This window comes from Coregonus clupeaformis, chromosome 24 (genome assembly GCF_020615455.1).
Source record: "Coregonus clupeaformis isolate EN_2021a chromosome 24, ASM2061545v1, whole genome shotgun sequence".
NCBI lineage: Eukaryota > Metazoa > Chordata > Actinopteri > Salmoniformes > Salmonidae > Coregonus > Coregonus clupeaformis.
Genome location: NC_059215.1, coordinates 2,868,292 through 2,930,860, shown reverse-complemented (window position 1 = coordinate 2,930,860; position 62,569 = coordinate 2,868,292). Strand labels below are relative to the sequence as shown.

At 43.0% G+C, this 62,569-nt stretch overlaps 2 protein-coding genes across 2 annotated transcripts; both read left to right on the top strand.

The window, feature by feature from the left end:
• Positions 1-16,859: 16,859 nt before the first annotated feature.
• LOC121537335 (smoothelin-like protein 2) lies at positions 16,860-33,854 on the top strand. The gene is made up of 10 exons (XM_045206835.1): positions 16,860-17,609; positions 24,404-24,479; positions 26,368-26,544; positions 26,705-26,899; positions 27,123-27,194; positions 27,451-27,786; positions 30,323-30,473; positions 31,626-31,740; positions 32,057-32,208; positions 33,152-33,854. Exons 1-10 carry the CDS (start codon positions 17,109-17,111, stop codon positions 33,276-33,278), a joined length of 1,902 nt encoding a protein of 633 aa, XP_045062770.1. The 5' UTR covers positions 16,860-17,108; the 3' UTR covers positions 33,279-33,854.
• Positions 33,855-40,796: 6,942 nt separating this feature from the next.
• LOC121537336 (leucine-rich repeat-containing protein 75A-like) lies at positions 40,797-62,120 on the top strand. Its single transcript, XM_045206834.1, has 5 exons — positions 40,797-41,313; positions 43,561-43,689; positions 50,931-51,043; positions 61,163-61,322; positions 61,470-62,120. Exons 1-5 carry the CDS (start codon positions 41,077-41,079, stop codon positions 61,719-61,721), a joined length of 891 nt encoding a protein of 296 aa, XP_045062769.1. The 5' UTR covers positions 40,797-41,076; the 3' UTR covers positions 61,722-62,120.
• The last annotated feature ends 449 nt before the right edge of the window (positions 62,121-62,569 follow it).

Here is a 62,569-nt window from a genome sequence, read left to right as displayed (position 1 = left end):
CATGCGGCCCTGCTCCAAAATTATACTCTATTTTCAAACAGAAGATTGTTGAATAGAATAAAAAATGCTTGATGGTGGCAATACACTCATTTCATGTATTCTACTTTCACTCATACCCAAATAATGCTGTTGACTCATCCTATAGTCGTATTTGTGGCCAAAGCATAAATTGGAGAAAAAACCCTTCAATAACCCCACCTCAAAATTGTATCTAGAGCTGGGATGTTAAGCAGAAAATTACCGACATTGCCTTCCTCTTACTGATGCATTTTGCTACACAACGTTTCTGTAGATTGTTCTAAAACCATTATTTGGTCAACAGTAATAGCCTATGCATTATGTTGATTCCTGCTATTAAAGTATCTGCCTGTCCCTGTTTCGCTGTCGGCTGCTGACTCCCACTGCACACGGCGGAGGAGAGATGCATTCTGAGAAGCACAAGCATATGACAGTTGCTCAAAATACTATTGCGGGAAAAATACAGTTTTCAAAGCAACTACTGTTCTAGTTAGAGAGGAGACTCAGCTTTCTGTGAGTATATAATGTATTTATCACCTCCTTAATATTGAGTTCATGGCATCACTTTACAACCGGAATAGGCTGTAATTAGTATGGTTTTGATGCAGCGGAGATGAGCGGAGCCCGCCATTTGCAGTTAATAGGCCTATATAAAGTAGCCTAGGCCTAGTGCTGGAAAGTTTTTTTTGTAGGACATTAGCCTATATTTACTGATAGTCATGTATGCCAATTGATTATTCTATCTAGCAACATTATCATATTTAGAGTTAGCAATCTAGCTGTTTTGAGTTCCCACTTCCTCAGGTGGTGATTAATATAGCCTTTAGGCCAATGTGCACAAAGATGTCGGCAAATTCTCTGAAGAGACAAAAATAAATCTGATAATTCTGGATCCTATTTTAACAGGTTACACATCAAAATATCAATCATGCGTTTCCTGGATATGTTAAATGAAATAGCTTACTTTTGTAGTCTCAGTTGTTTTACTTGGCACTGGGGGAAAAAAAATCTAGAGCCCTGCCGCTAATGTAAAGTAACTGTCCGTTAAAATTTGTTATCGAGCAATATAGTTACATTTATCGCAATATTACTTTTTGTCCATATCGCCCAGCTCTACAGACGGTTTCAAAAATGCTTGCTATTTCCACATAGAGGATGATGTCATCCTCTTGAGGAAGATGAGCTGGCCAATCAGCGTTCTGCTCGCATTAATATTTTTAATGACTGCTATACGCCCACACCATTCAAGTTGTTGGGGTACGCCCACACCATTCCAACACAGAAAAGCTGCTTTTTAACATAATTACATTTTTTTGGGAAGTACAACTATTTCACTCGTATTGTAATTAATTATAGGTCATATTTCATAGATATCTGGAAACACTGGCCAGTTACTTTAAATGTGATACATCTTATCATATTGTCCACACAACCCAAATGGCCTTGAATACTTTCCCAGAGTTTTATGTTGTTGTCTTTAACCTACTCGTCCTTAGCCTTAAAATATGAAGGCAATAGTTCTGTATAAATTAATTAAACACCGTTAACGTGTCGTTAATTATTACTAATTTACCAGTAAATTGAAGTGCTGGTTATTTTAGCCAGAGTGCCCATCCATGGCATGTGTTTATAGTGGCAACGAGGAAATGACGCTTGTTGGCATCAGTGCTGCTAGCATGGAGCACCAATCATAGGGCTGTAAATACAGGATAATAATAACTAAATATGTTTGTTTTTAGAGAATGCATTACCATATGCGCTCTAGTTTTTTATGATGACAACCTTGATAATGAGAAGCTTCTGTAGATTCTGAAGCCATCAAACTGCACCTGAGAGGTACATTAATATTACGTGTACACACACACACACACACACTGTATTTCTGCTCAAAGGGAAGTGTGTTTGTGTGAGGACCAAAACAACAACTTTGTTTCAAACCTACATGCGCCAACCACATTTTAGCTTGAGCAAATCATTATGTTTTTAATCAATGTTATCACGTCTTAGGCTATTTGAATAAGTATTGGGCCCTGGTCAGGATGAACCTTTGCATCAGTTACGTCAACGTTGCTCTGTCCCCTGAAGTTCTGTCTGCATGTTAGGTTGCATTTTGGGGGCTCTGCTGGCCTCTGAAGGAGACTACTGCATTGTGGGGACTTCTCTCTGTAGTCAACTGAAGCATTGTGGGGACTCTGCTCTCTTTAGGAAACTACTGCATTGTGGGGACTCTGCTCTCTTTAGGAAACTACTGCATTGTTGGTACTCTGCTCTCCTTTCTAGGGGACGGTTGCATTGTGGGGACACTGCTGTTCTCTGTAGACCCCTGCATTGTGGGGACTCAGCCGTTTTCTGCTGAGAAACACTCCAGTCCAGAACCAAACCGGGCCAGAAACCAAACCAGGCCACGGTGCTTCTGCGGCGGCGCCATGTCAAAGTGATGAGTGCACTGTGGGCTGGCTGGCAAACAGCTTGTTCTGTGAGCAAGAGCAGGGCAGAGCAGGCAGAAGGCTGGGGAAGGGAGGAAGGGAAGCTGAGTGCTGCTGCTAAATGATGGGCTTGTTTGTCTGGTTTGGCCCGGAGGCAGAGGCAAAGAGTGGCGAGGCGACGCAGCTCAGTCCAGCTCTATCAATATGCCTCGACTCAAGTGTCTATTGTCTATCTGTCTGTCTGACTGATGCGACCACGGAACTCCTTCCAGAAACATCGCAGGCCTTCTTATTGTGCGCTCTCACTCTCTTGCCCTCCCTATTTCTTTGTGTCATTCTCTCTCTCCCTTCCTGTCTCCATCTTTCTCGCTCACTCCTCGTACCCTTACTTTACATTGTCTAGACCAGCATTGGGGAACATCCCGCCCCCCTGCGCGCACACGCCACGTCTATTTCTATGGGCACAAGCACTGTTCATGACACAAACTGTTCACACCCCTCTTGTTGGGGGAGAGAATTTTGCAGGTTTAAAGCTTATTTCCTGCAATTCTACAGATTTTGTCATGGGGGTGCAAATAACATTTTGCGGTTTTAAAGCAAATTTCTGTGCAATTCTATACATTTTGCCATGTCTAATGTGTATTCATGTGATATTTGAGTGACTAAAAAATTACAACTTATATGAGCTAAAAAACGGAATAAAAAACGTTAACTGACATGGACTAGTTGATCTGGACATTTCTGCCAAGTTATAAATAGCTCTCTAAGGTCTGCAATGACTAACATGACAAGAGGAACTGATGATGCACTACCCAATTTTGAAATTGCACCTTGTGTGTTCTACTATTACAGCTCTCAAGTTTAAGTTTAAAGCCAGACTAAAGATTATGCTGACCGCAGGGTGCGCGCCCCACAGTTTGGGAACCCCTGGTCTAGACGAGCCGTCGCTGGCATCAGGTGTCCAGTCTCTCCACTCAGCAGTTCAAGAGTCCAGGGAACACAGGGTTAATTTGGCCACAGGGCCATTTCCTAACGAGGCCAATCAGGCCATCATGGCGTTAAAAACGCTCACTGGATGTGCTGCTCACAGTGACATGCCTAAAGGCCAGACTCTCCATATGTACACATGGGTTCCATCCCAACTGGCACCCTATTCCCTATATAGTGCACTACATTTGACCAGAGCCCTATTTTATTTACTGCACTTGATTTTATGTAGGCCTACTTTTAATGTAAGATGTCCTTGACTATCTTGAAACACGTTCTCCAACTAAAATATATTATTATTATTATTGGGACCAGAGTCTGCGTGCCCTCACAAGTCGACGTCACTAATGTCCTCACAATACAGAACAACCACTGTTGAGAACCTTATAGGGTTGACATCGACATTTCAGAGACATTTGCCCCCATCTTGAAGCGTTTTTTATTGATTTGATATGTAAGCCCATGACAGATGGGGTTTGGCCTGGGAAGGTGAGGGTGACATTGATGGCTTTAGGGATTTCCATGGTATACCTTTGAAATTTCCCTTAGTCTGTTGCTAGGTCACGGTCGATTTCGTTGTTGTGAGGTATGAGGCAGAGTATAGAGAGCTAGTAGTCTCGTGCACTTTGACACTCCGGGCACCTCGACGTGTCGCTAAAGTGCAATCCCCCGCCCCCTACCCTGACATCCAATCCAGAGCCTTCAAATCATGTGGTTCATAGGGTTCAAGGGTCTGCATGCAAAACACATATCCTGATAATCATATTGATTTTAATTCTTATTCCGGACATTTCTTACATAAATATATAAAGTCTTATGTTCTGCCTCCTCGGAGGCTCCTCTCTTTGCTCAGGGTTTGATGAAGAAGATGTTAACATATATCTGTGTAACTTTGAGATTTATTTTTTAAAAAGTGAAATGAGTTACGATGAAAACGATGGGATTCTGAAATATGAAAATACCTGGAATGGCGTTCTGTCTTCTCCTGCTTGTGCCGTTGTTTTCTTCTTTGCTTTCTTCCAAATGCATTTTGACATGGCTTGTGGTATTGCAACCTGCAGGGTTGGTAGACCAAAGATTGTCAGGCACTTTAGTCAACCCCCCCCCCCAGAATGCATGGGGCAGTATCTCCCCTCCCCACTAACACTACCCTTATCCCAGGTCAGCATCCATCCACATCCAGTCTATGTAGGTGCCTCGGCACGGTGATGTGTGAGTTGTGCATTGTCAGTGTGATCAGGATTAATGGCTGTGCAGAGGTGGAAGATTTAGCCGGGGTCTGGGCGAAGTCCCCCCTAGGCTTACTTTTCCAGTAGTTTTACTGCTTTGATTTCACACATATCCACACAGGGCCGGTCCCTCTTATCAAGGGACTCACAGGGGTCTGGTAAGGTGTCGAGGGTATGGCCCACTGACTGGCTGGCCAGTGGATTCAAGTTAAGACTGAATTGGGTTGTTAACAATAAAAAAGGGGGGTTACATTTCTATAACTGGGCTGATTAAATGCATATTTAAAAAATCAACAACTATCAAGAAAAAACACATTGGATTAGAACTTTTGGGCAAACGATGTGTGGTCCAGATTGATTTGGAACTCTGGATATAGTGAACCAAATTGGTATCCAGTGCCTTGTCAGAGAGATCTGTTTGTGAGACCCAAAAAGCTTGGCGCGATAACCCAGAGTCGGCAGGCAGTGTTTACAGGTTGTGGCTGTATTTCTTTCGGCGTAAACTCCAATTGTATTGAAAAAAACTAAAACAAACCCTTGGGGCATTATCAAAAGGAGGCACCAGTTTTATCCGTTACATGCGTTCCCGCCATCCTCCTAGTACAATACTACTGTACACGTCTCCTGTACAAAAAGCCCCCATACTTTTTTTCTTTTTAAATAACTTTTATTTTCACCAATTTCGTGATATCCAATTGCGATCTTGTCTCATCGCTGCAATTCCCCAACGGACTCGGGAGAGGCGACGGTCAAGTCATGCGTCCTCCGAAACATGACCCGCCAAACCGCACTTCTTAACACCCGCCCGTTTAACCCGGAAGCCAGCTGCACCAATGTGTCGTAGGAAACACCGTTCAACTGATGACTGAAGTCAGCCTGCAGGCGCCCGGCCCGCCACAGGGAGTCGTTAGAGCACGATGAGCCAAGTAAAGCCCCACCGGCCAAACCCGGACGACGCTGGGCCAATTGTTCGCTGCCCTATGGGACTCCCGGTCACGGCCGGTTGTGACACAGCCTGGGATCGAATCCGGGTCTGTAGTGACGCCTCAAGCACTGCGATGCAGTGCCTTAGACCACTGCGCCACTCGGGAGGCCTTATATATATTTTTAAAGAAAAAAGGTGTTTGTCAACTCCTTGGGGGGTCTTCCAATGTGTGCTCGTCTCTTCCATCGTCACGATTTGGTTAAAGGTTTTCTATACTCAAGTTTCAAATTAGTTTGCTGTGCTTCGTTTTTTGGGGATTTAGACTCTCTCTCTGACAGTACACGGTGTATGTTAACGTTTTCTGTCCCAAATCGGACTTCCATCCTCACAATAGTGTATGTCACCTCATGTCCCCTTTTGGCTGTGTAATTTACTAAATGCAGCTTATTCACTACCTTCAACACTCCCTGCCTCCTGTTATTTTTGATAACATTATCTGATTTTGTCATATATATATTTATATATCTGATTTTGATATATACATACACTACCATTCAAAAATGTTGGGTCACTTAGAAATGTCCTTGTTTTCAAAAGAAAAGCAATTTCTTGCATGGAATAGCCTTCATTTCTCAGAACAAGAATAGACTGACGAGTTTCAGAAGAAAGTTATTTGTTTCTGGCCATTTTGAGCCTGTAATCGAACACACAATTGTTGATGCTCCAGATACTCAACTAGTCTCAAGAAGGCCAGTTTTATTGCTTCTTTAATCAGCACAACAGTTTTCAGCTGTGCTAACATAATTGCAAAAGGGTTTTCTAATGATCAATTAGCCTTTTAAAATGATAAACTTGGATTAGCAAACACAACGTGCCATTGGAACACAGGACTGATGGTTGCTGATAATATGGGCCTCTGTACGCCTATGTAGATATTCCATAAAAATTCAGCCGTTTCCAGCTATAATAGCCATTTACAACATTAACAATGTCTACACTGTATTTCTGATCAATTTGATGTTATTTTAATGGACAAAAACATTTCTAAGTGACCCCAAACTTTTGAACGGTAGTGTATTTACGTTTTTTTGTTTGTAGTGTGCCCTTTTTGAGGAATTTCTTATCTGAGAAGAGAATGGGCTCATTAATTAACTAACCTAAGCATTGATTGAGAGGAATTATTTTGTTGCAACTTGTAAAATCAGACACCCCATAAAGACAAATAAAACTGATTTGATGAATCCTTTTACACCAGAGTCTGTGTTAATTGCTGTACATGCCTCTTCCTCAATTTTCTGTGAACACTGGGGTGTCTGCAGTAGGCATGAAATTGAAGAAAACGCTCAAACGGAGGGAATTACGGAAAATGGAGTGAAACAGGGAGGTACTACAGTGAGGGGAAAAAAGTATTTGATCCCCTGCTGATTTTGTATGTTTGCCCACTGACAAAGACATGATCAGTCTATAATTTTAATGGTAGGTTTATTTGAACAGTGAGAGACAGAATAACAACAAAAAAATTCAGAAGAACGCATGTCAAAAATGTTATAAATTGATTTGCATTTTAATGAGGGAAATAAGTATTTGACCCCTCTGCAAAACATGACTTAGTACTTGGTGGCAAAACCCTTGTTGGCAATCACAGAGGTCAGACGTTTCTTGTAGTTGGCCACCAGGTTTGCACACATCTCAGGAGGGATTTTGTCCCATTCCACTTTGCAGATCTTCTCCAAGTCATTAAGGTTTTGAGGCTGACGTTTGGCAACTCAAACCTTCAGCTCCCTCCACAGATTTTCTATGGGATTAAGGTCTGGAGACTGGCTAGGCCACTCCAGGACCTTAATGTGCTTCTTCTTGAGCCACTCCTTTGTTGCCTTGGCCGGGTGTTTTGGGTCATTGTCATGCTGGAATACCCATCCACGACCCATTTTCAATGCCCTGGCTGAGGGAAAGAGGTTCTCACCCAAGATTTGACGGTACATGGCCCCGTCCATTGTCCCTTTGATGCGGTGAAGTTGTCCTGTCCCTTTAGCAGAAAAACACCCCCAAAGCATAATGTTTCCACCTCCATGTTTGACGGTGGGGATGGTGTTCTTGGGGTCATAGGCAGCATTCCTCCTCCTCCAAACACGGCGAGTTGAGTTGATGCCAAAGAGCTCGATTTTGGTCTCATCTGACCACAACACTTTCGCCCAGTTCTCATCTGAATCATTCAGATGTTCATTGGCAAACTTCAGACGGGCATGTATATGTGCTTTCTTGAGCAGGGGGACCTTGCAGGCGCTGCAGGATTTCAGTCATTCACGGTGTAGTGTGTTACCAATTGTTTTCTTGGCGACTATGGTCCCAGCTGCCTTGAGAACATTGACAAGATCCTCCCGTGTAGTTCTGGGCTGATTCCTCACCGTTGTCATGATCATTGCAACTCCACGAGGTGAGATCTTGCATGGAGCCCCAGGCCAAGGGAGATTGACAGTTCTTTTGTGTTTCTTCCATTTGCGAATAATCGCACCAACTGTTGTCACCTTCTCACCAAGCTGCTTGGCGATGGTCTTATAGCCCATTCCAGCCTTGTGTAGGTCTACAATCTTGTCCCTGACATCCTTGGAGAGCTCTTTGGTTCTGGCCATGGTGGAGAGTTTGGAATCTGATCGGTTGATTCCTTCTGTGGACAGGTGTCTTTTATACAGGTAACAAGCTGATATTAGGAGCACTCACTAATAGTGATAATTTCTTTGTCAGTGGGCAAACATACAAAATCAGCAGGGGATCAAATACTTTTTTCCCTCACTGTATACAGTCCCTTGCAAAAGTGTTCATCCCCCTTGCCGTGTTTACTATTTTGTTAAATTACAACCTGTAATTTAAATGGATTTTGATTTTGATTTCATGTAATGGACATACACAAAATAGTCAAAATTGGTGAAGTGAAATTAAAATAATAACTTATTTCAAAAAATTCTAAAAAATAAATAACGGAAAAGTGGTGCGTGCATATGTATTCACCCCCTTTGCTATGAAGCCCCTAAATAAGATCTGGTGCAACTAATTCCCTTCAGAAATCACATAAAGTCCACCTGTATGCAATCTAAGTGTCACATGATCTGTCACATGATCTCAGTGTATATATAAAAATATCCGAAACTTTGAACATCCCACGGAGCACCATTAAATCCATTATTTAAAAATGTAAAGAATATGGCACCACAACATACCTGCCAAGAGAGGGCCGCCCACCAAAACTCACGGACCAGGCAAGGAGGGCATTAATCAGACAGGCAAAATAGAGACCAAAGATAACCGTGAAGGATCTCCAAAGCTCCACAGCAGAGATTGGAGTATCTGTCCATAGGACCACTTTAAGCCATACACTCCACCGAGCTGGGCTTTACGGAAGAGTGGGCAGAAAAAGCCTTTGCTTAAAGAAAAAAATAAGCAAACATTGAACCGCTGTAGTTTACAACAATTATAATTTCTAAAGTGGAAGTTGGGAGAGTTATATTTGAGTGTTTCAGTGAAACGTAAGTGAGGGAGGCCCCGCTCTCTTGCTTTCCCAGATGTTTAGTTCATTTCATTCTGATCTCCTTTGCATTATTGTAGCCTTTTTCTGTAGCCTGTCAACTACAGTGCCCTCCACTATTATTGGCACCCCTGTTTAAGATGTGGTCGAGGACTTCCAAAAATTCTAATTTTTTTTAAACAACATAGAACCCAAATGCAAAAAAAGAGAAAAATCCAACCTTTTATTTAAGTACATTACTTTGGTGGTAAAAAACAAAAATCACACATTTAGAAAAAAAAAAACTTGAAATCATGTGTCCCACAATTATTGGCACCCCTAACAATTCCGCTGAAAATTTTAATTGATTTTTTAAAAAAATATATTTTTCTGTAGTTGCTAAAGTTGGTCAGGGTATCTAGGAACTTTTAATTAGTAATTCATGACTTCCTGTTTCCCTGGGGTATAAAAATGACGTGACACAGAGGCCTAATTCTCTTACCCATTTGTCAACATGGCAAAGACAAGAGAACACACCATTCAAGTAAGGCAGATTTGTGTCGACCTTCATAAGTCAGGCAATGGCTACAAGAAAATAGCCACTCGCCTTAACTTGCCCGTATCTACAGTCAGAGGAATCATTAAGAAGTTTAAAACAACTGGAACAGTGACAAACAAGGCTGGAAGAGGTCCCAAGTTTATCTTGCCACAACGCACAGTGAGGAGGATGGTAAGAGAAGTAAAAAAAAGTCCTAAGCTCACTGTCACAGAATTGCATCAAAGAGTGGCATCTTGGGGTCACAAAGTCTCCAAAACAACCATCAGACGCTCTCTACATGCCAACAAGCTGTTTGGGAGGCATGCAAGGAAAAAGCCTTTTCTCACTAACACACAAACGTAAACGTCTGGAGTTTGCTAAGCGGCACTGGGACTTCAACTGGGATCGTGTGCTTTGGTCAGATGAGACTAAGATTGAGCTTTTTGGCAACAAACACTCTAAGTGGGTCTGGCGTAAAACAAAAGATGAGTATGCCGAAAAGCACCTCATGCCCACCGTGAAGTATGGTGGAGGATCTGTGATGCTGTGGGCCTGTTTCTCTTCCAAAGGCCCTGGGAACCTTGTTAGGGTGCATGGCATTATGAACGCTTTGAACTACCAGGACATTTTAAATAAAAACCTGATGGCCTCTGCCAGAAAGCTGAAGATGGGTCGTCATTGGGTCTTTCAGCAGGATAATGATCCAAAACATGTGGCAAAATCTACACAAAAATGGTTCAGCAGTCACAAACTCAAGGTCCTCCCATGGCCATCTCAGTCCCCAGACCACAACCCAATCGAAAACCTGTGGGGCGAGCTAAAGAGGAGAGTGCATAAGAGAGGACCCAGGACACTGGATGATCTAGAAAGATTGTGGAAAGAAGAATGGTCAAAGATCCCTCTCTCTGTGTTCTCCAATCTTGTGAAATGTTATAGGAGGAGATTAAGTGCTTTCTTGTTGGCAAAAGGGGGTTGTACAAAGTATTAACATCAGGGGTGCCAATAATTGTGGGACACATGATTTCAAGTTTTTTTTTTTCTAAATGTGTGATTTTTTTTTTTTACACCAAAGTAATGTACTTAAATAAAAGGTTGGATTTTTCTCTTTTTTTGTATTTGGGTTCTATGTTGTTAAAAAAAAAGGAGAATTTTTGGAAGTCCTCGACCACATCTTAAACAGGGGTGCCAATAATTGTGGAGGGCACTGTATGTGTCTGACTATCCCTGTTCTCTCCTCTCTGCACAGGCCATACAAACGCTTCACACCGCGTGGCTTCTGCCACTCTAATCTGGTGGTCCCTGCGCGCACGACCCATGAGGAGTTCCAGGTCTCCGGCAGCCTCTGGAACTGCCGTTCTGCGGCCAACAAGGCAGAGTTCATCTCAGCCTATGCTACTCTCAAGTCCCTCGACTTCTTGGCGCTGACGGAAACATGGATTACCACAGAAAACACTGCTACTCCTACTGCTCTTTCCTCGTCTGACCATGTGTTCTCGCATACCCCGAGAGCATCTGGTTAGCGCAGCGGTGGCACAGGAATCCTCATCTCTCCCAAGTGGACATTCTCTCCTTTTCCCTCCTCATTTGAATTCCATGCTGTCACAGTCACTAGCCCATTCAAGCTTAACATCCTTGTCATTTATCGCCCTCCAGGTTCCCTTGGAGAGTTCATCAATGAGCTTGACGCCTTGATAAATTCCTTTCCTGAGGATGGCTCACCCCTCACAGTTCTGGGTGACTATAACATCCCTACGTCTGCCTTTGACTCATTTCTCTCTGCCTCCTTCTTTCCACTCCTTTCCTTTTTTGACCTCACCCTCTCACCATCCCCCCCTACTCACAAGGCAGGTAATACGCTTGACCTCATCTTTACTAGATGATGTTCTTCTACTAATCTCACTGCAACTCCCCTCCAAGTCTCCAACCACTACTTTGTATCATTTTCTCTCTCGCTCTCCTCCAACACTACTCACTCTGCCCCTACTCAGATGGTAATGTGCAGTCGCAACCTTCACTCTATCTCTCCCGCTACTCTCTCCTCTTCCATCCTATCATCTCTTCCCTCTGCTAAATCCTTCTCCCTCCGATCTCCTGATTCTGCCTCCTCAACCCTCCTCTCCTCCCTTTCTGCATCTTTTGACTCTCTATGTCCCCTATCCTCCCGGCCGGCTCGGTCCTCCCCTCCTGCTCCGTGGCTTGACGACTCATTGCGAGCTCACAGAAGAGGGCTCCGGGCAGCCGAGTGGAAATGGAGGAAAACTAGACTCCCTGCGGACCTGTCATCTTTTCACTCCCTCCTCTCTACATTCTCTTCCTCTGTTTCCACTGCTAAAGCCACTTTCTACCACTCTAAATGTCAAGCCTCTGCCTCTAACCCTAGGAAGCTCTTTGCCACCTTCTCCTCCCTGCTGAATCCTCCTCCTCCCCCTCCCTGCTCCCTCTCTGTGGATGACTTCGTCAACAATTTTGAAAAGAAGGTTAACGACATCCAATCCTCATTTATTAAGTCAAATGACACCGCTGGTCCTGCTCACACTGCCTGCCCTACCCTATGCTTTGACTTCTTTCTCCCCTCTTTCTCCAGATGAAATCTTGCGACTTGTGACGGCCGGCCGCCCAACAACCTGCCCGCTTGACCCTCTTCTCCAGACCATTTCCGGAGACCTTCTCCCTTACCTCACCTCGCTCATCAACTCATCCTTGACCGCTGGCCATGTCCCTTCCGTCTTCAAGAGAGCGAGAGTTGCACCCCTCCTCAAAAAACCTACACTCGATCCCGCCGATGTCAACAACTACAGACCAGTATCCCTTTTTCTTTTCTCTCCAAAACTCTTGAGCATGCCGTCTCTAGCCAACTCTAATGCTATCTCTCTCAGAATGACCTTCTTGATCCAAACCAGTCAGGTTTCAAGACTGGTCATTCAACTGAGACTGCTCTTCTCTATGTCACGGAGGCTCTCCGCAATGCTAAAGCTAATTCTCTCTCCTCTGCTCTTATCCTTCTAGACCTATCCGCTGCCTTTGATACTGTGAACCATCAGATCCTCCTCTCCACCCTCTCCGAGTTGGGCATCTCCGGCACTGCTCACTCTTGGATTGCATCCTACCTGACAGGTCGCTCCTACCAGGTGGTGTGGCGAGAATCTGTCTCCGCACCACATGCTCTCACCACTGGTGTCCCCCAGGGCTCAGTTCTAGGCCCTCTCCTATTCTCTCTATACACCAAGTCACTTGGCTCTGTCATATCCTCACATGGTCTCTCCTATCATTGCTACGTAGACAACACACAATTAATTTTCTCCTTTCCCCCTTCTGATAACCAGGTGGCGAATCGCATCTCTGCATGTCTGGCAGACATATCAGTGTGGATGTCGGATCACCACCTCAAGCTGAACCTCGGCAAGACGGAGCTGCTCTTCCTCCCTGGGAAGGACTGCCCGCTCCATGATCTCGCCATCACGTTTGACAACTCCATTGTGTCCTCCTCCCAGAGTGCAAAGAACCTTGGCGTGACCCTGGACAACACCCTGTCGTTCTCCACTAACATCAAAGCGGTGACCCGATCCTGCAGGTTCATGCTCTACAACATTCGCAGAGTACGACCCTACCTTACACAGAAAGCGGCACAGGTCCTAATCCAGGCACTTGTCATCTCCCATCTGGATTACTGCAACTCGCTGTTGGCTGGGCTCCCTGCCGGTGCCATTAAACCCCTACAACTTATCCAGAACGCTGCAGCCCGTCTGGTGTTCAACCTTCCCAAGTTCTCTCATGTCACCCCGCTCCTCCACACACTCCACTGGCTTCCAGTTGAGGCTCGCATCTACTACAAGACCATGGTGCTTGCCTACGGAGCTGTGAGGGGAACGGCACCTCCTTACCTTCAGGCTCTGATCAGACCCTACACCCAAACGAGGGCACTACGTTCATCCACCTCTGGCCTGCTAGCTCCCCTACCTCTACGGAAGCACAGTTCCCGCTCAGCCCAGTCAAAGCTATTCGCTGCTCTGGCACCCCAATGGTGGAACAAGCTCCCCCACGACGCCAGGACAGCGGAGTCACTGACCACCTTCCGGAGACACTTGAAACCCTACCTCTTTAAGGAATACCTGGAATAGTATGAAATAATCCTTCTTCCCCCACCCACCATTATAAAAAAAAGGTGGTTGTCCCACTGGCATCATAAGTTGAATGCACCAATTTGTAAGTCAGCAACTTGACTGGCCTGCACAGAGCCCTGACCTCAACCCCATCGAACACCTTTGGGATGAATTGGAACGCTGACTGCGAGCCAGGCCTAATCGCCCAAAATCACTAATGCTCTTGTAGCTGAATGGAAGCAAGTCCCCGCAGCAATGTTCCAACATCTAGTGGAAAGCCTTCCCAGAAGAGTGGAGACTGTTATAGCAGCAAAGGGGGGACCAACTCCATATTAATGCCCATGATTTTGGAATGAGATGTTCGACGACCAGGTGTCCACATACTTTTGGCCATGTAGTGTATTTCACTCATAATTTCAGAGAACCTGGGTTACGAGCGTAACCTTGAGTTCTCATGGCAACCATGATGTATTGGCTGAGACAGAACATATACCAATAGCAGTCCCTCATGTTTTATAGCGGTTCGTCAGCACATTAAAGGAAGCTGTGTTTTGGTGTCTCTAGTGTGTATCTAACTGACTGTGTGTGTGTGTGTGTGTGTGTGTGTGTGTGTGTGTGTGTGTGTGTAATTCTCCTAAAGCGCCCACAGGTCTATACATGGTGTCTGTTTGTATCATATGGTCTGGTGGGTAGACATCAGGGCTATATGAAACATTAGATGTATCTATAAAAAAGTTTCTCCATAACATCCCATTGTGCTTTCACAGTGAAGTTGAACCTACAGAGATCAGTGATGTCTCGGGCCTGTTCATTCCAGTGGTGAGATTGCACTCTCCTTCTGACTCACGACTACCTGCTCCATCAGATAAAAGTAGGAATCATGGGAGGCTAGCTATTCCGTGCCTTCAGAAAGTATTCATACCACTGCCTTGACTTATTCCACATATTGTTGTTACAGCCTGAATTTAAAATGGATAATTTTCTCTCACCCATCCCCCATAATGACAGTGATTTTTGTTGTTTAAATTTCTGCAAATGTATTAAATTAAATACAGAAATATCTCATTTACAAAAGTATTCACACCCCTGAGTCAATACATTTTAGAATCAACTTTGGCAGCGATTGAAGCTATGAGTCTTTCTGGGTAAGTCTCTAAGAGCTTTGCACACACTGGATTGTACAATATTTGCACATTAAAAAATAATAAATTATTCAAGCTCTGTCAAGTTGATTGTTGATCATTGCTAGACAGCCATTTTCAAGTCTTGCCATAGATTATCAAGCCGATTTAAGTCAAAACTGTAACTAGGCCAATCAGGAACATTCAATGTCGTTTTGGTAAGCAACTTCAGTGTATATTTGGCCTTGTGTTTTAGGTTATTGTCCTGCTGAAATCTGACTTTGTCTCCCAGTCTCTGTTGGAAAGCAGACTGAACCAGGTTTTCCTCTAGGATTTTGCCTGTGTTTAGCTTTATTCCGGGGGTTTTTTTTGTGTGCAAAAAAACTCCCTAGTCCTTGCCGATGATAAGCATACACATAACATGATGCAGCCACCACCATGCTTGAAAATATGAAGAGTGGTACTCGGTGATGTGTTGTGTTGGATTTGCTCCAAATATAACGCTTTGTATTCAGGACATAAACTTCTTTGCAGTTTGACTTTAGTGCCTTATTGCAAACAGGATACATGTTTTGGAATAAATTTTTTTCTGTTCAGTCTTCCTTCTTTTCACGCTGTCATTTAGGTTAGTATTGTAGAGTAACTACAATGTTGTTGATCCATCCTCAGTTTTCTCCTATCACAGCCATTAAACTCTGTAACTGTTTTAGTCACCATTGGCCTCATGGCGAAATCCCTGAGCAGTTTCTTTCCTCTCTGGCAACTGAGTTAGGAAGGACGTCTGTATCTTTGTAGTGACTGGGTGTATTGATACACCATAACAATAATAACTTCACCATGCTCAAAGGGATATTCAGTGTCGGCTTTATTGTATTTTTTATCCAGATGCCCTTCTTTGCAAAGCATTGGAAAACCTCCCTGGTCTTTGTGGTTGAATCTGTGTTTGAAATTCACTGCTCGACTGAGGGATCTTACAGATATTTGTATTTGTGAGGACAGAGATGAGGTAGTCATACAGATAATTGTATTTGTGGGGACAGAGATGAGGTAGTCATTCAAAATTCATGTTAAACACTATTATTGCACACATAGTGAGTCCATGCAACTTATTATGTGACTTGTTAAACAAATGATTCATCCTGAATTCATTTAGGCTTGCCATAACAAAGGGGTTGAATACTTATTGACTCAAGACATTTCAGCTTTTCATTTTTTATTAATTAGTAAAAATTTCTAAAACATAATTACACTTTGACATTATGGGGTATTGTGTGTAGCCCAGTGACACACAATCTCAATTTAATCCATTTAAAATTCAGGCTGTAACACAACAAAATGAGGAAAAAGTCAATAGGTGTGAATTCTTTCTGAAGGCACAGTCATGTGAAATCACTGGTTCAGGCTTGCCATTCCCTTATTTTATATTGGGCACACTAAGGCGATGTAAACTTCCCTCTCCTTCCTACACACACACACACACACACACACACTTTCAAGCAGAGTGCGAAGAAGGGAGGGGTGCTGCATGAAGTCTGTACCCTCCCCTTTTACTCCCTCCTCCCCCTTATTCCCCTATTATAAAAATGAACCTGCTCACAAGGCTGGTGGTTTAAAGCAGAGCTGCACAGCATACAGAACACACACACACACACACACAATAGAGCAAGCCTCATGACATTACTTTAGAGGTGTGTGGATGCACTCCACACAAACACACACACACACACACACACATATATAAACACACTCATAGAAACATACACATGTGGGGACTGAACTGCTCCACTACTGGACCTCTCACTCAGCAGGACCCTCCAAAAGGTTTGTTTGATATGTCTACCTCCTCAAATAATAGTTAACTTGATTTTGCAGGGTATCATTTTGCATCTCATCTCCTAGTCACAGAGCCTATAAATAACAGCTCTTGTCCTCTATGGAGTTTAATTGGGCTTAAATGGCTTGGCTGCTTAGGAATCGATCTTCCAGCACAGTCCTCCTTTAAAACCCTTTTAACTGTACTGGGAAACGGTTATAGAACACCTAAAACTCCCCCCTTCTAAGACCTCTCTGTGGACTAAATAGCAGAGAAAGAGGGAGACCTATCTATCCCTCCCTTCATCACCTCCTTTCAGCAGCCCAGGCAGGAGAAACCGTGGGAGAGAAGGAGAAGAGGAGGAAAGAACAGTAGAGCTGGCGCCACTGTCCATTAAAGCTATCCACCACTCCATTTACTCTAACCTGGGGGTTACTGTTGCTAGTTGGGACATGGACACTGCTCCTACACCTGTGCTGGCTGCTGGGGACAATGTGTGTGACAAGACGGTGTGCGAGGCGCTGGGCCACTTCGAATCCACACTGGCGGTGGCGGTGCACGAGGTGCATGTGAACGTGAGCGCCTTCAAGCGGGGCGTGGAGCGGCGGGTGGACGAGGTGTGCTGGGCCCAGGGACCCCTGGCCGAGGCTGTGCAGTGGCTGATGCAGGATAACCTGCAGCTCCGGAGCCAGCTGGAGGTGCTGGCCCGCCTGGTGGAGGGTCTGACAGGAAGAGGGGTGGACAGGAGCGCCCTGGAGGAGAGGGACAGTAGGGGACGGATCCCCATGACTTCGTCCCAGGGGACGGTGAACAGAAGCCAGGGGAGCCCCTCCACCACAGTCCCCTCTGGACTGTCAGAGTCTGGATTTTCTGATCTTGGTTCTGGTGCCTCTAGTTCTACATCAGCCCATCTCTCCAGCAGGGAGCCGATGGGGAACAGCAGCATGGCTAATGTGAGTATTACTGTATTGTTACTGGAGAAGATATTGTCCCATTTTAGTATCGTTTGGTAGAATGCAAGGGAATGTCATCTGGGAGAACTGAAAGCCTCGCTCGCTCTTGAGTGTGTGCGAGAGTGTGTGCGCGTGAGAAAGAAAGATTGAGACAGTGCTATGTTGTAAATCTGTTGTCTCTCAGTGGGGAAAGTGCTGTGTGTGCTCCTGGTCATTCACTCAAAAGCTCCAGGCTTAGTGCGGTACTAATGAAATATAGCTGTTAGCAGCAATGAACGGGGTTCACAGGATGACCAAAAGGACACAAGATCAGTTGGATAACAAAGCAAGCACTCTATCATGTAGGAATTATCTTCCTTTATGTGCAATCAGTGAAAGCATTACCATGTTGATTTGAAATCTCAATTGGTACACTCCACATTAGCGTTCCAAAATACTTCAAAACACTTTCACAGCTGTAATACACTGACTGTGCAAGTGGCAGGACTTCCGGTTTCTCATTTTACAGAATATAATATTCACTTTTCACTACGTTCAGACCACATAATAGGGCAACAATATGTGATTATACAGATATACTAATCACAATAGTTGACATTGTTTGTCTGTGTAATTTTAATCTTATCTAACATTAATTTACATGAGACAAAGTCCACTTGATCAATAGTTATTGCTCTAGTAGTATTTTAGCCACTTAGACCATTTTTGTTATTTTTGGAAAGTGAGCTATCACCATGGGCCAAAAAGGTGACTGAAAATGGTGTTGTATGATACAAGGAACCACCATACCATTTGTTCAGCATGAGGAACGACACCTACATACAAAGCTTCAAGTCTCTAGGTCAAACAACGTGACGGATTTGAGGGTTTAAGTGAGAATGCTTATAACACGCCACCTATAGGCCAATCCGTGCTTCTAGTTTTAAAAAATAGTTACCAATCTAGGCTTGAGTTATTTGACCATGTCAAGGGAAAAATCATCTAAGAATAACAATAGGTTTTACAGCTTCGATGTGAACCCCCAATTAGACACTGTTAAGCTGCGTGTAACTCTACCTGAATGACCTTATATATCATGTCACTTTTCGCATTTGGAGACACTCCAAAGAACAACTAATTCAAGCAGTCTATGTATACACACACGTTCATGAATATACACATACACACCAGACCTGGGTTCAAATACTGTTTAGGGTAAGTAAGTATTTAGATATTTTTTATTTGACAAGTAGTTAAGTAGAATATTGGAATGTATTTGGAAATACACTTGGAAAGTATTGGCATGTATTTGAAAATAATCAAATACACTGACTCAAATACACTCCTATAAATTTAACCCAGGTCGGTTTGGTATTTGAAATAATGTATTTGGAAAGAAGTATTTGAAAATAATTTCAAAGAGTAGGCTAATTATAGGAAATTATATGAAAATACTTTTAAATCCTTCCAATAGAAGTAGTTGATTCGGGCCACATTATTTGAATATACTCAAATACACAGAAAATAAGTATTTAAATAACGCACACACTCACACACACATTTTTGCCACCCAAACCCTACACATTGTGGTCCTCTGTAGCTCAGCTGGTAGAGCACGGCGCTTGTAACGCCAAGGTAGTGGGTTCGATCCCCGGGACCACCCATACACAAAAATGTATGCACGCACGACTGTAAGTCGCTTTGGATAAAAGCGTCTGCTAAATGGCATATTATTATTATTATTATTATTACATTCAATGTAGCATCTCAGCAGGGGGTTCTTCCAGTTGGGCCATGAGCGTGACATCCAGAGCGCCTCTCACTGTCTGTCATTGGGTACCTCCCATTAAAAGAAGATACTCGTACACTGTTGAATGCTCTCACAGTTTTATTATTTATTGTACAGGTATCTATTTTTCTTTCATGGCAATTTTTAAGTGTACTTTTCGTATCCTGTGCCTTAAACTAACTGGACGCGCGTACGTACACTACTTCTAATCTCTCATTGAATCCAAATATTGATTTATGTCTGTGTGTTTTTATACTCATCCATTGCCCTCTCTCCGCTCCTCCTGTCCTCCCAAAAGGGCACATGTATTTTTGGCAGGGCAGGCCTGATTGATGGCCCTGGTCCTGGACGTTTGGATTGGGGCTGTTTGGGTGAGTGCGTCTCACCTGAAAGTGTATTTTCTAGTCTTGGTTCAGGATACATTTTAATATCACCACAAATACCCAGCTAACGTAACTTCCCGTAACTGACGTCATGTTGCAACTCTGGATGTATAGAAAAAGAGAGGGGGGGAGCAGGGAGAAAGGCTGGAAGAAGAGACAGACATAGCAGGAACCCAACTCCACCTTTCCCAGCTCCCTCATCACTCTCCATATATTTCCCATAATGCTCGTATAGTGAGGTTGATGAGTGTTTACGCCAGCCTTGTTACGGGTTAACAAAGTTGTACACAGGTGACTTCACCACAGTCACCTGTGTAGTTTTGTCATGGTTGGAGAGTCGGATGGAGGTGAAGGTCTGAGATTGCCACTACATAAGGTTTGCTGAAATGTCAGCATTCGGAAAGTATTCAGACCGCTTCACTTTTTCCACATTTTGTTACGTTACAGCCATATTCTAAAATTGATTAAATAAATTGTTTTCCTCATCAATCTACATACAATACCCCATAATGACAAAGCAAAAACAGTCTTTTAGACATTTTTGCAAAAGTATTTAAAATAAAGTATTCAGACCCTTTGCTATGAGACTCAAAATTGAGCTCAGGTGCATCCTGTTTTCATTGATCATCCTTGATGTTTCTACAACTTGATTGGAGTCCACCTGTGGTAAATTAAATTGATTGGACATGATTTGGAAAGGCACACACCTGTCTATATAAGGTCCTACAGTTGACAGTGCATCTTGAAACCCTAACCCTATACTTCCTTGTAGATCTAAATAACATGTTAAAATGTGTGTGTGTGTGTGACTGTGTTTGACTCTGTTTGTGCACATTTTATTTGTCCATTTATCTGTATGTGTGTTGGCGTGTTTCTTTTAATTGTATTTTTTTACCCCTTTTTCTCCCCAATGTCGTGGTATCCAATTGGTAGTTACGGTCTTGTCCCATCGCTGCCACTCCCGTACAGGGAGAGATGAAGGTCGAGAGCCGTGCGTCCTCCGAAACACAACCCAACCGAGCCACACTGCTTCTTGACACAATGCCCGCTTAACCCGGAAGCCAGCCACACCAATGTGTCGGAGGAAACACTGTACACCTGGCGACCGTGTCAGCGTGCACTGCGCCCGGCCCGCCACAGGAGTCGCTAGTGCGCGATGGGACAAGAACATCCCTGCCGGCCAAACCCTCCCCTAACCTGGATGACGCTGGGCCAATTGTGCGCCGCCCCATGGGTCTCCCGGTCGCGGCCGGCTGCGACAGAGCCTGGACTCGAACCAGGATCTCTAGTGGCACAGCTAGCACTGCGATGCAGTGCCTTAGACTACTGCGCCACTCGGGAGGCCCTGTTGGCGTGTTTCTGAGAGAGGGAGAGAGCGACTATAGGTAAAAGATATTCGGAGAGAGGGTGTGGGATAAAGAGATAAATGAAGAAGCAGACAGGGTGAGACAGATCGAGAGCGACAGTTATACAGTATGTATGTGAGCTGCGCACACAGATCATTGCTACTGCTAATCCCTCTGCTGTCCCTCTGCTATGAGTTGATGACTTGACTGGGCTCTCATCGTGGCTCTATCGCTGGTAGACACAGCCAGTCAGGAAAGCCATGGGCGGATAGCGGGAGCGACTGCCAGTCCAGCAGGCTCTGAAGTACGGAGTTCTGGCACTGAATGATAGCATTAGAACTGTTTGGCTATCCCACTACTAACTCCCTGATCTCAAAAGTCCCCGTTTGGGGCTATGTTAGGCTGTAAGAGGAGTGGGGGACTGATTACAAATCTAAAATAGCTTCAGGACTTAAGCCTGGTCTCGCCACACCTGTCAGTTAGACCCACGCTTTGAGCCCCAGTGCCACTAAAGACCAGAGTCACAATGGGGACTTATGGAGACCCAAAGACCAGTAGGAATAATACTATTCCCAGACCAAATGTCAAATTTTGCTATTGTCAAGGGGGGTCAAAATGGCTCTGTTTTTTGTCTTTGGGGGGTTGAAAAGATCTAAAGCTGCTCTTTCGTTCGTTTCCACAAGTTGGACCATGTTTTCAATTTGCTCATCTGGCCGTTTAAGGCTATGCTAGATTCTAAGGCTATGCTCCTGGTGACATTTTGGGCCTGTAGCAGATTCCATTTGGTTTGGTCTTTGATAAACTGGCCATTCCTTCTGGGATGGGGTGTTTGGGCTAGCTGCACTAGGCTCAGAGACCGGCCAGAGGCTGTCTATCACGAGGGTAGTGCTGCACTTGAACACACACACACACAGTCTTACCATGGTGGATCTATGGCTAACACCAATGGTCTCACCAGTTCAGGTCCCTGGGGCTCCCGAGTGGCGCAGCGGTCTAAGGCACTGCATCTCAGTGCTTGAGGCGTCACTACAGACCCCCTGGTTCGATTCCAGGCTGTATCACAACCGGCCGTGATTGGGAGTCCCATAGGGCGGCACAATTGGCCCAGCGTCGTCCGGGTTTGGCCGGTGTAGGCCATCAGTGTAAAAAAGAATTTGTTCTTAACTGACTTGCCTAGTTAAATAAAGATAAATAAAATATGGGCTTGGTACTGCAGCCGTAATAACGGCCATGTCATAAAGACATTATGGTCGTTGTTGCGCTGCTGTTATTAAATTCAAACACGTTTGAAAGAATTTCCAGATTTTTCTTGTTCCTCTGAGAGCATTTGAGAGAGAGAGAGAGAGAGAGAGAGAGAGAGAGAGAGAGAGAGAGAGAGAGAGAGAGAGAGAGAGAGAGAGAGAGAGAGAGAGAGAGAGAGAGAGAGAGAGAGAGAGAGAGAGAGAGAGAGAGAGAGAGAGAGAGAGAGAGAGAGAGAGAGAGAGAGAGAGAGAGAGAGAGAGAGAGAGAGAGAGAGAGAGAGAGAGAGAGGCAAGCACAGACATGTACTTAGATACAGAGGCAGTCAGCTGAGCTGAGAACCTTTATCAGGATCTCCTCTTAAGAGTGAACAAGTGATAAGACAGACGCCTGCACTGATCCCAAACACAAATCAAGGAAAACTCAGATAAAGAATGGAATGGTTTTGGATGGAGGATTCCTGGAACCATCAGATTCTTCTTTCTGGATGGATGTAACTCAGGGGTGGACTGGGACCGGAAACCGGCCCAGGCAGTTCTGACACAATGGCCCATTTTGGGCGGGTGTCTGTGAAATGGTTCAGCAGCCAATTAGCAAAAATCATAACATTTTGAACAGGGCCGTGAGCCGCGCCCACATCATTTATAACAGCTCTCTGTCCTTGTACTCTTGGATTTAAGTGCTGCATTCAACACTATTGACCATGATGTCCTTCTGGACAGACTGGAGAGGTGGGTTGGCCTCTCCGTCCAGTTCTAAATTGGTTTAGGACCTATTTAACCTTTCAATAGTTTTTTTGTCACCCTTGGTGAACATAACTCAGAGAAAATACATACCACATGTGGTATTCCACAAGGTTCGATTTTGGGTCCGGTACTGTTCAGTTTATATATGTTACCCCTTGGCAGCATTATCAGAAAGCACAGCATTGATTTTCACTGCTACGCAGACAATACACAACTTTACATTTTTGTGAACCAGAGGATTTTAGCACCACGGATAAATGATTAGACTGTATCAATGATTTATATATTTAGATGCCTGACAACTTCCTCAAACTAAATCAAGACAAGACCGAGGTACTTATTGTTGGAGTCAAAGCACAGAGAGAGGATCTGGCCGCACATTTTAATTCATGGGCAATAAAGATAAAACACCAGGTAAAAAACCTAGGTGTTATTTTAGATTCTGAACTCAATTTCTAATCTCACATTACGAATGTAACCAAAATAGCTTTTTACCACCTGAGGATCATTGCCAAGGTGCGGCCGTTTCTCTTTCATGCTGATACAGAGACTCATCCATGCTTTTATTACAAGCAGGCTTGACTACTGTAATGCTCTCCTGTCTGGTCTACCCAAGAAATCCATTGGTCAACTGCAACACATACAGAATGCTGCAGCACGGGTACTGACCAAGACCAGACGGAGATCACACATTACACCGGTTTTAAGGTCTCTGCACTGGCTGCCTGTGAGTTTTAGAATTAATTTTAAGATTCTTCTATTGGTTTTTAAATCAATCCACGATTGTGCACCACAATACATATCAGACATGCTTTTAAGGTATGTACCAAGTAGGTCCCTCAGGTCCTCTGGCACTGGCCTTTTAACTATCCCAAAGCCTAGGACCAAGAGGCATGGAGAGGCAGCCTTTAGTTACTATGCCCCCAGCCTCTGGAATAGCCTGCCAGAGAACCTGAGGGGGGCCAAAACTGTGGACATTTTTAAAAGAGATCTTAGTTTTGCTTTTCCTTAGGGTGCTTTTTAGTCAGTCAGTTTTTATTCTCATTTTTTCCATTTTTATCCACTTATGTTTGTTGTGTAGTAAATATTTAAGTTTTTATTGTTTGTTTTTATTGTTAGTTTTTTTCCTGTGAAGCACATTGCGTTGCATACCATGGCTGAAATGTGCTGTATAAATAAAGCTTGATTTGATTATTGTTTCTGTTTAAACTTACATTTATTGTACGGGTTTGTTTTATGGTATGCTATTTTAGATTGCCTCTAGTGTAGTAATGGGTACCTTAGTTAAGTGTGTTCTGTTTCTCTCATATAGGGGCATAAGGTTGTTGACAAAATGGAAGAGAAAAATGTTGATGCTGTGTTGGAGAATGGAAATGACAAAGAGCAAGGTATGGACACACCAGGGTTGTGGTCAATTCAGTTGAAAAATATGAAGTTATTATTCAAGAAGTTAGAAAACAATGGGCTATGTTCTATTATGGAATTTACTCACACACACATCACACAAGTATTTTCAAATACACAGCCCAAAACAAGTATTTTTATTTGAGTATTTGAATGGTTAATTGTAAAAACCAAAAAGTCTACCAAATTGTAGTTGAGTGTTTTCAAATACTTATTTCAAATACTATTTTAAAATACCTGGGTTAAATGCATTGGAGTGTATTTGAGTATTTTCAAATACTTTCCAAGTGTATTTCCAAATACATTAAAATATTCAACTACTTGTCTTTTCAAATAAAATATATCTGAATACTTACTTTGAATGTGCAGTACCAGTCAAACGTTTGGACACACCTAATCATTCAAGGGTTTTTCTTTATTTTTACTATTTTCTACATTGTAGAATAATAGTGAAGACATCAAAACTATGAAATAGCACATATGGAATCATGTAGTAACCAAAAGTGTTAAACAAATCAAAATAGATTTTAGATTTTAGATTCTTCAAAGTAGCCACCCTTTGCCTTGATGACAACTTTGCACACTCTTGGCATTCTCTCAACCAGCTTCACATGGAATGCTTTTCCAACAGTCTTGTTCCCACATATGCTGAGCACCTGTTAGCTGCTTTTCCTTCACTCTGTGGTCCAACTCATCCCAAACCATTTCAATTGGGTTGAGGTCGGGTGATTTGTGGAGGCCAGGTCATCTGATGCAGCACTCCATCACTCTCCTTCTTGGTCAATTAGCCCTTAAACAGCCTGGAGGTGTGTTGGGTCATTGTCCTGTTGTAAAACAAATGATAGTCCCGCTAAGCGCAAACCAGATGGGATGGCGTATCGCTGCAGAATGCTGTGGTAGCCATGCTGGTTAAAATTTGGACTCAGATTTCCACCAGTCTAATGTCCATTGCTCATGTTTCTTGGCCCAAGCAAGTCTCTTCTTATTATTGGTGTCCTTTAGTAGTGGTTTCTTTGCAGCAATTTGACCATGAAGGCCTGATTCACGCAGTCTCCTCCGAACAGTTGATGTTGAGATGTGTCTGTTACTTGAACTCTGTGAAGCATTTATTTGGGCTGCAATTTCAGAGGCTGGTAACTCTAATGAACTTATCCTCTGCAGCAGAGGTAACTCTGGTTCTTCCTTTCCTGAGGCGGTCCTCATGAGAGCCAGTTTCATCATAGCGCTTGATGGTTTTTGCGACTGCACTTGAAGAAACTTTCAAAGTTCTTGAAATGTTCCGTATTGACTGACCTTCATGTCTTAAAGTAATGATGGACTGTCATTTCTCTTTGCTTATTTGAGCTGTTCTTGACATAATATGGACTTGTTTTTTTACCAAATAGGGCTATCTTCTGTATACCAACCCTACCTTGTCACAACACAACTGATTGGCTCAAACGCATTAAGAAGGAAAGAAATTCCACAAATTAACTTTTAACAAGGCACACATGTTAATTGAAATGGATTCCAGGTGACTACCTCATGAAGCTGGTTGAGAGAATGCCAAGAGTGTGCAAAGCTGTCATCAAGGCAAAGGGTGGCTACTTTGAAGAATTAAAAAATATATATATACTTTGATTTGTTTAACACGTTTTTGGTTACTACATGATTCCATATGTGTTATTTCATCATGTTGATGTCTTCACTATTATTCTACAATGTAGAAAGTAGTAAAAAATAAAGAAAAACCCTTGAATGAGTAGGTGTGTCCAAACTTTTGACTGGTACCGTATGTAAAAGTAATTGAGATATTTGAAACAGTATTTGAACCCAGGTCTGACAAACACACACACACACTTTCCTCATTGGTGTCTGCTATCTCCCAATCAGTCAGCGGTCAGGCAGCAGAGAAGCACAAGCCACATCTCCCTGTCAGTGCCATGACCAGGACTAGTCCCGAGTCACCAACTGGCCCCAGACGAGCCTCAGAGGAACTCAAGTCTGCTGGTCATTCATTAGAAGATGTCACCTCACCCAAAGCAATACCGGATTATTTGTATAAATCTGGTGAGTAAAATACCTGTAATATAATATATGTAACATATTTGTTTCCTTACCTTGTTAGCAGGCTGTGGACAATTTTGTAAGTCATCTTTTACATATTTATATTCCTTCTTTGACTCTCACCTTTCCTCCTTTTACTGTATGTACACTCCTAACAAATCAGAGGACTCGTCATTCGGCAAGCCACATCTTCCCTGCACTGCCATGACCAAAACGGACTCCCCAACTAGCCCCAAACCGCCAGCACAATCTCCTGCTTTGGCCCAAAAGTCTCCTGCTTTAACACCAAAGTATCCTACCTACCCAATAGCAGACGTCACCACTCCCAAAACAGCACTTGTTGCTCTGTTTAGTCCTAGTGAGTAGAACATGGACCGGACTCAGTTCTCTATTCTTAAAGGGATAGTTCACCCAAATTACATATTTGTTTCCTTAACTTGTATGCAGCTCCTCTGGGTAATTTGGTATTTTGTATTTATTTTTGAATTAACTATCCCTTTAAGATGTACTCTGACGAATCTAAAGTTAAATTAAGGAACATATCCATGGCTGACTTTGTTGACTTGTCTTGGTTGTTTCAGCACCAGCATTAAAGAGAGAGACCCCTGTGCCAATGCGTACATTTACACTTCCAGGCCTATTACAAGGACCAGGTACATATTCATTTTGCTTGCAGTAGGCCTAGATTGTGTAACATTGTATGTGTCTGTCATCCACTCTCGTTGACACCTGTTCGGGTTCAAATAGTACAGATAAAGCTTTTGAAAGAAAAGGAATACTGTTTGAACCCAGGTCTGGTTGACACTGTCCATCCGATCTGATGTCACCCTCTAGTCCAAATAAAATGTTGCATTCAAGCTAAACCTTAACAGCTAACCTTTTCTCCTCTTCTGTCTATTCTCATCAAAGCAGAGAGTTCGTCAGGACAACATCAGGAAGTGAGGTCACCAGTCAGCAGTCATGGAGCTCAGCAAGAGCACCCCACCCCTGTATCTCTGGCCCCGCCCTATGCCCCTGTCAGTGCCTTGACCAAAACTAGCCCTGAGGTACCAACTGCACCAGCCCCAACTCAGTCCCCTGCCACCCCATCTTGGGCCCCTGCTGCCCCATATCAGTCTTCTGCTGCCCAAACTCAGTCTCCTGCAGCCACTCCATCTCCTGCACCCAAAACACCTAGTCAATCCGTATTTGAGGAGACCACACCCAAAGCATCAGGAGAATTTCCTTTCAAACGTAGTGAACGTGGTGAGTACCACAGGGACACAATAACTCCTCTCTCACTACTATCTGTTTCATCTTTTCCGTTTCTGACTTTGTTCTTTCCCATTTCTTTGTCTGACCTCTAGTTCTATTTCAGTTTTTTTCCCTTCCTTCTTTTACAGTAGTACATCAATCAATCAATCAATTTTATTTTATATAGCCCTTCGTACATCAGCTAATATCTCGAAGTGCTGTACAGAAACCCAGCCTAAAACCCCAAACAGCTAGTAATGCAGGTGTAGAAGCACGGTGGCTAGGAAAAACTCCCTAGAAAGGCCAAAACCTAGGAAGAAACCTAGAGAGGAACCAGGCTATGAGGGGTGGCCAGTCCTCTTCTGGCTGTGCCGGGTGGAGATTATAACAGAACCATGCCAAGATGTTCAAAAATGTTCATAAGTGACAAGCATGGTCAAATAATAATCAGGAATAGATCTCAGTTGGCTTTTCATAGCCGATCATTAAGAGTTGAAAACAGCAGGTCTGGGACAGGTAGGGGTTCCATAACCGCAGGCAGAACAGTTGAAACTGGAATAGCAGCAAGGCCAGGCGGACTGGGGACAGCAAGGAGTCACCACGGCCGGTAGTCCCGACGTATGGTCCTAGGGCTCAGGTCTCTCAGTTGGCTTTTCATAGCCGATCATTAAGAGTTGAAAACAGCAGGTCTGGGACAGGTAGGGGTTTCGTAACCGCAGGCAGAACAGTTGAAACTGGAATAGCAGCAAGGCCAGGCGGACTGGGGACAGCAAGGTGTCAGCATGCCCGGTAGTCCTGACGTATGGTCCTAGGGCTCAGGTTCTCAGAGAGAAAGAGAGAACGAGAGAATTAGAGAGAGCATACTTAAATTCACACAGGACACTGAATAAGACAGGAGAAGTACTCCAGGTATAACCAACTAACCCCAGCCCCCCGACACATAAACTACTGCAGCATAAATACTGGAGGCTGAGACAGGAGCGGTCCGGAGACACTGTGGCCCCATCCGAAGAAACCCCGGACAGGGCCAAACAGGAAGGATATAACCCCACCCACTCTGCCAAAGCACAGCCCCCGCACCACTAGAGGGATATCCTCAACCACCAACTTACAATCCTGAGACAAGGCCGAGTATAGCCCACAGAGGTCTCCACCACAGCACAAACCAAGGGGGGCGCCAACCCAGACAGGAAGATCACGTCAGTAACTCAACCCACTCAAGTGACGCACCCCTCCTAGGGACGGCATGAAAGAGCACCAGCAAGCCAGTGACTCAGCCCCTGTAACAGGGTTAGAGGCAGAGAACCCCAGTGTAGAGAGGGGAACCGGCCTGGCAGAGACAGCAAGGGCTGTTCGTTGCTCCAGAGCCTTTCCGTTCACCTTCACACTCCTGGGCCAGACTACACTCAATCATATGACCTATTGAAGAGATAAGTCTTCAGTAAAGACTTAAAGGTTGAGACCGAGTCTGCGTCTCTCACATGGGTAGGCAGACTGTTCCATAAAAATGGAGATCTATAGGAGAAAGCCCTGCCTCCCGCTGTTTGCTTAGACATTCTAGGGACAATTAGGAGGCCTGCGTCTTGTGACCGTAGCGTACGTATTGGTATGTACGGCAGGACCAACTCGGAAAGATAGGTAGGAGCAAGCCCATGTAACACTTTATAGGTTAACAGTAAAACCTTGAAATCAGCCCTTGCCTTAACAGGAAGCCAGTGTAGGGAAGCTAGCACTGGAGTAATATGATCAAATTTCTTGGTTCTAGTCAGGATTCTAGCAGCCGTATTTAGCACTAACTGAAGTTTATTTAGTGCTTTATCCGGGTAGCCGGAAAGTAGAGCATTGCAGTAGTCTAACCTAGAAGTAACAAATGCATGGATTAATTTTTCTGCATCATTTTTGGACAGAAAATTTCTGATTTTTGCAATGTTACGTAGATGGAAAAAAGCTGTCCTTGAAACAGTCTTGATATGTTCGTCAAAAGAGAGATCAGGGTCAAGAGTAACGCCGAGGTCCTTCACAGTTTTATTTGAGACGACTTTACAACCATCAAGATGAATTGTCAGATTTAACAGAAGATCTCTTTGTTTCTTGGGACCTAGAACAAGCATCTCTGTTTTGTCCGAGTTTAAAAGTAGAAAGTTTTCAGCCATCCACTTCCTTATGTCTGAAACACAGGCTTCTAGCGAGGGCAATTTTGGGGCTTCACCATGTTTCATTGAAATGTACAGCTGTGTGTCATCCGCATAGCAGTGAAAGTTAACATTATGTTTTCGAATAACATCCCCAAGAGGTAAAATATATAGTGAAAACAATAGTGGTCCTAAAACGGAACCTTGAGGAACACCGAATGCAGTTAAGGCAGCGAGCCCGAGTCTTACCCGTAGCATGAGCTTCCCAGCAACCACAGGTGAAAGTAGGAACTGGTCTGTAGGCATAGCATAGTAGTCTTCTGGTCTTCATTGTGTGTTGTGCTGTCCGCCTTTGCCTCTCCTAGTCTTTTCTCCATTGTCAGGTTAGCATTGTCCTCTCTTCCCTGGCGGTCCAGATAAGTTTGACAGTCCGAACAAGCTTGGTGGTCTGGACAAGTTTGGGGGCGGTGGGGAGCGGAAGCTGCAGAGGTCACAAACGCTGCCTCGCAACCTCGGGATGCAGGGCAAACGGTCTCTGTTTGAGAGTTTGGCCTACGAGTGTGACAGGTACAGTAGGCACAGTCAGTCACCCTGACTTCACCCATTGTCTCTCTTGCCCACCTTAGCTAACTATTACTCCCTATTGGGTAATTGCTAAAGCCTAGTTGCTGAAGCCTAGTTATATGTTCCCCAACCCTTTACTACATGTATATTATCACTGTCATTAACCATGTTTCCATCCACAGTTTTTATGCGAGTAAAGTAATACCATTAAAAAAAAAATCACTACAGCTGTGATGGAAACAGGAAGTTTCGGTACAATTTTATAAATGCCGACAGATAATTTGTTTGTTCGACATGGTGGGATGATTTTGTGTCTGTAAAATTAAATATGCGAGAAATGGCGGTGGGAACTCCTTTATGCGCAAATATTGATATAATAACCATCATATCAAAGTAAACTTGTAGTCACACAATTATATGGTGTGTGGTCCTTCCACTATGACTCGGGAAACCATGCAGTTTATTAGGCTACAGATGAAGTAAGTTATGATGAACTTCACAGGGTGGTGAAAGTGCACGGTGATGAGCTTGATGCTCCTTTCCAATAAGTATTGAGGGTCTTATTCTGGTGACATGATGATCGATGCTTGACTGCCGTTTGACAATGAAAAATATTCTCGGATTTATCCATAATAATCTCATCATGTAGACTAGCCTACCCGCACAGCCTACCCACACTGTATCTGCCAGCTGTTAGCTAGACCTGAGTAGGCATATTTGCTATTTAATGCAACAGTTTTTTTGACAAAACTATCGGTAGACTAAAAAATGTGATGGAAACACATTGAACTTTAGATTTTTATTCGGTACATGAAAACTTAAGCGAAAAAGTACATTTTGTGTGCACTACATCATCCACAACAAATCCATTTCGTGGAAACACCATTGGTGGGAAAATGCGCATATTTTCTTAATGCGGATTTTAGAATATTTGCATGAAAGTCTGTCGCCGATTGCATGGAAACCTAGCTATTGTGTGATGTCAGACAGTTGGTTCCTGTTTATATGTCACTTAGCAAACAAAGCAAACAAAGCAACTTACAGCACAGTGAGTGCATACATGAACCCATGACCTTGATGTTGCTAGCACTATGTTCTTACCAACTGAGCTACACAGCCACAAACAACTGAACACCTCTATGTTCCACTCTGCAGGTCCAAGGCTGCAGGCTCCAAGCCCAGACTGCAGCGCACCCAGAGTTTCAACAGCGCTAGCAACATCAAGGCAATGCTCCTGGAGTGGTGCCGCTCCAAAACCATTGGCTACCAGGTGAGTCCGGCCCTAGTCCCTTGTGACTGTTCACAATGTGATATAAATGTTAGCTAGCAAACGTGAGATTTGGTTCTGGTTTCCAGCGATTAGTCCATCCCAGTCCTTGCCAGGACTTTAGACAGCATAGGAGGCTCCATATTCTCATACCATTTTGTTCGTAATTGGACCATGTGTGTTAATCATGCATTTATGTTAATAGAGGATTTACCATCAAATATGGCCCTTAGTTAGTCAATGTATAGGAATACTCAAGTTTTAACTGGTTTTCCATGGAAATAACACTGCATTTGGCTCCTACCATTCTCTCCACCAGAACATAGACATCCAGAACTTCTCATCCAGCTGGTGTGATGGGATGACCTTCGCTGCCCTGGTCCACTCCTTTTTCCCGCTGGTGTTTGACTACAACACACTGAACCCTGCCAATCGCAAACACAACTTTGAAATGGCCTTCACCACAGCAGAGTAAGTGTGTGTGTGTGTGTGTGTGTGTGTGGCTGCCATCCTGTTAGAAGGTAACATATTATTTTATTATAGTGGTTAAGAGTGACTTTCATTGTGTTCCATGGTGTTTATCGTCCCCTAGTGGAGCTTTCTGGTACTTAGAAGAATGCACAAAAAACGGAAGTAGAGTAGTCATTCTGCACGCAGACAAGCAGCTAGAAACAATGCTACGGTACAGTTGTTTCTGTGCAACTATTTCTTGTCATGCTTCAGCCTCGGAAAATATTTATTTGTAAGTTCAATTCAAGCATATTGCTAGTGATGATAATATTGTTATTGATAGAATTGCTACTTATCAATGTTAGTTGGTTACATTTACTCACGCCAATTGCATTGACTTTCATGGATGGGGTCAACTGTATTAGTTTGCTCGTGCGTCATGTAAGCGAATTGTAAAACATACTATAGTTTGTTACTGTTTCTAGTGTAATATGCTTTGTTATTGTACAGAGGTGTTTGCACATTATTAGAGTAATGAAGGGAGTTGGCTAGTTGCTACTCATATGGTAATTATCTATCTGGTTTGTCGTCATGTCAGATACATGGTACCTTGGCACTTGCTTTGTATTTATACAACTTCAACTTGAAATGTATAATGTACAGCTACACAATGTCAATGTGAATTGGATACTAAAGTATATTATTTTATGTATTTTGCAGTTTCACAACATAAACGTTTTCAATACATTCGTTCAAGAAAAGTCACGCCTTGGAAGTTTTTGAAGACTCCGTTGTTAGTTATCTGTCTAGTTTTTCATGGGAACGCAATTCCAGTGCAGAATAGTGCGCGTGTGAGATCCTGGGACAACTCTGTGGCTTACGGTATTATAATATAGATCTATTGGAAACCTTATTTTTAAATCTTGTGGTTCATATTTTTTTCCTCTCCTTCTGTCTCTCTCAGGGAGCAAGCCGACTGTGTGCGTCTCATAGAGGTCGAGGATATGATGGCGATGGGTAGCAAACCAGACCCCAAGTGTATTTTCACCTACGTTCAGTCCCTCTACAACCACCTCAAGAAGTTTGAATGACACTCCCATACAGAGGCGACCACCCCTATCACCAGCTACACTGACTCATGTCGTCAGCAAACCAAAGCACTACTCCCTACTTTGTTCAAATCTTGATAACTGTATATGACGATTGTGCCTGTAGAATTCTATTTGAATTCTTCTGGTCATGTAATAATGTGCTGTGCATATGGTTTGGGGGCGTTTATTTTGCCTCATTTAGAAAATAGAGGTAGTGAATTGGGGAAAAGATTGTAGTTGTACAAATATGTTTTTTGACTCAGAGAGCCACCTGCTGGTTATTTTCTAGTGGTGTAATATGGACGCAGATCATAAAATAAATGGAACAAGATCTATAAAATAGTCTTTGTCAAGCATGAAGCTAGCAAAACACCTGAAATACATAATTTAATACAAATTGCAAAGAAAGTGGGAAGAAAATTAAAATGAAAGAAGTGTAAATGCAAAGAAAGTTGGCAGGAGCAACTTGTTAATTGTAAGCACTGATCTTGAATCTGTTGGGTCTTCTGCTGATGCCATTGGACTCAAGGATTTACAGTCATACAGTACAGTATATTGTTGTTTAAAAGGCATCTGTTTTTTGTGTAATAAAAAGTCAGATTGTCAGTGTTACAAATGAATAGCTGTATCTACAATTTGTATTGAATTTCAATCAAAAGTAATGGATGAGCCTTTATTTAAACTATTATTATAATAGTGAATGTAATAATGTACACTATTGTTTATTTTTATTTATCTGTCTGAATTAGTTTAAGGGTATGTTGTTGTTATCTCCTGGAAAGGAAACCAGCTACAATTGGCCTTAAACCATCGACTCTTTGGTTACAGGCACATCTTCTGTGGCATAAACATTCAGACCTCTTGACATAGCCTACACCTCTCAAAGGATGGTCCATACACACCCACCAATGCGAACCGAGACCAACGATGTAAAATAGGTACCAGATCTGAGTTGGTGACTACTACTATCGTGTTGTGTAGAAATGAATTACATTGATCATTCCTATGTGAATATAGGTTCAAATATACACTGAACAAAAATATAAAACAATTTCAAAGATTTTACTAAGTTACAGTTCTTATAAGGAAATCAGACAATTGAAATAAATTCATTAGGCCTTAATCTATGGATTTCACGGCTGGGAATACAGATATGCATCTGTTGGTCACAGATACCTTTAAAAAAAGGGAGGGTGTGCATCAGAAAACCAGTCAGTATCTGGTGTGACCACCATTTGTCTCATGCAGCACAACACATCTCCTTCACGTATAGTTAATCAGGCTGTTAATTGTGGCCTGTGGAATGTTGTCCCACTTTTCAATGGCTGTATGAAGTTGCTGGATATTGGCTGGAACTGGAACATGCTGGCGTAAACGTCGATCCAGAGCATCCCAAACATGCTCAATGGGTGACATGTCTGGTGAGTATGCAGGCCATGGAAGAACTGGGCCATTTTCAGCTTCAAGGAATTGTGTACAGATCCTTGCGATATGGGGCCATGCATTATCATGCTGAAACATGAGGTGATGGCAGCGGATGAATGGCACGACAATGGGCCTCAGGATCTCATCATGTTATCTCAGTGCATTCAAATTGCTATCGATAAAATGCAATTGTGTTCGTTGTCCGTAGCTTATTCCTGCCCATACCATAACCCCACCACCACCATGGGGCACTCTGTTCACTACATTGATATCAGCAAACCGCTCGCCCACATGACGCCATACACGCTGTGTGCCATCTGCCCCATACAGTTGAAACTGGGATTTATCCGTGAAGAGCACACTTCTCCCGCGTGACAGTGGCCATCGAAGGTGAGCATTTGCCAACTGAAAACTGTTACGACGACGAACTGCAGTCAGGTCAAGACCCTGGTGAGGATGACGAGCACACAGATGAGTTTCCCTGAGACGGTTTCTGACAGTTTGTGCAGAAATTCTTCAGTTGTGCAAACCCACAGTTTCATCAGCTGTCCGGGTGGCTGGTCTCAGACGATCTCGCAGGTGAAGAAGCCGGATGTGGAGGTCCTGGGCTGGCGTGTTTACACGTGGTCTACGGTTGTGAGGCCGGTTGGATATACTGCCAAATTCTGTAAAACGACGGAGGTGGCTTATGGTAGAGAAATGAACATTAAATTCTCTGGCAACAGCTCTGGTGGACATTCCTGCAGTCAGCATGCCAATTGCACGCTCCCATAACTTGAGATATCTGTGGCATTGTGTTGTGTGACAAAACTACACATTTTAGTGGCCTTTTATTGTCCCTAGCACAAGGTGCATCTGTGTAATGATCATGCTGGCGGGTTTTAGGGCGGCACTAACGTTAGCTTCACAAGTAAACTGTGGCTGTCACGGCTTTTGAGAGACATGACGACTCGCAGTGATGTTGCAAAAAATGTACTATTGATTGAATTAACTATTGATGAACTCACAAGTAATTAACTTTGCACACTCACCATTGATAATGTCTTGATAAATAAATAAATACCGTTAAATATAAGAGTTACACAAAGTAGGGAACTTTATTTTCAGAGGGGATTCTGTTCAAAGAGAGAGATGAAGGAAGATAATGTTAATGAACAAAGCACGAGAATGATTAGGGTTAATATTATAACTTCAAATAACACAAGATGAATAATTTGATCAACTACTTAACGTTAGTAAATTATAAAGCAACAATATTAATATAAAAAAGAAATTTCAACAACTCACATCTGTCCTCTCAGTCCATTATATACACTGAGTGTACAAAAAGTTATGAACACTTGTTCTTTCCATGGCATATGCAATAACGTTATGTTGGATTACATGGAAATGATATCCACATTTTTGAGTCCATTGTCTTGGAACTATCTTAATAAATGATGTTGGATGTACACAAAAAAAAGTTATTTCATTTGATTTTGAGAGGAAATGTCTGGAAAGGGAAAGGCCCAAGAAATGGCGAGGCTATACCCCTGAACAGCTAGCTACAGGTTGCTGTTGAGGAGGTGAAGGCAGGGAGCCTAAGGGAGGTGGGATTGTGTTAGCTGTGTTGTTGGCTAGCTCCTCTGAACAACAGTGTCCTGACAAGAGAGCACATTTTCTATGCCAGGCGAAATCACGCCTCATTAGCTCATTGTTATGGATGTATCCAAATAAATGTCACTAGAAAACAGCTTAAACAAATGCAAAGGCAGCTACTATTGTTATTCTGTCTGCACTGTTTGACGTGACTGTAAGTTAGCGTAGTTGGCTAGCTAGCAAGCAAGGGATAAGAACATTGCCAGCCAGTATGGCAATGGAACATTTAGAACGACCCTTGTTCTGTCCATAGATACAGAACAAAAAGACTGAACGACTGGGTGGCGTCTCTGGCAACCGAACAGATAGAATGAACGACCAGCCGGCTTGGGTAGCAACCCTAGATTTGTGTCGGGACTATATCTTGTGGAAGGATGAAATAGTATAAATAAATTCATCAACATAACGTTTTTAATGAAAATATTTCAATCATTATTTGAATGTTGGCGTCCTATTCACACAACTGCTAACTAATAGAGCGGTTCATAGAAATTGACACATTCCTAAATTAACAAGTAACTGGTAAGTTTAACTTTGGTTGTTCGTCTAAACAGCTGACGATGTACAGTGCATTTGGAAAGTATTCAGACCCATTCCCTTTTTCCACATGTTGTTATGTTACAGCCTTATTCTAAAATGGATTAAATACAATTTATTCCTCCTCAATCTACACACAATACCCCATAATGACAGCATTGAAGGTCCCCAAGAACAAAGTGGCCTCCATCATTCTTAAATGGAAGATGTTTGGAACAAATGAGACTCTTCCTAGTGCTGGCCACCCGGCCAAACTGAGCGATCGGGGGAGAAGGGCCTTGGTCATTGAGGTGACCAAGAACCCGATGGTCACGCTGACAGAGCTCCAGAGTTCCTCTGTGGAGATGGGAGAACCTTCCAGAAGGACAACCATCTCTGCAGCACTCCACCAATCAGGCCTTTATGGTAGAGTGGCCAGACGGAAGCCACTCCTCAGTAAAAGTCACATGACAGCCCGCTTGGAGTTTGCCAAAAGGCACCTAAAGACTCTCAGACCATGAGAAACAAGATTCTCTGGTCTGATGAAACCAAGATTGAACTCTTTGGCCTGAATGCCAAGCGTCACGTCTGGAGGAAACCTGGTACCATCCCTACGGTGAAGCATGGTGGTGGCAGCATCATGCTGTGGGGATGTTATTCAGCAGCAGGGACTGGGAGAATAGTCAGGATTGAGAGAAAGATTAACGGAGCAAAGTACAGAGAGATCCTTGATGAAAACCCCTCCAGAGCACTCAGGACCTCAGACTGGGGCGAAGGTTCCTCTTCCAACAGGACAACGACCCTAAGCACACAGCCAAGACAATGCAGGTGTGGCTTCGGGACAAGTCTCTGAATGTCCTTGAGTGGCCCAGCCACAGCCTGGACTTGAACCCGATCTAATATCTCTGGAGAGACCTGAAAATGGCTGTGCTGCGACGCTCCCCATCCAACCTGAAAGAGCTTGAGAGTATCTGCTGAGAAGAATGGGAGAAACTCCCCAAATACAGGTGTGCCAAGCTTGTAGCATCATTCCTAAGAAGACTTGAGGCTGTAATCACTGCCAAAGGTGCTTCAACAAAGTACTGAGTAAAGGGTCTGAATACATATTTAAATGTGATATTTCCGGGGGGTTTTAAACGTGTTTTTCCTTTGTCAATATGGGGTATTGTGTATAGATTAATGAGGGGGAAAAGATATTTAATCCATTTTAGAATAAGGCTGTAACGTAACAAAATGTGGAAAAAGTCAAGGGGTCTGAATACTTTCCGAATGCACTGTATATTGTCTACTAGCTATCGATAGTGTCCAAAGTTAGCTAGTTAGCTAGCTAGCTTGGCTAGTGGGTTGATATTGAAAGCACACCACGTTGCATGCCCAATGGTCGAATTTAGCATTCATATGAAAGTTTGTTGAAAATTTTAACATATTTTGTTGAATAAATAAACATTATACTAACTTTTCATGAAGTTGTTCTTTCTTCTTCTAGATAGAAAGCTAATAAATGGAGGTTATGTTGATATACAACTCGTTTTACTGTGGATATAGATACTTTTGTACCTGTTTCCTCCAGCATCTTCACAAGGTCCTTTGCTGTTGTTCTGGGATTGATTTGCACTTTTTGCACCAAAGTACGTTCATCTCTAGGAGACAGAACGCGTCTCCTTCCTGAGCGGTATGACAGCTGCGTGGTCCCATGGTGTTTATACTTGCGTACTATTGTTTGTACGGATGAATGTGGTACCTTCAGGCGTTTGGAAATTGCTCCCAAGGATGAACCAGACTTGTGGAGGTCTACAGGTACACCTCCAATTGACTCAAATTATGTTAATTAGTCTATCAGAAGCTTCTAAAGCCATGACACAATTTTCTGGAATTTTCCAAGCTGTTTAAAGGCACAGTCAACTTAGTGTATGTAAACTTCTGACCCCCTGGAATTGTGATACAGTGAATTATAAGTGAAATAATCTGTCTGTAAACAATTGTTGGAAAAATTACTTGTGTCATGCACAAAGTAGATGTCCTAACTGACTTGCCAAAACTGTAGTTTGTTCACAAGAAATGTGTGGAGTGGTTGAAAAACAAGTTTTAATGACTCCAACCTAAGTGTATGTAAACATCCGACTTCAACTGTACATATTTCTCTCAGATTACACAGACCCACAAAGAATTCGAAAACAAATCCAATTTTGATAAACTCCCATATCTACTGGGTGAAATACCACAGTGTGCAGTCACAGCAGCAAGATTTGTGACCTGTTGCCACAAGTAAAGAGCAATCAGTGAAGAACAAACACCATTGTAAATACAACCTATATTTATGTTTATTTATTTTCCATTTTGTACTTTAACTATTTGCACATCATTACAACACTGTATATAGACATAATATGACATTTGAAATGTCTTTATTCTTTTGGAATTTTTGTGAGTGTAATGTTTACTGTTACTTTTTTATTGTTTATTTCACTTTTGTTTATTATCTATTTCACTTGCTTTGGCAATGTAAACATATGTTGCCCATGCCAATAAAGCCCCTTAAATTGAAATTGAATTGATAGCCGACTCTTATCTGAAGCCACATTTGTGGATTGTAATACATCAACAGGCAGAAAAAAACATCTCAATTCTGTAATCACAGAATACAGATCCAGAAGCACTTTTTGATTGTGCAAATGCACTTTCCACAGTTGTAAATGTTAGGGATTTCTGAACATTTGCTCACAAATCGTTTTACACTTGTTAACATTTTTGTTTTATTTATGAGGTATATTGAATATATTTACAGATCATATATTTATTTGTGATTTATGGTGAATATTTGTGAAATATTTTTTACATATTCACTGAGTATGGTTTAATTTGAAATATTTTTACATATTCACAGATCATAGTTTTATTTGTGAGTTTTGTTGAATATACACATGGATCGTGGTTGACACATTTACAGAATAAATAAAGAAATCTCACTCCATAGTTACAGCCTCCACAAACCTGTGCCCAGCGCAAACCTGTAGAGGCAGGGAGGTCTGGGTTCGATTCCCGGCCAATGGAACTGATTTCACACTCAGATCTGTGCTCTCCCCCTATCTGTGGTTCTGTGGTAGATTTCCAGGCTGTCAATAAATCTCTGTTCCAGGCTGATCAGTGGTATAATTCTCAACTGCCACTTGCGTGGTGGAAGTCAATGTCGCAGTCATATGGTATGCTGCCTGTGGGACTGCTCCATTTCAGAATTGTCAAGTTTATTGCGCCCAATGTGCCTACAGTCACATGGAAAGTTATGGCTGATTCAAGCCTGAAAATGTCAATCTTGTTACTGTGCACCCTACTACTTTTATGGTCCACCCTATTACTCTCTTACTGTCCACCTCGTTACTAATGGAGGACAGACTGAACATATTTACAATTTCAAATGGAAATGTTTGTCAACTGACCCACGTCTTCCTATTCTGAACTCTACTTAACTCTCTGATATTTAGACACACCTGTAGGTCCGTTCAGTAATTGGCCATTAGAATTAGAAGAAATCCATGCTGCCAATAGCAATTCCCAAAACCTACAAGCGAGCAGTTATCCACAGCAAATAAAATAGATAAACCACATGTGGAACAATGTGAATGGGTAGGCCTACAGACTAAATGTAATTGTCAAGGCTTGAAGGCTGCAGTCTGATCATCTCTCTCTCAATCTCTCTCTATTTTCTCCCCCAACCTGTCTGAATGAGATGAATTCAGTTTGGTTTTGCATATGCTCTTTAATGACCATTTCGATTTACATCAGGTCTGGCTATACGTTTTTTCCCCAATTGTCTGATCTATGGATTATCTGCATGCGCTTAAATCTGAGACCGCTCGAGGGAATCAAGCGCATCCTTTATCTTTGCGGGTCAAGTGACTTGTAGTCTATATTTTCTGCCTCACTGCGATTTGTGGAGCTGCGTCTGCCTGCTTATTTGTATACAGTAGGCTAGCCGATGGACTGGATACTTGAATTAGGCTTATTGATTTTTTCCCATCTTGAGCAATAGGTCTATTGGCTTTGTGCAGCGCGAACTTTTTTGTGCATGCGGTCTTCACCAAATGAGCTGTTTTTAGTTTTTCTAATGATGCGCTGCTTCGCGGCTTTGTTGTCCGTCGTGCTACGGGAGGTTGAGTTAGTAGCAAGTCTTGCAGATGAATAGGCGTCGTTCACGATTTGGGAACTCCGTTTACGACGCACGATGGGGATGACACAGACGAAGGGAGCCACGTCGGACTCCGGCAGGTCATGCTCACTGCTCAGTGCCTGGAGACGGACGCAGAGCGAATACAGGCGGCGGTCGTCGGGTGATCGTCTGGGAAGCGGCGGGGCTCCTCCACCCTACCAGAGACGCATCAGTATGATCCAGGGGGTGTTGATGATGGCTAGGGACGGGAGACAAGAGGACGCAACCGAGCTGCTGAAGACACTCCGACAGGTGAGGTGTGTGGGGGTATGTGTGCGTGCGTGTGTGTGGGTTGAGGGAGGGTTTGTGTGTGCATGTAGATTTGTTGTTGTTTGTGTGTGTGTGTGAGAGAGAGAGAGAGTAGTATCCAAAAATCATGTGGGTATAGGGCCTACCAATGATGACATTGGTAGGCCCTATACACACACACAGGATGTTTGTGACACTCATAACCGATAGCTGTAGGTGCTTGATTTAGTGGAAATCTGTATGAGGTCCAATGCATGTGACTCAGCTGGGACCCCTGGGAGGTTGTTGCTGCTTGGACTTTAAATTAGTGGAAGATGCTTCATCCCTTCAACCCCCACATATCTGGTTTGTATTCACTAGATGCCAATCGGAAGTAAACAGACCAAAACGGGGTAGAACTGCCTGAACTTGTCCAATGTTTTCCGTTGCAAAATGTTTTGCAATGTTTTGCACTAATGAACATTATCCTGATCTCAAGCCCATTGATTTACCATGGATTCCCCTTTCCTCTTCATATCAGCAGTTCAATAGACCCCTAGAGTATTATGAATTATCCAACGTATGCATATTTCATATGTCCTGTTTAGCAAATTTACATTGTTAACTCCCTATATGTGGGTCTCTCAAGTAATAATAATAATAATAATATGCCATTTAGCAGACGCTTTTATCCAAAGCGACTTACAGTCATGCGTGCATACATTTAATTTTTTTGTGTATGGGTGGTCCCGGGGATCGAACCCACTACCTTGGCGTTACAAGCGCCGTGCTCTACCAGCTGAGCTGCAGAGGACCACGTAAGCCTACATATCCAGTGGTGTAATTATTGTTTCATACAATAATATGCAAAGAGTGTGTGTAGTTCTGTATGCCGATATTTATATAATATTCTCCTTGGTTGTTACAGAAATATAGTACTCTATTTGCATACACCTGTACCGTTCCTGGGTCGTATTCTTTAGTGCACACTGTAGCAAAACGTTTTACAACGGAAAACGAAAACAAGTGTTTCTTAAGTTCAGGTACACCCTCCCCATTTCAGCCCATTTGCTTCCATTTCGTTCCTAGTGAATATGACCCTTGTTTTAAAAGCAGGTCCGTGTCTTACTCTGCCCAGTATCCACTGCATCATGTTTTCCTTTTGCTTTGTATCCCATGATGTCCGGTGTATTTTCATGCTAATGTTAGCAGGCCAGCGTGGGCCAGTTGTAGAGCAGAGCAGAGGCGTTGTTCTCTTTCAAATGGAGAATCCATTATGACGTAAATGCTATTTGTCCCACCTGACATCCCTGTGCACATGTGCATTGCTAATCACTCGGTCTGCGTCCCAAATAGCACCTTATTCTCTATATATTGTACTACTTTTGACCTGGGCCCATAGGGTAGTGCTCCAAAGTAGTGTACTATATAGGGTACCATTTGGGACTCAACATCTGTTGGAGCTGGACAGTCATTTCGCATTCAGATGTTCTCTCCCAGGGAAGGTAAATGAGTAGGCTACATTGAGGGACAGTTTCCTGGACACAGATTAAGCATAGTCGTGGAATAAGAAACACTTTCGATGGATAATCTGCATTGAGCACGCTTTTTAGTCCATGACTAGCCTTCATTTGTGTCTGGGAAACCAGCCCATGAAGGTGTCTTGTGGGGATTGAACCCGCAACTTTAAGTAGTGTAGTACAGAGTAGAAGCTGTGCTGGGGATAGTGTGCTTATGGAACAGAGTGAGTTGCGTCCCGGTCTTCTAGGGAAGAAGCAAACTTGGAACCCTGTCCAGTACGGCAGCAGGTAGCCTAGCGGGTAGTGTGTTCGGCCAGTAACCAAAAGGTCACTAGTTCGAATCCCCGGGCCGATAAGGTGAAAAATATGTTGTTGTGCCCTTGAGCGAGGCACTTAACTGGTTGCTGTTGATAATGGTGACCCTACTCTCTGAAGGTGTCTTAAGATGAGTGGTATATGCCAAAAAAACATTTCCAATACATGTGTGAAATAGGACAAATATAAGCTTACAGCATCACTAAAGTCAACTGTGCTACTGACAGAGCAAGAAGCTAGTGTGTCACTCTGTGCACGACAGTTGACTTTAGCTGTATTGGTGGGTGACGTCATTGCACAATGTTGTGTGTGCTGCATGATCACCATACCGCACTATTGACATCAATGTATGACTAAGTGGAAACTTAAGTGGAAGTTAGGATTCGCCCCCAAATGAATTCAATGTAATCAGTCAATCCCTTTCCCCTGGCTGTAGGATCTAGGCATGGAGTCCACGTCTCTGGATGATGTGCTGTACCGCTACGCCAGCTTCAGGAACCTGGTGGATCCTATCACCCACGACCTCATCATCAGCCTGGCCAGATGCGTGACCTGCCCCAAGACGGTGGAACCATGTCTCTCTCGTGCACACAATCTCTGACACACACACACACACAATCACTCTCTCTCTCTCTCTTTCTCTCCTACACACACAATCTCTCTTTCTCTCTCTCATTCACTCACTCACACATACTTTTCTCTTCAGCATTGGTGTGTAACTTACCAATGCCAGTGTAATTACATTTGGATGAGTTTGTTTGAAAAGCATGAATGAATATACTGTGTGTGCATATGTGTGTGATTGTGCATTAATGCATTTGCATGCACGTGTGTGCACGCGTGCTTGTGTGCGTGTGTGTGTGTGTGTGTGTGTGTATGTGTGTGTCTGGATACAAGCATAGGGGAAGTTCCCATCTGTAGTCATCTCCAATTTATTAACTTTGAAGTGGACATGGCTGGGGCAGAGATTGAAATGTGCTCACCGCAATGTTTGAGGGCTCAGTGACTCACCCACTCACTCACTGGCAGAAATAATACATGACAAAGGCGAGCCGAGAGAAATTGACCATAGAGATGTTTTGTCTTGATTTGTTACTTCACAATAATTGCTGAGAATGTGTGTTCTAAGAGTGGTCACCATGAGCCATTTAGAAAATGTCCTCCAGTCTCCAGTTGTGAATAGTCCAAGATAACAAGATGACAAGCCATTGAGGGTTGGTGTCAGACATACACGCTCACAGAGACTGAACTATATATAGAGACCGACTGCCTGAGGAACACTCTCTCTCTCACTCTCTCGCTCTCTCTCTCTCATATGCACTCACAGAAGCACTCACACAAGCACATAGGAAGGGTATGAAATTGCTTTCTTATGATGGAAATAGCATTGCTTGACAACATTTATTTTGTCTATCAAAGTAGTCATCGTTCATTATCTTTTGTATATGTGTGTGTTACCTTCCATTGCAGTTGTTGACAGACAATGTAACTCATGTTTTTGTGTTGAGATGTGTCGCTGTACCCATTCATTTTACCGCTGTGGCTTTGCTTTCATTGGTTTGCTCTGATAATCACCACTTGAATGGAGCAGGGAGAGAGGGGGTGGGTTTGATGCTACAGAGATGGGGCCTCACAGCTAACCTCTGTTGCGCTTATGTGCACACATACATACAGGCACGTGCGCACACCCAAACTCAAACACATTCATAACCTCTGTCTTTGCACCCCCCCCCACCCACCCCTTCTCTCTCTCTCGCTCTCTGACACACACACACACAGACACATACACAGAGATAGAGGGAGAGGGAGAGAGAGAGAGAGCTAACCCCCATCTGAGTGAGATGAGTAATTCACCCTAGCGCCTTAACTGGACTAGCAAGGCTGTTGTTAATGCTGGAGCTAATGAACCACATGCACACCTACTGTATAAATGACTGTATGTGTGTAGTTATAGATGTTTGTCTTCAGGATGGCAGCTTAACAGAATTGAGATATTAATTCATGAGTTTCCTCTCCCTTCTCAAGCAGAAAGGTCAGGCCTGGGAATAGTTTAGACAGGCAGAGGTAGAGAGATGGTGGGCAAAGAAAATAATGAGATGGAAATGGAAACACTTCAATAGAGGCAGCACACTCATTCAAACAACCTCTGACAGTGTTCCATCTGCAAGAACTAAGCAATCATTCACTAGAGATGACTAGAGATGAACTCACCTTTATTGTATACATTTTATTAAAAAATATTTGTGCTTTGTTGTATGAACCACTCCTTAAAATAAGTTTTCCTCTCACAGGAAAATAAAGTTATTTGAATTTGAATTGAATATGCTTGAAAGTAGATCTAGCTAGCTAAGGCTGTTCACAGTTAGTTAGCAACCGCTATGACTCACTTTTGCTTGCAACCGTAGCGCTGTCGTGTCAAACACCTGTCTCCAAAAATGACTGTCTTCAGTTGTGTTTACATTAAGTGATTACAGCTGTGAGTCTTTCTGGGTAAGTCTCTAAGAGCTTTCCACAACTGGATTGTGCATTCTTTTTATTTATTTTTAAATTCTTCAAGCTCTGTTAAATTGGTTGTGATTATTGCTAGAGAACAATTTTCAGGTCTTGCCGTAGATATAAATCAAAACTGTAACTCTGCCACTCAGGAACATTCACTGTCTTCTTGGTAAGCAACTCCAGTGTAGATTTGGCCTTGTGCTTTAGGTTATTGTCCTGCTGAAAGGTGAATTAATCTCCCAGTGTCTGGTGGAAAGCAGACTGAACCAGGTTTTCCTCTAGGATTTTGCATGTGCTTAGCTCCATTCCGTTTCTTTTTTATCCTGAAAAACTCCCCAGTCCTTAATGATTACAAGCATACTCATAACATGATGCAGCCACCCCTATGCTTGAAAATATGGAGAGTGGTACTCAGTATTGTGTTTTATTAGATTTGCCCCAAACATAAGACTTTGTATTCAGGAAAAAACGTTAATTACTTTGCCAAATTTTTTGCAGTATTACTTTAGTGCCTTGTTGCAAACAGGATGCATGTTTTGGAATATGTTTTATTCTGTACAGGCTTCCTTCTTTTCACTCTGTCAATTAGGTTAGTATTGTGGAGTAACTACAATGTTGTTGATCCATCCTCGGTTTTTTCCTATCACAGCCATTAAACTCAGTAACTGTTTTAAAGACACCATTGGCCTCATGCTGAAATCCCTGAGCGTTTTCCTTCCTCTCCAGCAACTGAGTTAGGAAGGACACCTGTATCTTTGTAGTGACTGGGTGTATAGATACACCATCCAAAGTGTAATTAATAACTTGAACATGCTCAAAGGGATATTCAATGTCTGCTTCTTTTATTTTGTTAATTTACCCATCTATCAATAGGTGCCCTTCTTTGTGAGGCATTGGAAAACCTCCCTGGTCTTTGTAGTTGAGTCTGTGTTTAAAATTCACTGCTCGACTGAGGGACCTTACAGATAATTGTAGGTGTGGGGTACAGAGATGAGGTAGTCATTAAAAAATCATGTTAAAACACTATTATTGCACACAGAGTGAGTTAATGCAACTTATTATGTGACTTGTTAAGCTTATGTTTACTCCTGAACATATTTAGGCTTGCCATAACAAAGGGGATGATCACTTATTGACTCAAAACATTCCAGATTTAAATGTTTTATTATTTTGTAAAAATGTGGAAAAACATAATTCCACTTTCACATTATGGGGTATTGTGTGTACTGTAGGCCAGTGACAAAAAATCTAAATGTAATCAATTTTTTATTCAGGCTGTAACACAACAAAATGTGGAAAAAGTAATGGGGTGTGAATACTTTCTGAAGGCACTGTACATTCCGTTCTCAGCATCAACAAAACTCTCTCTATCCTCTATCTTGTTAAGTGTGATCAAATCAAATCAAATCAAATTTTATTGGTCACATGCGCCGAATACAACAGGTGCAGACATTACAGTGAAATGCTTACTTACAGCCCTTAACCAACAGTGCATTTATTTTAAACAAAAAAAGTAAAAATAAAACAACAAAAAAAGTGTTGAGAAAAAAAAGAGCAGAAGTAAAATAAAGTGACAGTAGGGAGGCTATATATACAGGGGGGTACCGTTGCAGAGTCAATGTGCGGGGGCACCGGCTAGTTGAGGTAGTTGAGGTAATATGTACATGTGGGTAGAGTTAAAGTGACTATGCATAAATACTTAACAGAGTAGCAGCAGCGTAAAAGGATGGGGTGGGGGGGCAGTGCAAATAGTCCGGGTAGCCATGATTAGCTGTTCAGGAGTCTTATGGCTTGGGGCGTAGAAGCTGTTGAGAAGTCTTTTGGACCTAGACTTGGCACTCCGGTACCGCTTGCCGTGCGGTAGCAGAGAGAACAGTCTATGACTAGGGTGGCTGGAGTCTTTGACAATTTTGAGGGCCTTCCTCTGACACCGCCTGGTATAGAGGTCCTGGATGGCAGGAAGCTTTGCCCCAGTGATGTACTGGGCCGTACGCACTACCCTCTGTAGTGCCTTGCGGTCGGAGGCCAAGCAGTTGCCATACCAGGCGGTGATGCAACCAGTCAGGATGCTCTCGATGGTGCAGCTGTAGAATTTTTTGAGGATCTGAGGACCCATGCCAAATCTTTTTAGTCTCCTGAGGGGGAATAGGCTTTGTCGTGCCCTCTTCACGACTGTCTTGGTGTGTTTGGACCATGATAGTTCGTTGGTGATGTGGACACCAAGGAACTTGAAGCTCTCAACCTGTTCCACTACAGCCCCGTTGATGAGAATGGGGGCGTGCTCAGTCCTCTTTTTTTTCCTGTAGTCCACAATCATCTCCTATGTCTTGGTCACGTTGAGGGAGAGGTTGTTGTCCTGGCACCACACGGCCAGGTCTCTGACCTCCTCCCTATAGGCTGTCTCATCGTTGTCGGTGATCAGGCCTACCACTGTTGTGTCGTCGGCAAACTTAATGATGGTGTTGGAGTCGTGCCTGGCCATGCAGTCATGGGTGAACAGAGAGTACAGGAGGGGACTGAGCACGCACCCCTGAGGGGCCCCCGTGTTGAGGATCAGTGTGGCAGATGTGTTGTTACCTACCCTTAGGTAGGTGTGTTCAGGTGTGTTGGCAGCGTCCACTAATCTTAATGAGTGATTGTTTCCTTTGTAATGGGATCTGTTTGAATAGACTAAAATGAACAGCTTTGTGTGAGTTAAAAGAAACATGGCATGCTATCTCCATCCTGGTGGCGCAGTGGACTAATTCCATGGATAGAGAACAGAAGATCATAGGTTCTAATATCATAGACGCCATGCCACAATAAAAAAAGAAATGTGTTTGCATGATTAATGCCTAAGCAAATTAATTTCCATGTGTCCTATCTGTGCTTGGAGTTCAAAACAGTCAATCTAAGCTAGCACTGTTATTAAAAGTCTTATTGAAACATTCAGTGAAAGTTTTAAGGAAGTAATTTCTGTTCTCAGAATGTTAATTAAACCATAGTAAAACATTCTCAGAACTTCCCTGCAACCCAAAAATGAATGTTCCCAGAACAGGTGAAATTTTCACTTCCTTTCTCAGAACGTTTAAAAAAACGTTCAGTTTTACCGGTCAGGAAACGTAGGTCTTTGTTCTCAAAACCAATCGGAAACCAAAAAGTTACGTTCCCAGAACTTCCAAGGAACCAAATGTGCTAGCTGGGCTGTGTGTGAATCCTCTTCAGAACCAGTCAAGACAGAGGGGTGCCTCAGGGATCAATACTAGCCCAGTCAATATATGCTCTGGCAGCAGGCATGGAAAGAAAACATGCTGGGCTACAAGTCAAGGCTGTTATGAAAAGGAAGGTCCAATAACATCACTCACTCACCTTCTCTCATTCGCTTGTCGTGGAAATTTCCACCAGGGACACCTGAAGTCAATTTTAGATGAATCATTGTTTATTAACAGCAAGCTGGAGAGGTCACAGTCAAACTTAGATGCATAAAGTACCGGTCTGAAGTGAGCTCTGCCGGGGCAGTCCCGTTAGTTCTCTTACATACTGCTTACACAGACAAGTTATATTTGCATGGTTCATAAGGTTGGTTCCTGCATGTGTCTGGCACCGTCTCCTATCTTAACATATACAGTTGAAGTCGGAAGTTTACATACACTTAGGTTGGAGTCATTAAAACTCGTTTTTCATCCACTCCACAAATTTCTTGTTAACAAACTATAGTTTTGGCAAGTCGGTTAGGACATCTACTTTGTGCATGACACAAGTAATTTTTCCAACAATTGTTTACAGACAGATTATTTAACTTATAATTCACTGTATCACCATTCCAGTGGGTCAGAAGTTTACATACACTAAGTTGACTGTGCCTTTAAACAGCTTGGAAAATTCCAGAAAATGATGTCATGGCTTTAGAAGCTTCTGATAGGCTAATTGACATAATTTGAGTCAATTGGAGGTGTATCTGTGAATGTATTTCAAGGCCTACCTTCAAACTCAGTGCCTCTTTGCTTGACATCATGGGAAAATCAAAAGAAATCAGCCAAGACCTCAGAATTTTTTTTGTAGACCTCCACATGTCTGGTTCATCTTTGGGAGCAATTTCCAAATGCCTGAAGGTACCACGTTCATCTGTACAAACAATAGTACGCAAGTATAAACACCATGGGACCACGCAGCCATCATACCGCTCAGGAAGGAGACGCGTTCTGTCTCCTAGATATGAACGTACTTTGGTGCAAAAAGTGCAAATCAATCCCAGAACAACAGCAAAGGACCTTGTGAAGATGCTGGAGGAAACCGGTACAAAAGTATCTATATCCACAGTAAAATTAGTCCTATATCGACATAACCTGAAAGGCCGCTCAGCAAGGAAGAAGCCACTGCTCCAAAACCCCCATAAAAAAAAAGCCAGACTACGGTTTGCAACTGCGGGGACAAAGATCGTACTTTTTGGAGAAATGTCCTCTGGTCTGATGAAACAAAAATAGAACTGTTTGGCCTTAATGACCATCATTATGTTTGGAGGAAAAGGGGGGACGGCTTGCAAGCCGAAGAACACCATCCCAACCGTGAAGCACGGGGGTGGCAGCATCATGCTGTGGGGGTGCTTTGCTGCAGGAGGGACTGGTGCACATCACAAAATAGATGGCATCATGAGGAAGGAAAATGATGTGGCTATATTGAAGCAACATCTCAAGACATCAGTCAGGAAGTTAAAGCTTGGTCGCAAATGGGTGTTCCAAATGGACAATGACCCCAAGCATACTTCCAAAGTTGTGGCAAAATGGCTTAAGGACAACAAAGTCAAGGTATTGGAGTGGCCATCACAAAGCCCTGACCTCAATCCTATAGAACATTTGTGGGCAGAACTGAAAAAGCGTGTGCGAGCAAGGAGGCCTACAAACCTGACTCAGTTACATCAGCTCTGTCAGGAGGAATGGGCCAAAATTCACCCAACTTATTGTGGGAAGCTTGTGGAAGGCTACCCGAAACATTTGACCTAGGATTTACTAGGATTAAATGTCAGGAATTGTGAAAAACTGAGTTTAAATGTATTTGGCTAAGGTGTATGTAAACTTCTGACTTCAACTGTAGAACACATTCTGGGCGTTCCTCCAGATGGTCCTAAGGAGGAGGTCATGTGCCCCCCCCCATATTTTTACAGAGCACAGGCAAGGATAATTTATGACACTAAAGACAAAATGAACATTTTCAAGGCTGTCTCCGACACACTTCTAAATGTTCTTTCTTTCTCTCGCTCTCTCTCTCTCTCTCTCTCTCTCTCTCTCTCTCTCTCTCTCTCTCTCTCTCTCTCTCTCTCCCCCACCCCCCCAGGAACGGGATTCCCTGGGTGCTATGGAGAAGGTGTGTCATCAGTTGATGTACCACCTGAGCCCTCACTCCCAGTGGCGCAGGCAGGGGCTCCTGAAGAGCAAGCTTCAGCCCAGGTGAGGCCACTGCCACTACGACAGGACACCTGCATACACATGCATGCACTCATTCACAAATCCACTTACTAAATCACTCACTAACTCACTCACTGCAGGCACACACACACACACACACACACACCTGTTTGACGGACTGTCTCAAATGGCACCCTAATCCCTACATATTGCACTATCTTTGACCAAGGCACATAGGGTTCTGGTCAAAAGTAGTGTGGTGAAAAGTAGTGTGCTATACTGTATAGGGAATATGATGGCAGTTGGGACGCACACCTAGTACAGTGTCAAGTACAAACACGCATGCAAGAGTGTTTATAGGTAATCTTGTACACATTAGCAGCTAGAAGCTGAATTGTGGTACACCAACCCACTATCACAAATTATCGTGTAATAGACACAAATTACTTACGCAAAATTCGTGACAGAGACAGACACGTGAAAAAAAACATATAGTGTCCACCACACGATTTTGTATACAGTGCATTTCAATCACAGATGAAGGCAGTAGGTTACTTAAGACAGAAACGATAGGAGGGAGGATGGTCGGGGAGGATGGGTGAGCGTTTAACGGGAAGGTCTAGCAACCCAAACGTTGCGTGTTCAAATCACATGATGGACAACTTTAGCATTTTAGCTAATTAGCAACTTTGCAACTAACAACTTTTTAACTATTGAGCTAGCATGTTAGCTAACCCTAACCTAGGGCTTCCCAAACTTTTTTGTTCCACAACCCCATTTTGATATCTGAAAATTCTCGCGACCCCAACCTTGTGAATTGTTTTTGTCGTTTTGCGCAGTGGATGGGGTTTAATGTAGTTTACAATGGAAGTTACCTTCTGCAGTATATCTCCGAGTTCTGTGCTCAGCTCTTTTGCCGCCAGTTGCTCTCGGTGTATCATACAATGTGTCCATATGGCAGAGAGAGACACATTCATAACCAGAGTGCACAGGCCTGCCCGCCGTCCCACCATAGATGGAGCCCCATCTGTGCAAAAGCCCACCATTCGATTCCATGGAATCTGTTTTTCGTCATTATAGCCAAGCAGCACACAGAACATCCCTGTGCCGTTTCATGCTCGGGAATCGTGAGACAGAACAATATGTCCTTGTGAATAGCATCCCCCAACATGTATAGCGAACAAAAGTCAATGCATGGGCATCTCGGGCCTCACAGCTAACTTCCATTTGGAGAGCATAAGCTGGGGAGTTTTTGAGTCGTTCAGTCAGTTTCTTCTTGAATGCTAGCAATAGCATAAATTATTTGTTTAACAGTGTGCCTCTGCCTCCACACACATTGTTTTCACCATATCAATTGTGGCTGGTGATATCCAAGTCTCTGCAATAGTGTGTGGTTTCATAGTGTAGCTTGCCTAGCCATTCACCATGGGAATGATTCAAGTGCAACGGTCAAGTGCGGCCTTTTCCCATGAATTTCATCATTTAGATTTGAATAATTTTCATTTAGATTTTTAAGGTTAACCACATTACAATAATTTTGAGAAACAATGACGATATAATATACTGTATACTGAACAAAAATATAAACGCAACATGTAAAGTGTTGGTCTCATGTTTCATGAGCTGAAAGAAAAGATCCCAGAAATATTGCATACGCACAAAAAGCTTATTTCTCTCAAATTTTGACCAGAAATGTGTTTACATCCCTGTTAGTGAGCATTTACCCTTTGCCAAGATAATCCATCCACCTGACAGGTGTGGCATATCAATAAGCTGATTAAACAGCATGATCATTACACAGGTGCACCTTGTGCTGGGGACAATAAAAGGCCTCTCTAAAATGTGCAGTTTTGTCACACAACACAATACTACAGATGTCTCAAGTTTTGAGGGAGCGTGCAATTGGCATGCTGACTGTGGTAATGTCCACCAGAGCTGTTGCCAGATAATTTAATGTTAATTTCTCTACCATAAGCCACCTCCAACGTCATTTTAGAGAATTTGGCAGTACGTCCAACTGGCCTCAGAACCACAGACCACGTGTAGCCACGCCAGCCCAGGACCTCCACACCCGGCTTCTTCACCTGCGGAATCATCTGAGGGGGTGCTGAGGTGTATTTCTGTCTGTAATAAAGCCCTTTTGTGGGGAAAAACTCATTCTGATTGGCTAGATCTGGCTCCCCAGTGGGTGGCCCTTCCCCAGTCATGTGAAATCCATAGATTAGGGCCTAATTTATTTATTTAAATTGACTGATTTCCTTTAAATGAACTGTAACTCAGTAAAATATTCTAAATTGTTGCATGTTGGGTTAAATTTTTGTTCAGTATATAAACTGTATTTTTGTATATTTATATATTTTTCAGGATTTTGGAAATTCTCCCGCGACCCCATTTTCATATAAGGTGACCCCTAGTTTGGGAACCGCTGCCCTAACCCTAACCTTAACCCTTTAACTACTTCGCTAACATGTTACCTAGCCCTAACCTTAACCCCTAACCTTATCTCTAACCCTAGACCCTAGCCTTGGAATTTGAATTCTTGATGAAGAAAATCGTGTACTGGACACGAATGCATTATGAAGAAAATTGTGTGGTGGACACAAATCGTGTACTGGACACATGCGATATGAGGAAATTATGCTTGGTGGTGCCCCTTGCTTAGTGGTGTTGCAGACTCTGAGTCCTTTCAGAACATGTGTATATATACTGTAATCATGTAACAGATCATCACACAGGTGGACTTTATTTAACTAATTATGTGACTTCTGAAGGTAATTGGTTGCACCAGATCTTATTTAGGGGCTTCATAGCAAAGGGGGTGAATACATATGCATGCACCACTTTTCCGTTATTTATTTCTATTTCACTTCACCAATTTGGACTATTTTGTGTATGTCCATTACGTGAAATCCAAATAAAAATCCATTTAAATTACAGGTTGTAATGAAACAAAATAGGAAAAACGCCAAGGGGGATGAATACTTTTGCAAGGCACTGTAAAGAAGAAGAAAAAAGAAGAGCGATGAAATCTTAGAGGGTGCCTTCACAACAGAGAAAAGTGTGTGTGTGTGTGTGTGTGTGTGTGTGTGTGTGTGTGACTGTGTACTGCCATGCTGGGTGCAGAAGGAGGTCAGAGACCCACATGTTCTGGAACACTCTCTATTTCTCTCTCTCTGTCTCCCTTGCCATCCCCCCTAAGCATTCTTCTCATTCTCTGCTACTGTTACAGGGGAATAAACTGGAAGGAATGCGAGAGGCTTGTACTACTGTACTAATGCGATTAGCTTCAACGCGGCTCTCTCTCCCCTGGCTGCTTCTGTGTGTTAGTTTCACGCCCGTCTCCCTCTTCCCCGGCACATGGCGCTAGCACTTAACCCCAGGCTTAGTGCAGCCGCCACATTGTTTGGATGACTCTGCAACTGGGAGATACTCGCTCATTGTGCCAATGGTAGGGCTCGATATACTCGAAGGTATTCCAGATGCTAGCAGCACCTTTTTACAGTAACTATTGTGCAGAAAGACGTGTGTTGCACACACTAATGCTAGTGCATGATATCCTGAAACGGATTCCGGCTGCCAGTTGTACCTTTTAGTGTAGAAAATGACTCCTTTCTAATCCAACTAGAGTAATCCATATTCTTTAACCCTCACAATATCTACTCACACTCTTTATTGGGGATGAACACAGGGGATGTTCCGCAGCTTGCGAAGTCAGTGATGGACTGAAAAGCAAATCAAGGGCTCTTATGGAGGGATTTGTACTGTTAGTGTACACTGAGAGTACAAATCATTAGGAACACCTGCTCTTTCCAGGACATAGACTGACCAGGTGAATCCAGGTGAAAGCTATGATCCCTTATTGATGTCACTTGTTAAATCCACTTCAATCAGTGTAGATGAAGTGTAGGAAACAGGTTAAATAATGATTTTTAAGCCTTGAGACAATTGAGACATGGAGTGTGTATGTGTGCCATTCAGAGGGTGAATGGGCAAGACAAAATATTTAAGTGCCTTCGAACGGGGTATGGTAGTAGGTGCACGGGCCCTCAGATCCTCAAAAAGTGATACAGCTGCACCTTTGAGAGCATCTTGACTGGCTGCATCACCGCTTGGTATGGCAACTGCTTGACATCCGACCGCAAGGCGCTACAGAAGGTAATGCGTACGGCCCAGTAGATCACTGGGGCCAAGGTCCCTGTCATCCAAGACCTCTATACCAGGTGGTGTCAGAGGAAGGCCCTAAAAATTGTCAAAGACTCCAGCCACCCATGTCACAGTCTGTTCTCTATGCTACTGCACGGCATGCGATACCGGAGCGCCAAGTCTGGGACCAAAAGGCTCCTTAACAGCTTCTACCCCAAAGTCATAAGACTGCTGAACAGTTAATTAAACCCAGACTTTCTGCTCTTCACCCCCTACCTATATGTACATATTACCTCAATCAATCACCCTAACTACCTCATACCCTAGTACACTGATTCGTTACTGGTACTCCTTGTATATAGCCTGTATATAGCCTCGTCATTGTTATTTTATTGTGTTACTATTTAATTTTTATCTATTTGTTAATTTTCTTATTTTTTAACTGCATTGTTGGGAAAGGGCTCGTAAGTAAGCATTTCACGGTAAAGTCTACACTTGTTGTATTCGGCGCATGTGACAAATACAATGCTATTTGATTTGCCAGGCGCACCGGTATGAGTGTGTCAAGAACTGCAAAGCTGCTGGGTTTTTCACACTCAACAGTTTCCTGTGTGTATCAAGAATGGTCCACCACCCAAAGGACATTCAGCCAACTTGACACAACTGTGGGAAGCATTGGAGTCAATATGGGCCAGCATCTGTGGAATGCTTTCGACACCTTGCAGAGTCCATGCCCCGACGAATTGAGGCTGTTCTGATGGCAAAAGGGGGTGCAACTCAATATTAGGAATGTGTTCCTAATGTTTTGTACACTCAGTGTATGCCCCAATTATCTCATATACCTGTAGTCTTCTATGTTCCACAAAACTGTGTTAGCCTGTTGAGCTAAAGCCTTTGCATTCACTTGGGAAGCCAACACATGTTTTCAGGTCTCAGGCAAGGTTACTTACCACCGAGCATGGTTCAGAACCACCTCTGTTACACTTACAAACGCATACTACTGTGTTATGATAATACAAACTTTCAACTACAGTGGCATGGGACCCAATGTAAATTCAGACCAATCACTACCTTTCTGCTTGTGGTACTGTAGAGGTTGGCCCTAACCTCAGATCTAGGATTAGATTATCCTACCACCAAACCTAGCCATAACTATTAGGATGATGAAAGTGGGGAGAACAAGTATTTGATACACTGCCGATTTTGCAGGTTTTCCTACTTACAAAGCATGTAGAGGTCTGTAATTTGTATCATAGGTACACTTCAACTGTGAGAGACGGAATCTAAAACAAAAATCCAGAAAATCACATTGTATGATTTTTAAGTAATTAATTTACATTTTATTGCATGACATAAGTATTTGATACATCAGAAAAGCAGAACTTAATATTTGGTACAGAAACCTTTGTTTGCAATTACAGAGATCATACGTTTCCTGTAGGTCTTGACCAGGTTTGCACACACTGCAGCAGGGATTTTGGCCCACTCCTCCATACAGACCTTCTCCAGATCCTTCAGGTTTCGGGGCTGTCGCTGGGCAATATGGACTTTCAGCTCCCTCCAAAGATGTTATTTTGGTTAAGGTCTGGAGACTGGCTAGGCCACTCCAGGACCTTGAGATGCTTCTTACGGAGCCACTCCTTAGTTTCCCTGGCTGTGTGTTTCGGGTCGTTGTCATGCTGGAAGACCCAGCCACGACCCATCTTCAATGCTCTTACTGAGGGGAAGGAGGTTGTTGGCCAAGATCTCGCGATACATGGCCCCATCCATCCTCCCCCTCAATACGGTGCAGTCGTCCTGTCCCCTTTGCAGAAAAGCATCCCCAAAGAATGATGTTTCCACCTCCATGCTTCACTGTTGGGATGGTGTTCTTGGGGTTGTACTCATCCTTCTTCTTCCTCCAAACACGGCGAGTGGAGTTTAGACCAAAAAGCTCAATTTTTGTCTCATCAGACCACATGACCTTCTCCCATTCCTCCTCTGGATCATCCAGATGGTCATTGGCAAACTTCAGACGGGCCTGGACATACGCTGGCTTGAGCAGGGGGACCTTGCGTGCGCTGCAGGATTTTAATCCATGACGGCGTAGTGTGTTACTAATTGTTTTCTTTGAGACTGTGGTCCCAGCTCTCTTCAGGTCATTGACCAGGTCCTGCCGTGTAGTTCTGGGCTGATCCCTCACCTTCCTCATGATCATTGATGCCCCACGAGGTGAGATCTTGCATGGAGCCCCAGACCGAGGGTGATTGACCGTCATCTTGAACTTCTTCCATTTTCTAATAATTGCGCCAACAGTTGTTGCCTTCTCACCAAGCTGCTTGCCTATTGTCCTGTAGCCCATCCCAGCCTTGTGCTGGTCTACAATTTTATCCCTGATGTCCTTACACAGCTCTCTGGTCTTGGCCATTGTGGAGAGGTTGGAGTCTGTTTGATTGAGTGTGTGGACAGGTGTCTTTTATACATGTAACGAGTTCAAACAGGTACAGTTAATACAGGTAATGAGTGGAGAACAGGAGGGCTTCTTAAAGAAAAACGAACAGGTCTGTGAGAGCCGGAATTCTTACTGGTTGGTAGGTGATCAAATACTTATGTCATGCAATAAAATGCAAATGAATTACATACAATGTGATTTTCTGGATTTTTGTTTTAGATTCCGTCTCTCACAGTTGAAGTGTACCTATGATAAAAATTACAGACCTCTACATGCTTTGTAAGTAGGAAAACCTGCAAAATCTGCAGTGTATCAAATACTTGTTCTCCCCACTGTATATCTGATTCTGGATCAGCAGTTAGAGGCAACTTCTACTGTCTGGAATACAGGAACGGGAACCGATCTTCTGCCCACTATGTCTGTTAGTTAATTAAGTAAAGTGTCATTTTCTAGCAGTAAGCTTCGTTAAAATAAGTGCCCTGCCCCTCGTTAAGAGGCAATTAGTGCCGACACAGAGATAGGAGAGGGCGGGAGGGGAGTGGTCCCTTTTTGGAACGTCTCCAGTTTTGGAACCTCTAATCATCGAGATAAAGGTAAATATTAATTTCTATGAGTTTTATCCCTCACATATCTTTGTCTGGTAATACACTGGGGTGTGAGACGACAATGTGATCTAGGGTTGGGCGGTGTCCAGAATTTTAGAACTTCATACCATTCCTGTACCATACCGGCGTATACCGCTATTTCTTTCCAAATGTAAAAAAACAAACGAATGCTAACAAAATAATAATAATAATAATAATAATAATAATAACAAAGTACTATTCCCATAGCTGACGCTAGCTAAAAGCTAACAAGCGCAAACAAAAATAAACTAATCGCAAAGACAGACAACCCAGCTCATAAAGTTATTAAAATATCTCAAAAGGCTATTCACAGTTTGTTGCATGTACAAAACTAATATTAGGTAGCAGGGATCTTGATCCAGGAAGGGGATTGATTTTCTTTGCTGTAACCAAGAAGCTTGATCTTGCAAGCTAACCACTTAGCTAGCAAGTTAGCAAACCAAATGCATAGCTGGAGCCCTGAGCTGGAGAGAATTTATATGGCACATCTTAGATAGTTAACCAGTGGAGGCTGATGGGAGGAGCTATAGGAGGACGGGTTCATTGTAATGGTTGTAACGGAATAAATGGAATGGAAACAATCACATCAAATATATGGAAATCACATGTTTGACTCCATTCCATTTATTCCATTCCAGCCATTACAATGAACTCATCCTCCTATAGCTCCTGCCACCAGCCTCCACTGTAGTTAACATACACTTATAAGATCATTAGCTGGCAAACATTAGTGTAACTTGGTCACCACTGCACATCAGTGGATCGTCACATCACGATACTTCAGTTTGCTCCGTGTGCTCTTTGTAAACAAACATACCATGTGATTGGCTCAATCAGCTGCTTTGGAGAATGGCTTTAAATTGAAAAAAATATGAAACAGGTGAAATGAAGAATGCAATCTGCTTTATATAGTGCACAAGTTGACTGCAGATATTTATTTTAAAATAACAAATAATAAAATGGATGAAAAAACAAGAAAAACAACAACATATCAACTGTATTGACTGTATTTTAAATCATACCATTGGTATTTGAAAATACCCCGGTATGCCTATACCGCCCAAGCCTAATGTGATCTACATTGCATTCAGAAAGTGTTCACACACCTTGATGTTTTCTACATTTTGGTGTGTTACAGCTTGAATTTAAAATTGATTAAATTGAGTGTTTTTGTCACTGGCCTACACACAATACCCCATAATGTAAAAGTGGAATTATGTTTTTTTTGTTGAAATTAATTACAAATTAAAAGCTGAAATGTCTTGAGCCCATAAGTATTCATCCCCTTTGTTATGGCAAGCCTAAATAAGTTCAGGAGTAAAAATGTGCTTAACAAGTCACACAATAAGTTGCATGGACTCACTGTGGAATAATAGTGTCTAACATAATGTTTGAATGACTACCTCATCTCTGTACCCCCAAACATACAATTATCTGTAAGGTTCCTCAGTCGAGCAGTGAATTTTAAACACAGATTCAACTACAAAGACCAGGGAGGTTTTCCAATGCCTCGCAAAGAAGGGCACCTATTGGTAGATGGGTAAAAACAAAAAAAAGCAGAGACTGATTATCCCTTTGAGCATGGTGAAGTTATTAATTACACTTTGGATGGTGTATAAATACACCCAGTCACTACACAAAGATACAGGCGTCCTTCCTAACTCTGTTGCCGGGAGGAAGGAAACCGGTCAGGGATTTCACCATGAGGCCGATGGTGACTTTAAAATAGTTACAGAGTTTAATGGCTGTGATAGGAGAAAACTGAGGATGGATCAACAACATTGTAGTTACTCCACAATACTAACCTAATTGACAGAGTGAAAGAAGGAAGCCTGAAAAAACATGCATCCTGTTTGCAACAAGGCACTAAAGTAATACTGCAAAAAACGTTTTGTCCTGAATACAAAGTCTGTGGCAAATCCAATTAAACATATTACTGAGTACCACTCTCCATATTTTCAAGCATAGTTGTGGCTCCATCATGTTATGGGTATGCTTGTAATCATTAAGGGAGTTTTTCAGGATAAAAAAGAAATGGAGCTAAGCACAGGCAGAATCCTAGAGGAAAACCTGGTTCAGTCTGTTTTCCATCAGACACTGAGATAAGTTCACCTTTCAGCCGGACAATAACCTAAAACACAAGGCCAGATCTACACTGGAGTTTCTTACCAAGAACACAGTGAATGTTCCTGAGTGGCCGAGTTATAGTTTTGACTTAAATCTGCTTGAAAATCTATGGCACGACTTGAAAATGTCTAGCAATGATCAACAACCAGTGTGACAGAGCTTGAAGAATTTTGAAAAGAATAATGGGCAAATATTGTACAATCCAGGTGTGCAAAGCTCTTAGAGACTTACCCAAAAAAGACTCACAGCTATAATCGCTGCCAAAGGTGATTCTAACGTGTATTGACTCAGGGGTGTTATGTAAATGAGATATTTCTGTATTTAATTTTCAATCAATTTGCTACAACTTCTAAAAACATGTTTTCACATTGTCATTATGGGGTATTGTGTGTAGATGGGTGAGAAAAAAATCAATTTAATACATTTTGAATTCAGGCTGTAACACAACAAAATGTGGAATAAGTTAAGGGGTATGAACACTTTCTCAAGGCACTGTAAGTTTCCTTAATTTCTCTCTAGCCTCATTCCCTTTCATTGAGATGTAGCCCTGACCTAAGAAGCCAACCAAGTGCTGTCTCAATCCACCTGAATCAGTTAGCTCACCTGAGAGCAGGCTGTCATTTAGCAGCCAGTCATTAGTGACAGTGACTGTGTGTGTGTTCCCTTTCAGTGTCAGTTGACCCCTCATTTTTGGTGTACTTTTAAAATGGTGTGTGTTAAAAGTGTATATTTTACTAATATATGGTCTGGAACAAGACTCTCTGCTGTGCACAAGGACAATACATCTTATTTTTCTCCTGATATAGGATATTAATGTGTCTCTCCTCTCCCCAGTCTGAAAGTCGCCCTCTCTTCCCCTCCCGTGGGCGATGCCGTTGACCTCTCTGGCGTGCCACTGGGTGTATGGGACATGGAGTGCCTGGCTGCCCACCTCTGTCTGCACACCACCTGTGTGCGAAGCCTCGAGTTGGGCTTCACCGAGCTCACGGACCAGGTCATATGAAAACGGCTCAACATTACGAATACAGCTTGTATAATATAGTTAATCACTATGACCCTTTGTCAGTTGAACCAAAAATCATAGTATTTCACGTTCTAAAACGAAAATTAGAAACTGAGCAAGAGCTTGTGTAACCCACAGAGATCGAACACTAGATCGCAACAACGTGGACATCTTTTCCCTCCCTCAGCCCTTCCTCATGGGCCTAAGGAAGCACTGCCCCAAGCAGTGCAAGCTGCCCACCATCCAGGAGCAGGAAGATGCCCAGAGACAGGAGGGCCATGCCCAGGGAAAGTACTCCAACGGCATGCCAACCGAGGGGGAAAGCAGGGCTGGAGCTGTGGATGGGACCTCTGGGGAGTGGCAAGGATGGAGGACACTGGACGATACTGAGGAAGAGGAAGAGGAAGAGGAGGAAGAGGAGTTAGAGGATGAGCTATGGGACTGTAACATGAGGAATCCAGTGAATGGAGACGGAATACAAAAATATTTAAAAAGCGTTGTGCACAGTGGCGTTGGCAAATCATCATTCAGCCAATCCAAACAGCCAATAGGAAGGAAGATTGATGATCACGTGTCCCCTCAGTCAACCAATCAGACCTGAACAAATTCTGGGGGCTGTATATTGAGTGAGGTGAAACATTCAGAAAGTTGCAGATAGAAACAAATGAATAGAGCTGACACCATTCCCTATTCGCCAGACACAATGGGACCATCTCATCCCAAAAGTTGACTCAAGTTTGCCAAAAAGCACATGGAAGTACCTGAATGATCATCAAGACTCTTGGAAGAATGTTCTATGGACAGATGAGTCAAAAGTATAACTTTTTGGATGACATGTGTCCCATTATGCCTGGTGAAAACCAAACACTGCATTCTACAGTAAGAACCTTATACCAACGGTCAAGCATTGTGGTGGTAGTGTGATGGGAATGCTTTGCTGCCTCAGGACCTGGACGACTTGCCTTAATAGAAGGAACCATGAATTCTGCTCTGTATCAGATAATTATACAGGAGAATGTCAGGCCATCCGTCTGTGAGCGGAAGCAGAAGCGCACACAATCAAGTCTACATGGAAATGGCTAAAAAGCAACAAATGTGACGTTTTTGAATGGCGTAGTCAAAGTCTAGACCTAATCCCAATTGAGATGATGTGGCAGGACTTGAAACGATCAGTTCATGCTTGAAAACCCACAAATGTCGCTGAGTTAAAGCAGTTCTGCATAGAAGAGTGGGTCAAA

Coding starts and splice junctions, on each gene's coding strand:
- LOC121537335 (XM_045206835.1), top strand. CDS start 17,109: ATGGACACTGCTCCTACACCTGTGCTGGCTGCTGGGGACAATGTGTGT. Junction 17,610..24,403: donor GGAACAGCAGCATGGCTAAT/GTGAGTATTACT, acceptor TCTCTCATATAG/GGGCATAAGGTTGTTGACAA. Junction 24,480..26,367: donor TGGAAATGACAAAGAGCAAG/GTATGGACACAC, acceptor TCTCCCAATCAG/TCAGCGGTCAGGCAGCAGAG.
- LOC121537336 (XM_045206834.1), top strand. CDS start 41,077: ATGGGGATGACACAGACGAAGGGAGCCACGTCGGACTCCGGCAGGTCA. Junction 43,690..50,930: donor GCGTGACCTGCCCCAAGACG/GTGGAACCATGT, acceptor CCACCCCCCCAG/GAACGGGATTCCCTGGGTGC. Junction 51,044..61,162: donor AAGAGCAAGCTTCAGCCCAG/GTGAGGCCACTG, acceptor TCCTCTCCCCAG/TCTGAAAGTCGCCCTCTCTT.